Source organism: Dendropsophus ebraccatus, chromosome 8, assembly GCF_027789765.1.
Source record: "Dendropsophus ebraccatus isolate aDenEbr1 chromosome 8, aDenEbr1.pat, whole genome shotgun sequence".
In the NCBI taxonomy this organism is placed as follows: Eukaryota; Metazoa; Chordata; class Amphibia; order Anura; family Hylidae; genus Dendropsophus; species Dendropsophus ebraccatus.
In genome coordinates this window covers 46,930,802-47,002,890 of record NC_091461.1, presented here as the reverse complement: position 1 = coordinate 47,002,890, position 72,089 = coordinate 46,930,802, and the positions used below count along the sequence as shown (strand labels likewise).

The 72,089-nt window shown below is 43.9% G+C and overlaps 1 protein-coding gene across 1 annotated transcript; it reads right to left on the bottom strand.

The window, feature by feature from the left end:
* Window positions 1–12,541: 12,541 nt before the first annotated feature.
* IPMK (inositol polyphosphate multikinase) lies at window positions 12,542–61,603 on the bottom strand. The gene is made up of 6 exons (XM_069980320.1): window positions 61,217–61,603; window positions 50,983–51,068; window positions 48,747–48,843; window positions 46,995–47,167; window positions 19,549–19,630; window positions 12,542–17,607 (listed from the first exon to the last, which is right to left on the bottom strand). The coding sequence occupies exons 1-6, from the start codon at window positions 61,395–61,397 to the stop codon at window positions 16,973–16,975; spliced, it is 1,254 nt and encodes a 417-aa protein (XP_069836421.1). The 5' UTR covers window positions 61,398–61,603; the 3' UTR covers window positions 12,542–16,972.
* Between the last annotated feature and the right edge of the window lie 10,486 nt (window positions 61,604–72,089).

The window sequence follows — 72,089 nt, the reverse complement described above, 5'->3', positions numbered from 1 at the left end:
ATTGGCTGGATCTGCCCCAGTGGCATAGCTACCATAGAGGTAGGGCAGGGCGGTTGCTATGGGGCCCATGGAGGGAGGGGGCCCAGGGAAGATAAGGGCCTCCTGTGTCCTTTTGCTTAACCCCTTATTTACTGCAGTGTGTAAGTGACCCAGTGTTCTCTTACATGCTGCAACACAAAAAAAGGGTTAATACAGAAGACAATTAGCTCTCTGCCTGACTACTCTGATAACCTTTGACCTCTGAGTTCCTGCAGAGGTCAGGGGTTATCAGTGCAGGAGTAGCAGATCTAATTGTCTTCTGTATTAACCCTTTTTTGTGTTGCAGCATGTAAGAGAACACTGGGTCATTTACACACTGCAGTAAATAAAGGGTTAAGCAAAAGGTAGTCTGCTCCTGCCTCTATGTATATAACCATAGGATTCTGCCTCTGGCCACAAGAGAACTTTTTTTTGGCCACATCACCAAGTATATATATATATATATATATATATATATATATATATATATATATATATATATTAGTGTGTAGGGGAGGGGGGGGCATACAGTTTTTTGCTATGGGGCCCCATGAATCCTAGCTACGCCCCTGGTCTGCACCTGGCATATTCCGACTATTAGGGTTCAACAGGCCCTGGTCTGGGATGTATTTTCCTGTTGCTCCTCATACCTTAGAGACCTGTTCTCTGACCATCTCCAGTAGGTTTACCCAACCACAGTGCCATCTCTCAGGACAATCCTCTGTGTCATTAAGCTTAGATCACTACAGAATGATTTGAGAAATTCAACAACAAATCCTCCACATTGCCTTTGCCCCCCTTGACAGACTCTATTGAACATGTTTGGGATATGATGGAAGGGGCTGTGGGATCTATCTGCTACCTATGCTGAATGATACAAAGGTGCACTCCATAGACTCATCTACACTAAATCAATACTAACTATCATCATCTACATTACAGAGCAATGAGCACTGGTTGGGAAATAGTTCCAGTTCAGTTTGTTATACATTACACAGATTCGGCCTCCCATGTAATCCGATCACAATGCCTCCAGCACCGTTCTCAGTCAGTGCAGAGGATTAAATCTACCATTAAGTGGTCAGTGATGTGATAGCTTAGAAGCTATTTTCTGCTTCTATTAATCATAAGGGTCCTTATAAATTACTGAAATATTTTACTCACTTAAAGTGGACCCGAAATACACATATCACAGCGCTCTAAACCATAAGTATAAATTGTTTTGCAAACATAAATGTACGTTTGATGGGAATAAAATTGTTCTGTATCTAAACATAGATATAATCAGTATTGATTATCCTATGCGGATATATTCATGCCTGCATGGATTATCTTTGTAGTCTATTATCAGATATATGTATATGATGTTTTTCTGGAGTCTTATCAGATGCCTGCCAGTGTTACAGGTAGTAGTTTCTATAATAAATCACTTGTACATTAGAACTACTGTGCCTGAGGGTAAACCCTGGGGGTCACTTGCTGCAATGACTTTGGGGTCATTGATCTTTTTTTTTCTTCCAAACCAACTGGTGTCAGAAAGTTATATAGGTTTGAAATTTACTGCTATTTTAAAATCTTATCTTTTCCAATACTTATCAGCTGTTGCATGTCCTGCATGAAATGCTGTTTTCTTTTCAGTCTAACACAGAGCTTTCTGCTTCCACATCTGTCCATGTCAGGAAGTGTCCAGAGCAGAAGAGGTTGTCTATGGGGATTTGATGTTGTTATGGACAGTTCCTGACATGGACAGAGGTGGCACCAGAAAGCATTGTGTCAGACTAAAGAATACACCACTTTCTCCAGGACATACAGCAGCTGATAAGTACTGGAAGACTGGATATTGTTAAATAGAAGTACATTCCAAATCTATAAAACTTTTTGACACCTGTTGATTTGAAAGAAAAACATTTTACCTGACTTTCCCTTTAAGTACACTTAACACATAGGGGGAGATTTATAAAAGGGTGTAAATATACACCTGGTGCAAACTGCCCACAGCAACCAAACACAGCTCCTCTTTCATGTTACCAGAGCTGAAAGCTGAGCTGTGCCACTCAGGAGAGGACAAGTCATAGAACACCCCAAACCACGCCGTGAACACTTCTAAAAGGGCAGGACAGTATCCTGAAACAAGAGGAATTGATCCACATAGAGCAAAGTTGCAACAAGCCTACATACTCTATCTTCCAGCGCAGGTGTAACCAGGTAAACTTGGCCACTTTGCTCAACTCCGGTAACAAGGTCTGGGGCTTGTGTCACCCTAATAGGACGGGTCACCTGACACTATAGGGCAACAGGTGGTATCACGACAGCAAAGGTCGAAACACAGGCGCAAGTATACTTCTACTTTCAAGTACTCTTTAGTACTCTATTTCTTCTTCTAAAGTTCCAGCAGAGCACATTTCTACCCTGGGTTGGGACTCGGGACAAACTCCTCTCCACTACTCTGAACTTGCAGTACAAACTCCTCTCTACTGTTCTCAGCTCACTCTACTTCTCAGCACGCAACCAAGTCAGCTAAGCTCTTCTACTCCGAAGGCTCTTAGCACAGATTCTGTTTTGTCACGTCTACAGTTTATGATCAGCTATTGTACAAAGTATTGTACAAGTATCACAGGAAAGAAGATTTTATTTATGATAACAGGACTCAGTGATTATTGTTCCGGTACCTACACAGTCACTACTCCATCCATGGGTCATCTCCCCTTTCTGTGGGTGGCAGTACTGATAGTCTGGGTGGGTAACAGCTCCACTCCGGACCACCGTGATAAGTACCCAAGGGATCCCCTCACAGCCCGGCAGGTCACTGACCATGGGGCAAAGGACATAGCTAGCCGCCTTAAACTAAAAGCAGGTGTGCCTCCATGGCGACTGGCGACTGGCGTCACAGCAATCTACCATCTGGCTTAGATGTATCCTGACCAACCACTAAACCACTACATTAGCGGCGTTATACATCACCATCTGGCAAGTGACCGGTCGTCCATAACCAGGCTATACCACCACACTTTAGTAGCAGTGTGTAGGTAACATTTGCAGGTGATATTTTGGTTCTGATATAGCAGTATTGTTTTTAAATATTTTAAATACATTTAAATATTTTCTGTGTCTAGGCAACATATGCTTTTGCTTTTGATCTTTTTGCTTTGATCCTTCTGAACTGACTGAATGTTGATAAAATATTTCAGCATTATGGGCCCCATTTCCTATTTTGCCCTGAGCCACACTTAGTCTAAATTATCCCTGCTGTGAGGTGAAATAAGCATGGTTCTCCTATTTGAAGTATAAGGCTGGGTTTACATATAGCATTCTTTTGTTAGCATAAAATCTGCAGCATGTATACATCATGTAAATTTCCATATGGAATTGGCAGCACATGCTCCACAAAACAATTATTCATCTTCTAGTTTTTCGCTTTAGGATGTTAATGGGTCTGCCATCTTTCATACTCAATATAGGGCCACACCCATACAAGGCCCCATCTAGGAGGTGAGGTGGGGAATGGATTTCAGAGACAGAATAGGGTCTCTACCAATCTGAATCCAGCCCTGTTCGTTATCAGGACAGCAAGCTACAAATCAGAAAATGTTCACCTAGCTGAAGTATGTTTATGTGCAAATAAATATTAAGGGGAGCTTCACACATACCGGATCCGCAGCTGATTTCACGCTGCGAGTTTGCCCGTATGTGACCCGGCCCCTTTAACCCCCCGCATCCCGCCGCCCTGGCCCGAAGAACACATTACCTGCTCTGCGCTGCTGTGTCATGCTCCCGGCTTCCCTCGCTCCCCATCAGCCAATCAGTGCATGGCAGCACTGATTGGCTAATGGGGAGCGAGGGGAGCCAGGAGCTTCACCGCAGCCGAGGCGCCGAGCAGGTAATGTATGCTTCGGGCCGGGGTCGGCGGGGGGGGTTAAAGGGGCCGGCTTAAATATCTGCAGTGGAATGAAAATTCCGGTGTGGATATGTAACCCCCACGCAAACTTGCAGCGTGAAATCCTTTGCTGATCTGGTACATGTGAAGGCACCCTAAAATTAAATATGCAGTTATGACTTGTCATACAAGCCTTTCGAAACACAGTCTAGTTACATTCTGGATTCATGAAATATTCTGTTAAAAAAAAAAAAAAAAAAAAAGTGGCAAATGGGTGAATATTATTTTATCATGGCAAAAGAACATTTTCCACCATAGAGGACTTACCTCTGCAGTCAGAAGACATTAGGCTGGGGGCATTTTGTCCTGACAATGGCACAGTTCTTGCTATACAACTGCCTTCTCCAACCCATTATTGCTTCCAGAAACTATAAAGGACTAGTCTTAACATGAGTAAAACTTGCTTCTAAGCTAAAGAATATATCACATAGTCCTGCATCAGCAGACATGGCCTTCATCTTTTCAGCAGAATCAAATAAACCTCCGCTGATTGACAAAGGGTTGCCTTCTCCAATGAGTCATCTTTTTTTTCTTGGATGTACATTGGATGTCCGGAGAACAAATACCCTGCAGCTATTGCTGGAAGAACGCAAGCTGCTGGTGGTCTGGGTATTGTTTTCCTGGGCTAACTTATCTATGGAATCTTCTAGCAGGACAATGTGACATGTCACACAGGTAGGAATGTCAGACACCAAGACTTCTAAGTCCTACCTTGGTCCCCTATTTCTCCAGACGTGAACTCAATACAGCATCTGTAGGACCACCTCTATCATCTTATTCACTCTATGGATACTCGCCTCCCCCCTCACCATCCATCAGGACCTTATTGATTTATTCCCATTTCATCTAGCTGCTGTCTATGCTGCACACGGCAGTTACTCTAAATATTAGATTGTGGTCATAGTAATGTGACTTAAAGCGACATTGTCACCACCTTTCTGTATAGGACTCATCTATCCAGCTGTAAAGCCTAAATTCTGCATTTTTCATACCTTACTTTATAATAGATTTCTTAGCGCTTGGTCCAGTGAAAAAAGTTTTTTTTATTATTAATGGATTGGGCCACCTGGGCAGGGCTTCACAAACCCTGTGCCACTTTGCCTTGCCTACTTCTGAGCCGTAGGCCCCGCCCCTCCGTGAACTAATGACCGTCAAGGCCCCATCCCCTTGGTGGCCATTGGGATGGGCCGACCTAGAGGTCTAGGCCACCAAGGGGGCAGGGCCTAGACTGTGATGTCACTGAGGGGCAGGGTCTATGGCTTCAGGACCAAGCACCAAGAAATTTATAATAAGGTATGAAAACTGCAGAATTTCGGCTTTACAGCTGCATAGAAAAAACCTCATATAGAAAGGGGGTGACAGTATCACTTTGTGCATACACACTATTATGGAAGAACATACACACATGCATTACTTTTTAAACTAGCAGGAAAAAAAACACTTTTTTTTTTTTTGTTGAAAAGTTTAGAAAGTTAGATCAGAGAGCAGGGTGGTCCTAGCAACATTCAGTATGTTGGCATTATATATATTATGACTGCAGGCAAAGGAAGAGAACTTAGATTTTCAGTCCTGGGGTTTATTCATTTGAACAAGGCTTGCAAAAAAAGATTAATAGTTTGCATGTGCTTCCTCTACATTTTCTTTCCAAACCTCCATTCTTAACTTAAAATGACTACTTCAACAAAGCCTATTATTTAATTTTTTCAATTTAAGTCATTTCAGGTCTGGGAGGCAAAAATACAATCCACACATATACTTACATATTTGATACAGCTCTCTACATTGTGAGAGGTCCATAACATACAGACTGCAGAATAGGTCTGAGACTTGAACAGGCTTTTTAGAAATTGCCATTGATGTCTTCAGTCACTTCCAGCTGTGAACCATGGCAGCCTCGCAATCTGCACTGCCGTTGCAGACTATTTGGTATAATCTCAAGCAGTACAGTAAGTTTGATCAGGACTCAGAAATACGTTGACTGTACAATGAAATCTTGTCGGTTTGCTGTTAACCTTCAAATTGAAAGTTAAGACTTGGGAACAATACCATTTTTTTTGCCATGGGCTCCTCTTGAAAAATACAGATATGGTGCATTAATAATATATGCTGAAGTGCTTGTGTGCAAACGGAGTAGAGAAGTTCTACTGCATAGCAGAGGGAGTTGAATGCTATTGAAACGTATAATTGAAAAGGTTTAAAATTAGAGATGAGCGAATTGTTTGGCAGTCAGTTTATCAGCCTAGAAAAGCTGCATCCAATCCTGGAAAACTTCTCCCCGTTTCCCAGGACTGGATCCAGCTTTTCCAGGCAGCTGGGGAGGAGAGAAACCGAGTTCAAAGGCAGCCGTCTGATAAACCGACTGCTGAGCTAAAGAATTGCTTCTCTTTGTTATTAACGTAAATTCGCTCATCTCTAGTTAAAATAAATGAAGGTTGATTGGTTCAGGTTAAACGGGTCCCAGTGTTCTCCAAAGCAATTGGACGCTTTCTGCTTCAAGGGTTCTAGGTATTTATTTTATTTAACACAGACCAAATTGAAAAATACAAGACTCTCAAGTAGTCACCATTTAAGAAGTTTATGTATTTATTTTAAAGACTACTTATAGATGTTGTCTATCTTCCAATAGGCTGGCAATTTCTAGGTCTTGAAAAAAGGACTAGATCCCCTACTAGAGCCCACTAAGCAGCGGAGCATCCTTGTATAATGTACATTGCGACAAGGCATCAGTGGATGATTTTTAGAGGCTCAGCTCTTACATGTATGGCTGGACAGAGAACCTTCTGCTCTTCTTATGGCCTCTATATCATATTATTAGTCTCCCCCACCTCCTTCCTCTCCTTCATTAGTCTATGCCTATATGTTATACATATAATAATATCTATTATCTTCAATTATGTGGTACTTGTGTGTGTGTTTTAAAGGGATACGGAGAAAGAAAAACTGTTTCCAAAGCAACTGGTGCCAGAAAGTTATGCAAATTTGTAAAAATCCCTTCTAATTGAAGATTTCAAGCCTTTCAGTACTTATAAGCTGCTGTATACCCTGGGGGCATTTGCTACTGCTCTGAAGAGTTCCTGTCACAGACAGAGGTGGCAGCAGAAAGCACTGTGTAAGACTGGAAAGGACACACCCCTTCCTGCAGGACATACCGCAGCTGATAAGTACAGGAAGAATTAGGTTTTCTTTAATAATTAAATCTATATACACCAGTTGTGTTAAGAACATTTTTCTTCTCTAGAGTACCTTAAAAAAAAAAAAAAAAAACACACCTCAAATTTACTCCAAATAAAAGGGGTAACTGACCCACTAAGAAAGAAGCCTGCATGCACATGCCACAGAAACACCTCATTCTAATACTGGATAGATTTTCAGCCACAATTGAAATGGTAACGTGCATCATGGTAAAAAGAAGAAATCACAGTTTCCTGCCTACGTTGCCTTCCACCCACTTGGCTCAATGATGACAATTCCAGTGAGATGTGCAACCAAGCAAACCGTTAAATTCAGTGAGTAATCAAAGCTGTCAGTGATGTGAAAAAGTAGTCCGCATGAGACTGCCCGGTCCACTGCTGAGCCTGCAAGTCCCCAAAGACTTTTCGACTTTTACTAATTGCAATTCTTAGGTCAAATCTGCTTTCCAACCTTTGATTTTAGTCTTTTTTTTAACTAACCACAGCCTGATCTATGCAATAAAATAAAACATCAACCGGGGAGCAAAACTAAGAGACATTGGATTGTCCTGCTAGACAAACAAAAAGAAAGTCAGACACAAACCATCGGAGAACAGATTTTAATAGCAATTCAGGTATGTCAAATATACAGGTATTAGATTTTTATATATATATATTATTTACCTAAATAGCACTTACATTACAAAACAAGTTTATTAGACTATTTGGAAAAATAAACATCCACCAAGATCACAGGAAAATTGTATATCTACATGTAGTGACTGAGATTACCAAAAGTCAAAACATCAAAGTTATTATTACATCAAAAGAACGCTTCTACCACTTGACATACATTCGTTTATCATGTACAATAAAGTTTTAGTACTGGAGTTTTACGAAGAGTTTAAAAAGACAAAATTTTTCTTTTTTTTTTTTATCTAGTTCCCAGATCTTTCATACAACTTGCAATACGTATCCCAGAGATTTAAAGTGTCTTTGTGCATACAATGTCGTTATTCCAATGCAAACATACACAGCCTTGCCGCAGCTATACAGATAAACCAGGGATGGGGAACCTGCAGCCCTCCAGCTGATGCAGAACTACAATCCCCATCAAGCTAAAGCTTTGGCTGTCCAGGCATGATGGAAGTTGTAGTTTTGCAACAGCTGGAGGGCTGAAGGTTCTCCATCCCTGGGATAAACAGTCTGTTTTACAGGAACAGAGCAAGCTCAAATTTTCAAACTTAAAGTCACACTGCAGTATTAGGCTGCAACTGGGCTAACATAGTATGGCTTGGTAAGGGAGATGTATATGTAGTATAGTCAGAGATACATATCCCACACTAAGGGGGAGATTTATCAAACTGGTGTAAAGTAGAATGGTCTTAGTTGCCCCTAGCAACCAATCAGATTCCACTTTTCATTCCTTACAGATTCTTTGAAAAATGAAAGGTGGAATCTGATTGGTTGCTAGGGGCAACTAAGATGATTCTACTTTACACCAGTTTGACAAACCTCCCCCATAATTTTTAGGAAATGTTTCTCAGCATTCTGCTGCTGGGATTTGGTTGAATCCCATTCTTCCTATTACATATTGTACAAAGATAGATCACAGTTATCTAAATATGGCCTTATGCAACCCTCATTACATTGGTTTCTTAAAAGGTATCAGCAAACTTCACCTACTGTCCTTTCTTTAGCTCAGAAATGGAGAGATGCATTTCATGCTGGGCAAAACAGTTCCGAGGCAACCGCATGATGCCCAGCAAGTTCCTTGCTGTGAGGTTTTCTAATTAAGGTACAGGACTTATTGGGTGTTATCTCTCCAAATCCATACTGAGATTCTGTTTGTATGTTTTTATAGTGGTTACAGCTCTTTTTGCTATCCAGATCTACAAATGCCCTGCATTTCCTAATGAAAGGATACAATTTTTACTACCTGCAAGCACCACTGGGAGAAACACAAGAGCTTACTGCATACTGTTGAGTTCAGTGAATGAACAGCATATTGTAAGCTCCCCCTAGTGGTTAGTAAAAGCAGACAGAATTTTATCATTTATAGGGATTTCTGAACAGTTATCACATATCTGGGGCATAGATAAAGTAGTGCTGGACCCCACGAATCACAAGAAAAAGAGTCCACTATTTAAGAGGCGAACATCATAGAATTGATTTGATTATAAAAGATCAGCCCAACTGGCACACCGTTCAAATAGGTAAACCAGAACACGGTTCTCACCTATCCTATACAGTGCTGCCTATAGGAAAAGCCTTTCAACCACATCTATACAGAGTATTTGGTGTGGTGTGTCCGAGAGATGTAACGGTTTAGTGGTTCAAGTTCTATTATAAAATTAGTCAATTCAGGATATTGCAACAAAATGGTGCTTAAGGGCAGACATTGAATTTAAGGACAAAATGTGGAATTCATGCAGATTCAGGGACGTGTTACACAGGCCGATTATCGTTCGAAAAAACATTAGATCATTTAGATTTAAATGATAATTGTTTTGTGTAAACAGCAGGCAACAAATAAACAACCAACGACAATCGTTTGATAGAATCTGGACCTATTTTCCGACTGTATCCATAAAATTAAAGGAGTTGGAGGGACTAAAGAAAAAAAACCTGCATGCAAATTTTTTTTTTCCCGTTATTCAAATGGATTCTGCAACTGAAGCCCCAGTGGAGCTTGTGAACAGTGTAAACCTTGCCTTAGACAAGCCGTTACCAACCAGACTGTATTGCCTTTAATACATAGCTGCAAATCTGTGAAAATTAAAGATGTATATGCCATAGTGAGATATCATCTAGCTATCCATATACCAAAGCAAACAAAAACATAAGCTTAGAAGCTATTCACCCTTATAGAAGCAGTTTTTAAGCTTTTCACTGGCTATTCTGAAATATATAACACGACTAGAAGGAAGAACACTGTGAATCAGATGAAGGCATAATGTAAACCATTCTGACAATTTTGGTATATTTGAAGGCACTAGAAATGGGGAATAAAGGCATAATAAGCATTACAAATAAAACAAAATAAAACAAAATAGAGGTGCTACCAAGTGAAACCAACTAGATCCCACGTTTTATCTATCTATGGCCTTATACCTATGGCATGGTGCATAGCCTATTAAACAGTACACAAGATTTCTCCACCATATGGTGCTCCAATACAGCAAGGTATGATGGAGGAGATCGACTAAAGAAGCAATCCTTTAAACTGGCAGACTATTTTTGTCAAACGCCATATAAATCTGACAGCAAAAAAAGGAATACTGATGTACAGTACAACCCTATGTACTTCTATAAGTGTCGTAATAACCACATACAGCTGCCCGTTTTTTCATCAGCTTCTACTAAGGATTGTGGCTAAATACATGTTTGTAAATGTTGCTGAATATGATATAAAGAAAAAAAAAATAGTTATCTACCCCAGATGCCTCAACTTCCATCCATCATCACCACCACCTCTCATCTCTTCTCACGGCTTCTAAAATGAAGAGTCAGTGCAGAACCACCTGATCAGCTAGTCACCGACTACAGCAGTGTTCATTCTCAGCTAATGATTGGACTTGTCTAGGGAGCTGGAGCTGCAGGGAATTTGGGTAGATAAGTACTGCTTGTTTGTTACATCATGCCAAGCAACATATAAAAAAAAAAAAATAATTCACCAGAATGACTAACTGGAAGGTGAAGGTTTTAGACTGCCTACAGGTCCTTCTAGCTTGTGAACTTTGTCTTACACCCTCTGTGACTTCACATCTAATAAAATACACTAAAACATAGATAAAGCTATCTGCTATTCTGATTCATTACACTGTTTTAACCATAAAATCTGTAATTTTGTTACAAATGTCAACAACATATATGAAAGCAAGCATATAAACACCCTATGTAGTCAGTGGCAAGAAAAACAACACAATCAGTGGATCAATCCATTTCCATTCATTTCATAGTAGTGAGAGTGAAAGATCTCTTCAGTTTGGGGGCTCCATCCACGTGCTCTCTTCTAGTTAGTATCCCTAGAATAAATTCTATGCCATAGGGCGAGGGTCAAACAGGTGTCCCTCCAGTTGTTGCAAAAATCCAAGCTTTAGCTGTCCAGGCATGATGGGCATTGTAGTTTTGCAACAGCTGGAGGGCCGCAGTTTGACGTGTATGCCATAGAGTGTCTCTGGGAACTGCAAACTACCCCTTTAATTTTTATATAAATAATTCCAGTTTTATATTAGAGTAACATCTAAAAAATAAAGCATCTATTCCCAGTGGGTTAAAATAGGTTTCCTAGCACTTTTAACTTAAAAAGTATATATGTTCTATAAAAGGTCAAGGTGGTAAAATAGGCTTAAAAGGGGTTTAAGGATAGGCCATCAATCACTGATCGGTGAGTTGCTGGTACCCAGCAGCTCCCCGATCAGCTGTATAGCACCAGTACTACACATTGAACAGCATCGGAAGGAGGTAGCTCCATTCATTGTATAGCAATGGCTACGAGTAACTGCAGCTCAGCCCCCGTTCAAGGATGCCCCTTCAGAAAAAAATAGACTATGGCCCTGATTTACTAAAACTGGGTGCATCATGGTGTTCGTTCTGACAATGTTTGGTGCACGGAGGTAATTTTCCCGCGTCTTGCTTTGTTTTTTTACTTAAGTTTTTCGTTGTTGTTGCGAGGAGGATCACTCCACTTTCTATCAGGTGAGTGAACAAATTGTCAGTTTATATTCCTTACCATAGTACCATAGCAGATGCTGCTTTATAAAAACATGAAGCCAGCGTAGGCTTGCAGATGTAAAACAAGATCTACTTAAAATAATATTTCCTATGCTATATGTAAAGTTAATCTGTGTACAAAATCTACTCCACAGATTTAGGTATTAAAACAAAAAAACATGAACCTTCAAAAAACTTGTCTGTCTTTTAATTTTCTTTTCATAAGTTTTCTTTTCTAACAAAATTTTATAAAACAGGATTTCACCCCATACAATTAGAAAGTAGCCGCCCCCGACCCCCATCGTCCTGCCGAAAAAAGGGTTGTGAGTGCTGCAGCCTCTTCATCCATTACCAAGCAAAGCCCTGTACATCAAGTAGCAGCTTTGGCTGGAATTGCTGCATATATGGAACTGTGCCTGGTATGAATTAAAAGGCTGCGGCACTCTGAGAGTGGTCATGCCTATGATGCAAGTACGGTATATACTAAAAAAAAAAAAAAAAGTGCAGAGTGGTAACCCATTCACAGGTTGTATTGCAAATAGTTGAAATGCAAAATGTGGTACGGTAATAAAACACGCACTATCAATCTGAATGAAGGACATATCTAGCTCAGACCATTTAAGAGGCGCTGAATGACGCTGGAAGAATATACTGACCCTTTGACAGCAGTTACTAGAATTAGGTATTTTTGGAAGTTATTTCATGACGCAAATTGTACCTTTTAGTTATTATTAAAAGGCCGACTTCAAAACTAGGAAATCACTTGCTATACTGCATATCTACATCCTTCCCTCCTGTGAACCCTCTCAGACATCATAAGAGTAATAATAATAATAATTTCATTTTTCCCATAGTTCAGCAATACAAGCAGTCATAATAAACTTTGCAATATATCTGGTATATATCAGACTTTCCATTCTCCCCTGTAGTGAGCACTCACTCTCAATTCAGAGACAGCAATGAAGATAAAATACTAGTTTTACTGAGGGACCTGGTTACAACAGACGCCCACAGAAATCTATGGAGAGGGGAGAGAGGATGAGGGAGAAGGAAGCTACAGAGAAACAATGCCAGACACAAAGACGCTGCTATTTTATCATACTCCTTCATTCACAGCTATAACCAGAGCTACATTTACAACTACACTGCTTATTACTGCTGTATAAAGTCTCCTATTCTACTGCTTCTGACAATATCCTATAGAGACAAAGAGAAGGACCTTATGTGTGTCTATGTGCAGTGTATGTATAAAACAGAAGCTAGCCGGCCATAGGAGGTATGCTTACAGGGAACAGACAATTAGATACAGAAAAATGCTCATAAAACAATTATTCCTTATGTAAACGCAACAATTTGAAAAGTCTAATGGTATTTAAAAATTTTCAGGAGGCAGGGAGCAACATAACAAAACAAGCTTAACTTGTCTCTCTGCCTCCGAAGCACTGCTTCACCACTCCGGGACCTCCGTTGGGTTCTGTAACCCCAGATCCAGCAACGTCACGACTCAGCTGATTGAATGTCCACTCAGCCAATCAGTGACTGGGGCAGGACACTGGTGGGAAATAAGCTCCAGCATATCCAGGGCAGTGAGAGTGTTAAGTAACACTTAATTATTATGTTTCCCCCAGCTCCTGGGAAATTTTTAAAATTGCTGAATTTCTCCTTTAATTAGAATTAATTGGTGCTATTTTACGGCTATTGTGCAAGTCACAGCAAATTATCACTAATTAAATGCTAAGTGTGAACATCGCCCAAGTGAGATTAATTGTTCCGCTGTTCTTGGAAATTTACAATACAGTATATCTAACAGTACAGAAAATACAGAATGTTACTGCAGCCCTGACTAGTGTTTGGGAAAAAAAAAAACACAGTATGAGCAAAAATCTGTAATGTCTACCGCAGGGCCTGAGGGGTAGTGCGTGGCACAGAGATTCAAAGAGTACCAAAGAGAGAATCACCGCATTGCACGCTCCCTCAGGCGCTGCACCAGGTATAACAAAGTGTACAAGTTTTACCTAGAGCATTCTGATAGGATAAAAGAGTCATTGTTTTATGAAGATGTCCTCATTTGAAAGATAGCTCGATAACTAGACAATACTGAGCAAGGGGCTGTAACAATCTCCCATACATTTCTATAAGGGGGCACTTTAAAGAGTCTTAATGGGTTGCAATTGGTTAAATTTCAAAAAGCTTAATCATACTATAAAAAAAAACAAAAAAAAAAAAAACTGCAAGACAAAAAATAAATAATGAGATGAAAGCACTGATAAATGGAAAACCAGAATTTATTCCCTGCATACACGCAGTCTGCACACTACTTTCTTCACCTTTGGCCCTTTTTGACAGACCTTTTCCGGCTGATAATCGGCAGCATTCATAGCCGTATTTTGGGGGCGGTAGTGACTTTTTTTTTTTTATTTAAATAGAAGTCATTTACTAATCTCTATACCTTTGACACCAGCTGAAGACCTGTGCAGCGACCCCCAATCCATAGACCCTACAAGGATGTAGGTATCAGCCTAAAGATCATGGAGACGACACAAGGCAGATGAAGGGACAAACTAGTGATGAGAGGAAGACTTGATGCGTGTTGGTTAGTGATGAATGTAACTGGAGCATGCTTAAGTACGTCCAAACCTGGAAGTATCAACATTTGATTACTGGTGGCTGAAGTAGGATACAGCACTAGGGCTGCCAGGAAAACATGGATAAAGCCATAGGCAATGTTCCCACTGCGTAGGTTTCGTAATAATCACGGCTGTTGTAACAACGGCCGTGACTGCTACGGAACTTACGTAGTGGTACCTTCTAAGGAATCCCAGCCGGAGTGTATACACATGATATACACTCTGGCCGGGATCCCTAGCGACGCCGCAAGAAACTGACTGACATGAAACTAACAAAACCCTATCAGTTCACACAATGGAGTGTGCAGCTCCATTGTGTGCAGCAGGAGATTCGGATGCGCCCACAGGGGATTAGGATGCGCTCGCATCAGAATTCAGCGGCAGTAAAGATCATCCGGCTGATACTGCAGTACTGGGCGGGATGATCTTTTCTGACACCAGCCATTCCAAGTCACAGAACGGCCGGTGTCTAACAGAGTGGGAGCATAGCCATAGGCTGTATTCAAGTTTTCCTGGACTCTCTAGGGCTGCACCTGCTTCAAATGCTGAGACTTCTGGGTTTGAACGGACTCAAGCATGCTCGAGTTGCAGTCATCACTAACAAATACGCATCAAGTCGTCTGATCTCAGCTGATAATGAGTGATTAAGGCAATATCAATTTGCACCAGAAGGATAATTGGGGGGGGGGGGGTACTAATTTTAGGCCTTCTTCCATGTACAGTTTTGTTAAAGGACCATAAAGTACTATTTAACCCCAATTAAATGGGCTTTACAATTTAGTTAACACACTAATGATGAGACCAGGAGAGATATAAAGGGTTACTGTACATTACACAACGTAACCATTAATCCCGCTGCATGCCACCTACAGCCCCCTGCCCACACATTGGTCATGTATGAAAATTTGGGAAATTTCAGCAGAACCAACTAGTCACAAATGCAGGGTAGGGCAATATAGCAGACATGGGGAAAAAAGGGACATAATTAATATGGTTTTACATTAAGACACCGCAGTTAAACCAAACTATTCAAAGTGATACATTTCGGAACCCTACATTTGCCTTCCAGTATTATGCCATTAAGGTGCACATTAAAATGAACAAAGAGTAAAAAAATTACAGCATGCAAAAATGTAATCTATGAATGGAAGGACAAACATTCAGGCAAAAAGTCGAGTTTCTTGGTGCAGCCACACAATGTTAGCGTTCACTTTCTTTAAGAGGTAGAAATCTTTTCCTTTAACCAAGCAGCATATAATAATAGGTCTAGTAATAGGAATGGCATTGTTCACAATGTCAAATTAAGGCTCTGACTGATATTCTATGGAGACAGTTGAGATCTTTTATCTTCATTACACATATTCAGAGAAAAAGTTTAAATTGGAATATGGAACAGAACGGCATAAAAGCTTCCTGGGCCTCACGCTGATAAAAGGTTAAAAAGCCGCATGTCCCGCTTCTGCAGTCCTCGATTGTTTCTGATGGAAAAGTGGACTTATTGGTGGAAAAGGCCAATTAATAGCGAGATACACGGCATGAGCCGACACAGCTATGCATATATCTGAAAGATCCAATTCTACTTTTATACACAAAGTCTGCTGCCAGGCTGCGGCTCTGTGACCTCCAATTTCCACTGTACTATGTACCCATTTATCTCTCTCCAAATCCTTCTACCCCTCTAATTATTCTTAGTACGGCCACTCATCACTAACACACACACATACACACAATAGATGCTTCCACTTTGTAGGGTGAATCGGTAAATCAAGACGATCAAGAATCGGTAATCAAGACTTGATCCAAGAAGAAATGTCATCACCAATGAAGAGAGCTGCCTCCCATTAAAACTGGTTCACGAGACAAGAGTCTGGAGGTTACTTCCCGGAGCTTCTAATAATTTAGTATATTTACATATATCTACCATAAGTATTTCCAGTTTTAATCTTTGTAAACAATTAACTAAGGGGTTAACGTTGAATGGTTCAATGGCTCAGTATCAAAACAGATGCATTTTAGTGTAAAATAATGTTCCACCTATGTAGAATTATTTCTCTCCAACGCAACCACCATTCTGATGACCATTGTATAAAAGGCACGGCTTCGTTCACATGGAGATTGCCAATATAAGATATATGATGGTGGAAGAATGGTCCCAATTTTAAAATGTGACCAGAATAAAAAATAAAAAAGGCAGCTGTCTTGCCATAGCACCATAACCTTCCCTTCCAATCATCCTCAATCAACCTTCCAGAGAAGAACCTTATCCCGTTTACCCACCCTCCAAAAAGTTTCCTTAGCTATGCCTATATCACTTCAATTTTCCTGAGTATTATTATAAAAAGGTAAACCCCTTCCACCAAGATGAAAAAGAATTAGAATGAAGAATCACAATTAAAAAAAAAAGAAAAAAAAGAAATGAAAAAAAGGTTACCACAATTACAAGTGCAAATATTCTTGAAGGTATGTTCTCGATTATCTGGTCATTGGCTCCCAATCAAAAAGACAAATTATTCGTCTAAAATACTCTGCAGAAGGGCGATCAAGTTCTTTAATCCATAGATATAGCCAAAGTCTTTTTCTTCACTTGGAAAGACGTGAGCAAAATCAATCATCCTCACATCGACTTGTGTGCTGTCCCTCAGGTCCGCGGAAACCTGGCAATGTACATTTTCCAGTTTAGTCACAAGGTTCCCATTCAGATGCTCCTGTGGAACATGATTCTGATTTTTCCTGGTTTTGTCTTCAGCTAAGATCCCTCCTTCCATAAAGGCTTCACTGTGCAGTCTTTTGGGACACGTCTTTTTGTTCACCGAATGGATTCTAGACCGTTTCTTCTCGACCTGTTCCTCGTTTTTCCCATTCTCCATGGAGCTCAACACGCTGCTGATGTTATTATTACACTCTGTCACCTCCTCTTCTGTAGGCAGCTCTGTGGTGGCAACCTTCTTCTCGTGGACTTTTCCATCCACTGTCTGGACTGGTTGCAAACAAGAACCGTCATAAACAAACAGCAAGGAGCTTGCATAAAAGTGAAGGGTGTCCTGGTTCTCAAACCACTGCAGGATGTTCTGCACTTTCTGGAGGCACGCAGACACCACATCCTTTCTCACATAACAGCCATTGTTAAAGAACTTTGATAGACCTACGAAGAAGAAGAAGTAAAAGATTTCACTATAGTTTCCTGTTAAAACAAAATAGAATAAAAATTTGCTGGTGCCTTTTTTTAAAAAAAATATTGGACTATCGCTGCTATGCATCCTCCTTCCCGCTCTGTGTCTGTGTGAGCAAGAAGGCTCCATAAACTTACATTATGCGGTGGTCATGAAACAGTTGGGAGAGAACGTGCTGAGCATGGACTACTTCCAGATTGTTCTCCTGATCAATCATATTCCAAACAATCAGACCCCGACTAATCAACACTTTTGACAAGTCCAATTTTTATTTTCTAATGACCAACTGCTTTAAAGCGACTCCGTACCCACAATCTGACCCCCCCCCCCCCCCAAATCGCTTGTACCTTCGGATAGCTGCTTTTAATCCAAGATCTGTCCTGTGGTCCGTTCGGCAGGTGATGCAGTTATTGTCCTAAACAACTTTTAAACTGGCAGCCCCGTGCTCAAAGGCCGGGGCTTACATTGTGTATGCATTAGGCTGGCACAAACTCTCTGTCCCTCCTCCCCGCACCCTCATCATTAGGAATGCTCCAGGCAGATTTCCTACTATTCCACAGCTGTGTGAATACTGAACATGGTCTGGATCGTTAAGGGACCTGGGCAATGTTCAGACAGGAGATAATGTTCCAGTAGCATTCCTAATGATGAAGGGGGTGGGGAGGAGGGACAAAGAGGTGGTGCAAGGTTAGGGCACAGATACTCCAGTTGGGCACGGAGCTGCAAGTTTAAAAGTTGTTTTTTAGGACAATAACTGCATCACCTGCCAAACGCACTGCAGGACAGATCTTGGATTCAAAGCAGCTATCTGAAGGTACAAGAGGTTTGGGGGGGGGGGGTTAGACTGTGGGTACAGAGTCGCTTTAAATATTTGATGCTGGGTGGAAAATCTATAGTACCTCCACCAATGTTGCTATCTCTCTGGCCTCCCATAGGTAGATTAAAAGGGGTTTTCCATAGACGAAACCCCTTTAACGGTCTAGTACATTAATATAAAAAAAACAGAAAAGGTGGTAATAGAACGGTACTTGATTCATGTTTTCCTTCAAACTATCTGATCTGCTGTCTTCATTGCCTCACTTTTCAGGTAGTGTACATCCTTTAACTTACTTCCTGTTCCTGCTGTACATCCTAGCTGGTAATTCAGCCAACTCTATCTCCCTTTCATTATGTAGGAGGCTCCCATAGGTGTAGTGGGTTTGGTTATGGTCAAGATAATACAGTGGGAGGGGGACAGTTAAAAAAAATTCCAGCTAGTGTTTACACACTTCTTTACAGGATGTACTCAATTATGCTGCCTGAATCCGGGAAAGAGTCGTCAGGGTGGTCCACCGTGGCCTCTCCTCTTTTCACTGGTCGTGATTAAGAGATCTCTCCTAACACGCACACAGGGAGAGCTCTATCAATCAAGGTCAGTGGGAAGCAGCTACTGGGGACCATCCTATTCCCTGCTGGTTTAATGACTAAAATTCATAGGGAATCATACACCACTGTAATGAGGGAGCCTTGACCTTATTTCCTGTCTGTGGGTCAGACTGCATTCAAGTGATAAAATGGTATGGGTAGAAAAAGTCATCTTACATCACATGCATTGCATTAAGGATCATTAGTAATAAAAAAAAGGAGCAATTGATATCTAAGGACACAAACTATTCACAAACTATTGTGGCTAGTCATTCTAAATGAAGCAGCATTCTGTTGCTGAGTTCTTCCACAGCAACCAACATTAAATGTTACCTCAGGCTTATAAAAAGGGACTAACTCCAAGATGTAACAAGTATCTAGAAGCCTTTTTCAGGCTGCTAATGGATGGAAATAAAGAGTCTGCACAATGTCTGGCTTCCAAGTGCATTCACTGCAGCCTTCATTCCTAACTCCCTCCACTCTTCACATACAATATACAAGTTACTCACCGTGTTTTATTGTATCTTTTGTCAGGCTCCGTCCATAATGCTGGTTTTGAATCTCAAAGTTGTCGGAATCCATGTGATAAACCTATTATAAAATATTACACCACAAGAAAAGTTAATTGCACAATTTTGTTCTTGCAACATATAAGAATTACTAAAACATCAGGAACGTCACATAAAAACCCTATCCAAAAAGAAACAAGAACAAGAGAAAAAAAAATGTAATTTAAAAAAAAAAAAAAAAAAGTCTGGATGTACAGGATGCAGCAGACACGTATCTGGTGCAACACTGCCACCTGCTGGACAGAGAGGAGAGAATCTGACAACCCTGTTCTGCCTAAAGATCATGGATTCTGGCAGGCATTTAGTAGCTTTTAATTTTTATCCCAAAACCTAATTTGTACTATAAATGTACATCGTGTAGTCAGTCCTACTTTACTTTTTAACAAAAGCCATTTTCTTTGCTCCACATTGTATCCAGTCCCAGTGGTTTTACTCTGTTTAATTATCACCTATCGGTGCTGTTCAATTCTCGTGCACCGGCCTGGGTCTAAGCACTGGAGGTGGACAAGACGCCCCCTCCCCCTCAGTGTGACAACATCCCCTCCCCTCTGGGATGCAGCCCTGTTATTTCTAATGTCTAATGTCGTGTCTTTGAGGGGGAGGGGAGGGTGCCAGGCCCGTCTCCTTAGATCGTCTGCAATGACCAGGGCCAGTGCACAAGTAGTGAACGGCGCAAAGCACAGGAAACGGGCAGCATTTTGAAAAATACCTGCCACCAGGATCACCACGCCAATGCCGACCGTGTAATACAAAAAAAAAAAAAAAAATTAAAAAAGGATGATGATGATGATGACGAACCTGGTGGTACATTAGCTATAAGTTACCCCTATCCACAGAAGATAACAAGCTGATCTGTGGAGATCTAACAGCTGGGACCCCCATGATCCCGAGAACAGAAGAAATTTTTTCCCCCGGAAAGAATGGTGCGCACCGTTCATGCATGGATAACGCTCTGATCATCCTCTACGGTTCAGCAGCCCCATTGAGAATTAATAGAGCTCTGGCCATGCACCATTCATTCTTAAGACAATTTTGTCCCCATACAAGGGTCCCAGGCAGTCAGGCCATGAAAACTTGCATTGTTATGCCCTATACTATGCGTAAAGGTCGCCGTTGTGATAGAGCCAGACTTCAGTCTAAAGCCCCTTTTACACCGGGCCACTGCAAGAATCAAATGAGCGATGTTAGCGCTCGTTTGCGCCTCATTACCCGCTCGCTGCCGCCGCTACTACATGCGACGGCACAGAGCGGATGAGAACGGGGGGGGGGGTCTGCACGCTAGATCGTCCCGGCAGCTCATAGCAGATAGCAGCGGTCTGCTACCACTGCTCCTATTGCACAAAGCCATGGCAGCAGATCGCTGCTATATTAGTCACAGTTACTGTGATGTCACAGGAGGCTTGGCTGAATCCCCCAATCCCCTGAGTGATTCCCCATCTCTAACCGGCCAGAAGCAGCTGCAGCAACTTCGCTGACTGTGCAAAACTCTGCAGTAAAAATTAGAGCTATGTTCACACGTTTGAGTCTTATTGCAGTACTGCAGCGTATTCACAGAAATGATGCAGAAACACAATTAAATTATGCTAAACAGCAGAGAGGATCAGAGTCGGCACTTCCAATCCCATCTGGAGAAAAAACAAGGTAAACCACCCCAGCCGTCCCTCATGCCGGCCCCCCTCTGCCACGTCATCAGCTGCTCAGCCGCAATTGGCTGAGCACAGTTATGCGGTGAGTATAATGCACCTCCCATACTTTATTTCAATATCAGCGTTACAGGTAGAGAATACAGCATCCTGTGTGGGTGGGACTACAATAAAAATGATAAAGTACTGCAAGTAATTCAGTAACAGAATGAAGCTGCAGTGTGTGAACACAGCCTAGATCATGCGTGTCAAACTCAGGCCCTTCAGCTGTTTCAAAACTACAGTTCCCCATCATGCCTAGACAGCCAAAGCTAAAGCTTTCGCTGTGCAGAAATGATGGTAATTGTAGTTTTGCAACAGCTGGAGGGCCGAAGGTTCCCCATCCCTGCCCTAGATGTTCTACAACAGATTTGGGCAGGGAATGGGCAGGGTGGAGGACTGTGATGAATAGCTGAGGGAAAGCAATGCATTCTGGAACCTGTAGTACTGTGTACAACCAGGAAGTACAAAAACACAAAACAGAAGAAAAAAAAACAACAAAACAAATGGATTTTTGGTAGTTTCAAAACTGGGATAGATAGTTAAGTAATGCTATATGCTTCTGCAGAAGTTTAATTTTTCCCCTCTACCTGGAGTTCCCCTTTAAGGTGTAGGGGGACCATGCCGAATAACAACATACAGATGACTTATGGTGATAGGGGGTCGGCTGTGATGGAAAAATCCTGGTTGACCCCTTTGTTCAGTGAGAGATAAGCCGCAGCAAAAGCGCTCTTGCTACGGCTTACCCCTCCCATCCCCACTGAAAACACATGAACACTCTGCTGTGCCGAAAGTGTACGGGAAAGACGAGGGGTGGGGGGAGATATAACTGACAGATGAATGATCATTCAGCCATCAGTTATTGAAAGTGTATGGCCACTTTTATAGAAACTATCATGAATTTCAAGTACTTGCTCTCTAAAAAGGTATGCAGCAGGTATGTCGTTGGCACCCCCACCATACCTCTTTATTTTATCAGTGAACCAATTCGTAGAGACCATCATAGCTGTGCTAGGGAAAGCTGGGTGAGAAACTATGCAATCGCCCTGATCTATTATTCTAGTTGTGAAGCTGCTGTTGCACAGGAAACCTATCCTTATCCGTTTATATTTTTTTCTTCCAATTGAATAGCGAAGCATTTTTCATGTTTTCATTCAACACCCGAGCGTCTTCTCACGTCCCAGCTCTTAATAGGATTTATATAACGCCTGTTTCATTAAAAGGCTGTGATGGCTCTTAATGCCGTCATGTTTATCTAAGCTTATGCGTCCCCTGCTATCGCAGGATCTCCCGCCTTCCCTCCCGATCATTAAACACTTGAGATTCAGATATAATCTGTTTAGTTTAAAGCCCGGCCTAGCCCTCCATGTGAAGCCCCCACTCCAATAAGCCGCCAAAAGGCTACAGCTGCATTGCGTGCACTCGCCTGCGTCCTCACCGAGTGTCAGCACCAGCCGTGGGAATCGTGTAAATCACAGGAGAAGGGCGCTAAGGCCTCCTAATAATCTTCTTATTCCAAGCATCAGTGTTTACCTTCGGGGAAAGGCTATGTAATCCGTACCCTGACACACCTAGGCACACATCAGAGGTCCTGCTCACAATTCTCAGGAAGCCTTACAGTGTATTAAAAGGGAAGAATGGTATAATAGAAGGATTAATATTTCTCAAATAACCGGCAATATCTGAAAGGCTGCCAAGGATTTGCAGATTCTAAGGCAAAGAGACAGACAAAAGGCATATGGAAATTTTTTGCATCCATCTTGCGGTGCCAAGCTTTACAGTGACAGAGGAGGAAAAGCATAGTACAGCTGCTTGGTGACAGCTACTCAGCCTGGACAGTTCTTACTTACCGAACAGGAATGCTTTCTGCTTAAGTAGGGGGGTTAAAAGTTTATGATCTCCTTCAATCCTGAGAACACTGAAGCTGCAACACTGGTTCAACACCATGGTCGCTTCACGGTTGTATGTTGCACAGAGATCCTCCCACTGTGCAGGGATCTGTAATATGGCTCAACTCCCTGCCCTGCCAGGTTTGATTGATATCTCTCTCCCTGTTGGGTGTACAGAGAAAGATCTATCAATCAAGACTAATGGAGCAGGAAGCCGGGAGGGACTGACCCAAGGATCTGTGGTTCAGGCAGCACGACAGTGGTGAGAGGTTCCCTTTAAGAGCTCGGCATTTTCATTTGCAAAGACAGAAAATAGACAAACACTTGCTAATATTTCTTTGGGGATTACTTTCTTCCTTCTATTCCTGAGTACTTTAGCACGATATGAGCTACAGAGCAACTAAATGTTGTGTGCAGTGACAAAGCAACTTCAATTATTGTCTATAATGATCTATCTGGGGGTAGTCACCGGCAATCTTTGATGTGAATCTGTCAGCTGCAATTCACATTCCAAACTGCGGATACTGTGGGAACAAAGAGATACAAGATATTTTTTATAAAGCCAGCTGTTCTTATATAGCATAGAAAAATGCTTTTATTTTCATATGGAAAGAGTCAAAGGGAATGCCCCAAGCAGGGAGAGGGATGGGAGGGGTAGTTAGTAGGGCTTCCGCTTTGGGAAACCCTCTGACTCTTTGCACAGCAAAATGACAGTATTTTTCTATGGTCTGGAAGCACAGCTGGATTTATGAATAGATACCATGTGTCTCCTTGCTCTATAGGAAAACCACGTGTCTCCAGCTATATAACAGCTGCTTATATAGTGCTTAAAGAGACTCTGTGCCCACAATCTGACCCCCACAAACCACTTGTACCTTTAGATAGCTGCTTTTTATTCAAGATCTGTCCCGGGGTCCGTTCAGCAGGTGATGCAGTTATTGTCCTAAAAAACAACTTTTAAACTTGCAGCCCCGTGCCCAACGGGCATGGCTTAGAATTTCTGTGCCCTAACTTTGCACCACCCCTTCGTCCATCCTCCCCACCCTCTTCATCATTAGGAATGCCACTGAAACGTTTTCTCCATGTTGAACATTGCACAGGTGCCTTAACAATCCAGCCCATGTGCCGGGCTGACACAGGTGATGAATAGTACAAAATCTGCCTGGACCATTCCTAAAGGTGAAGAGGACGGGGAGGAGGGACGGAGAGGGTGTGCCAGCCTAATGCGTACACAATCTAGGCCACGGCCGCTGGGCACGGAGCTGTAAGTTTAAAAGTTGTTTTTTAGGACAACAACTGCATCACCTGCCAAACGGACCCCAGGACAGATCTTAGATTAAAAGCAGCTATCCGAAGGTACAAGTGGTTTGGGGGGGTCAGATTGTGGGTACAGAGTCACTTTAACCTCTTAAGGACGGAGCCAATTTCCATTTTTTCCTCCTTGTGTTTAAAGGCCATAGCACTTGCATTTTTCCACCTAGAGACCCACATGAGCCCTTATTTTTTGCGTCACTAATTGTACTTTGCAATGACAGGCTGAATTTTTGCATAAAGTACACTGCGAAACCAGAAAAAAATAAATGTGTGGTGAAATTGAACAGAAAAAAAAAAAACTAATTTTTTTAAATTTAGGGGGTTTTTGTTTTTACGCCATTTGCCCTCTGGTAAAACTGACTTGTTACGCATTGTTCCTCAAGTCGTTACGATTACAACAATATATAACTTTTCTTTTATCTGATGGCTTGTAAAAAATTCAAACCATTCTTAACAAATATATGTTCCTTAAAATTGCTAAATTCCCAGGCTTATAACGCTTTTATGCTTTGGTCTATGGGGCTTTATGAGATGTCATTTTTTGCGCCATGATGTGTTCTTTGTATACTTATACAGCAAAGATCAATGAGATCGGCACTCTGATGCTTTCGGCTGCTGCAGCCGAAAGCATCCGAGTGCCGAGCCGGGATCAGCGCCATTTTGGCGGAGACCCCGGCCGGAGCAGGATGTGTGGAACGCTCCTCCGGGACAACGTCAGAGCGTTCAGAGCGGGGTCGCCGCCCGGCCCCGCTCTGAACACCTCTTAAGGACGCTTGACGTTATGTGTCCTTAAGAGGTTAAAGGGGATGCGTGGTAAATAAAAAAAAAAAAAATTCTTAAAATCAAGTTTTTATGTTAAAGGGGTTATCCAGTGCTATAACAACATGCCCACTTTCTTTCAGAGACAACACGACTCCTTTCTCCAGTGGTTTGCAATTAAGCTCCATTCACTTCAATAGAACTGAGCAGCAAAACCCTGCCCAAGCTAGAGACAAGAGTGGAGCTGTCTCTGGAAGAAAGTGGCAATGTTTTTGTAGTGCTGGATAACCCCTTCACGTCAGTAACATGTATATATACACGTTCCTATTGCACATACCCCGTGCAGTAGGAATGTATATATACGTTCCTGTTACTGACGGGGTTAATGATGAGAGAGCGGGATCCCTGCAGGGATAGCTATCCCGCTCTCATCTGACTGCAGCACCGGAGATAATGAGAATCAGCTGCGATCCCGCAGCTGACCCCCATTAACCCCTTAGTGACCGCCGATACGGCGGTCACTAATGGGCCGGTGCCGCCACTGTATTTCATCTCCCCCCACCGTGAATCCACGGTGGGGGGAGATGAAATAAGTAAAATCAGACCCCAGATCAGCCCCCCTAGTGCCCCAGTAACTAACCCCCCCTCCCCGCGGCTGCCATCAGATCCAAGATGGCCGCCACCATCACTGTGAACAGACTAAAGTCTGTTCACAGTGATCAAAAGAGAAAAATGAATGAAACCTGTAACCACCGCAGGTTGCCTGTAACCACAGCAGGTTGCCCCTGACCACCCCATGTTGATCGTATCCACCCCAGATTACCCGTAACCACCCCAGGTTGCCCGTAACCACCTCCAGATTACCCGGAACCACCCCAGACTGTCCGTTTCCACCCCACATTACCTGTAATCTCTTTTTTTTTTTTTTTTATCTTAGTAACTGCGCTATTGTAACCATTACTAGCTGCGGTTTTGCTCCAGCAAATTGGCGCTCCTTCCCTTCTGAGCCCTGCTGTGTGCCCATACAGTGGTTTATGCTCACATATGAGGTACCGTTCTACTCAGGAGAACCTGCGTTACAGATTTTGGGGTACATTTTTTCTCCTGTTCCTTGTGAAATTTAGAAATTTCAAACTAAACCAACATATTATTGGAAAAATTCAAGTTTTTCATTTTTACTGGCCAATTTTGAATACTTTAATACCTGTGGGCCAAAATGCTCATCCTACCCAAAGATGAATTTTTTGAGGGGTGTACTTTCCAAAATGGGGTGACTTTTGGGGGTTTTCTATTCTGTAGACATTACAGGGGCACTGAAAACGCACCTGGCGCTCAGAAACTTCTTCAGAAAAATCTGCACGGAAAATGCTATTTGGCGCTCCTTCCCTTCTGAGCCCGGCTGTGTGCCCATACAGCGGTTTATGCCCACATATGGGGTACTGTTCTACTCAGGAGAACCTGTGTTACAGATTTTGGGGTGAATTTTCTCTCCTGTTCCTTTTGAAAATGAGAAACTTTAATCTAAACGTGTATATTATTGGAAAATTTTAATTTATCATTTTTTTACGGCCTAATGGTGAATACTTTCCTCCAGCCCCTGTAGGGTTAAAATGCTCATTATACCCCTAGAATAATTCTTTAAGGTGTGTAGTTTCCAAAATGGGGTCACTTATGGGGGTTTCCAGTATACAAACCTCCTAAATCAACTTAAAAAAAGAACTGGTCCCTAAAAAAATCAGTTTTGGAAACTTTCACGAAAATGTGGTAATTTGCTGATAAATTTCTAAGCCCCGTAACACCCTAAAAAAGTAAAATATGTTTATGAAATGGAGCCAGAATAAGGAGGACATATCGGTAATGTGACTTAGAAAGTCATATCACATAAATTAGTTACTTTTTTTTTTAGAAGCAGAGAATTTCAAAGTTCTTAACCCCTTAACGACAAAGGGCGTATAGGTACGCCCTATTGCCGGTAAGGGCGTCCAGAGCGGGGCCGCACGGCGACCCCGCTCTGAACCGCGGCGGTCCCGGGTGCCACTTGTAGCCCGGGACCGTAGGTATTAGCGGGCACGGTCCGATCGCCGTGCCCGCTAATACAGTAATCAGATGCAGCTGTCAAACATGACAGCTGCATCCGATTACCGGATCCAGCGTCTCCCTGGTGTCTAGTGGCGGAGATCGCTCCTCCGGGATGTTATCCCGGAGGAGCGATCTCCGTTTCTGAAGCCGGCCGGGGACCGCTCCAAGATGGCGCCGTCCCCGGCTCGGCACTCGTTTACTTCCGGCTGCAGCAGCCGAAAGCAAACGAGTGCCGATCTCATGGATCTCTGCAGCATAGATATGAGATCAATGAGAGATCAAAGTATATATACTAGAAGTCCCCCAGGGGGGCTTCTAGTATAAGTGTAAAAAAAAAATATATATAGTGTTGTTGTCAATAAAAAGCCCCCTCCCCTAATAAAAGTCTGAATCACCCCCCTTTTCCCAGGTTATAAATAAAAGTTAACAAATAAATAAATAAACATGTTTGGTATCGCCACGTGCGTAATCGGCCGAACTATTAATTAATCACATTCCTGATCTCGTACGGTGAACGGCGTAAGCGCAAAAAAATCCCAAAGTGCAAAATTGCACATTTTTGGTCGCATCAAATCCAGAAAAATTTTAATAAAAAGCGATCAAAAAGTCGTATATGCGCAATCAAGGTACCGATAGAAAGAACACATCATGGCGCAACGAATGACACCTGACACAGCCCCATAGACCAAAGGATAAAAGCGCTATAAGCCTGGGAATGGAGCGATTTTAAGTGACGTATATTTGTTGACAATGGTTTGAATTTTTTACAGGCCATCCGATACAATATAAGTTATAGATGTTATATATCGTTTTAATCGTAACGACTTGAGGAACATGCATAACTAGTCAGGTTTACCCCAGGGCGAATGGCGTAAAAACACATTTCCCCCAAATAAACAAAATGCGTTTGTTTTTTTTTCAATTTCACCACACTTTGAATTTTTTTCTGGTTTCGCAGTGTATTTTATGCAAAAATTCAGCCTGTCATTGCAAAGTACAATTAGTGATGCAAAAAATAAGGGCTCATGTGGGTTTCTAGGTGGAAAAATGCAAGTGCTATGGCCTTTGATGCACAAGGAGGAAAAAACGAAAACGCAAAAATCGAAATTGGCTCTGTCCTTAAGGGGATAAAATGCTAATTTTTTTAATTTTTCATGATATTTTGATGTTTTTCACAAAAAACACATAAAAGTAGTGACCAAATTTTGCCACTAATATAAAGTGCCATATGTGACGAAAAAACAATCTCAGAATCGCTAGCATACATTAAAGCATCACTGAGCTATAAGAGCATAAAGTGAGACAGGTCAGATTTTGAAAAATGAGCCTGGTCTTTTAGGTGCAAATAGGCTTGGTCTTGAAGAGGTTAAACATATTTTTAGAGAATTATTTTAGAGAAGTCATGAACTCTATCAATATTTACTCTCATTAAAGGGAACCTGTCACCCCCCGTGCCGGGGTGACAGGCTCCCGACCCCCCGTTAGAGACCCCTATACTTACCTCATCGCGCCGGGTCCCGCTTCTGAAGATGGTCGGGTCCCGGAGATCTCAGCCGCTGCAGCCTGGCGCGCGCGCTGAGAGATGAGTCCAACGCTCATAGAGAATGACGGAGCACTGGACTCTCCTGTCATTCTCTATGGGTGTTGGACTCATCTCTCAGCGCGCGCACCGGGCTGCGGCGGCTGAGATCTCCGGGACCCGACCATCTTCAGAAGCGGGACCCGGCGGGATTAGGTAAGTATAGGGGTCTCTAATGGGGGGTCGGGAGCCTGTCACCCCGGCACGGGGGGTGACAGGTTCCCTTTAAGCCTAATACTAAGCGAAGTGTTCTGTTTGTGTTAATGAGGAGAATACTACTGAAAAGTGACCTGTGCAGTTTAAAAGATAGAGAAGACAAAAGATGAAGCTCACAGCTCAGCCTCGCCCTCCCTGTGGAATGACCTCTTCGAGGGTTACAAATCATATCCAGACACCTTTCCCATCTATGTCAAAAGGACTGCTCCTGTCCTATTATTGCCCACGTTCATGTGGCATGCTGTAAATAAAAAAATAAAAAAAGTCTCTAAATGCTGTTAAAGGGGAACCAAATCAGCCCAATTGGTTCCCTGCTTAAAGTTTAATCCCCCTCGGCACACGGCAGGTAGTCATCTGGACAGCTCCCCGCACGTGTCTAGTCACCACTCTCTCCCTGTCAGCACGCTCGAGGGGGATGATTGACAGGGAGAGGAGCCAGTAACAGGCCTCTCTGCCTGTCACTCATCCCCACTGAGCGCACTGACATTTTCTTAGGTATAAAGCTGCTGCAGCTGCACAGGAGCTTTACACAGTGCTGCAGGTGAGATGGCTGGCCCCATAAAAATAAAAATTATATTACAGAAAAAAAAAAAAAAATTCAGTAGCTGTCTCTAAATTACTTAAAAAAAAAAAAACAAAAAAAAACACACAACACAGTCTAGGAGATACAAATTACCATTGCAGATTTTGCTGCAGTACCATTTCAGATGTAAAGCAAAACCTGCAAATGCGGACATTTAATTATTTATTTATTCAAAAATATTTGCATAATTCACTCTAAAACCCCAAAGCATCAATCTATCGCTTGTATTTTACTAAACAAGTATTATCCAGTTATAACACAATGATGTGTACATGCAAGGCAAGAAAAATGATCAGGTACACACATGTATTTTATGATATGATGATTTATGTATTTGCGGATGGGATGTGAATTAACTACCTAGTAACCCAAAAAGATCCCAGATGTGAACTGCAATGATGTCTGTCTTTCTAGTCCTCTAAGTGACTTCCTGACAGAAGAAAAAAAAAACACAATGCAGGGTCATACATACAGTTCCGATAGAGGTCAGCTGAAATACCATAACTTGTCTATGACACAAAAATGATCATTCGGAATCTTTGAAAAAGAAATTGCTGGGGTACTCTGGCAAAAAATATATATTATATATATATATATATATATATATATATATATATATATATATATATATATATATATATATATATATTTTTTTTTTTTTTTTTTTTTATCTTAACTGATTTCAGAAAGTTAAACAGATTTGTAAATCTTCCAGTACTTATCAGCTGCTGGAAGTCCTGCAGGAAGTGTATCCTTTCCAGTCTGACACAATGCTCTCTGCTGCCACCTCTGTCCATGCCAGGAATTGTCCAGAGAAGTAGAAAATCCCCATCAAGAACTTCTGTTGCTCTGGACAGTGCCTGTCACAGACAGAGGTGGCAGCAGAGAGCACTGTCTCAGGCTGGAAAGAATACACCACTTCCTACAGGACATACAGCAGCTGATAAGTACTGGAACGCTTGAGATACTGAAATAATTAACACATCTGTATAACATTCTGACAAGACTTATCTGGAGTACCCCTTTAATTCTTTCCTTATACAGCCTTTTTCCTGCATGTAAGGGAATGGGTTTTCCTTTTCAGTAGACTCAATAAAATTGTCCGAATGAAACTGGCCAAGTAGTCAGGTTAAGCAAATGTTAAGTCGTTTGTTATATCTAATACGTTTGTTGTTATTATAGCTGGAAAATTATAGCGCACAGTTCTCCACTGTGATAATTTTTTAAATTGTGATTTAGCTTCTTAATTGCTGTATGGATCTGCCATGTTCTGTGCTCTTGGGTGCTCCTAACCAAGCAATAGGAGACCAAGCCTACTGCTATGTTCCCTAGGCACCAATATCTAGGCTGACCAGTGCATTCTGAATATGGGACCTAGGAAACAAAGCGACATGATCTGTCAAAGCACTTTTCATTGATAATTATGGGTGCACTTTAAAATAACTTGTAAGCACCAAGTGTATGATGCTGCACAGTACACACTGTATCATCAAGCATTTGTTTCACTGTTAAAGAAAAATTAAAGGGAACCAATCATGAGAAAATAGTGGCCGCAGCTATAAATACAATGCAATATAGCCCCCAGCCATGTTTCCAACCACATAAGTAATCGCTATAAGCATTACTCCTATGGTCCAAAAATGTACATTGTAAATGTCCTGCGCTGTATGTAAATTATACCTATGTAGGCATCGGGCGGGCCTCAACGGCTATGTATTCTCAGCTGGCGGGAAACATCTATGGTAATCACGCCTCTATGGGAGCGCCAGCACTCAGGGATAGCCACTTTGTGACACTACTGGCCCCAATGCTAAGGAAAGGCATGGTTACCGAAGTAGTTTCCCACCAGATGTCACTACGGGAACGCCCCATGCCTACATAGGTCTGATTTACGTCCGATTTCTCGCGACTGGTTCCCTTTAAGTTGTCAGTTCAACACATACGTTCTGTGGTTATTCCTAAAGCACTAAGTACTTCTAAAAGGGGTACTCCATCGAAAAGCTTTTTCCCAGTAATTTAACCCCTTAAGGTCAAAGCCTATTTTCGTTTTTGCGCTTTTGCTTATTCCATTTTAAGTTTAAAAGTCCATAGCGCTTGCATTTTTTCACCTAGAGACGTATATGAGCGCTTATTTTTTGCGAAACCAATTGTACTTTGCAATAACAGGCATTATTTTTCCATAACATATGCTGCGAAACCGGAAAAAAATCATTTGCGCTGTCAAATTGAAAAAAAAACGAATTTGTTTTGATTTCGGGGAGTTTTGCATTTACGCCGTTCGTCCTATGGTAAAACTGACTTGTTTTGCATGTTTCTCAAGTCGTTACGATTACTATGATATATAACATGTATAACTTATATTGTATCTGATGGCCTGTAAAAAATTCAAACCATTGTTAACAAATATACGTTCCTTAAAATCGCTCCATTCCCAGGCTTATAGCGCTTTTATCCTTTGGTCTATGGGGCTGTGTGAGGTGTTAGTTTTTGCGCCATGATGTGTTCTTTCTATCGGTACCTTGATTGCGCATATACGACTTTTTGATCGTTTTTTATTACATTTTTTCTGGATTTGATGCGACCAAAAATGCGCAATTTTGCACTTTAGAATTTTTTGGCGCTGACGCCGTTTACCGTGCGAGATCAGGAATGTGATTAATTAATAGTTCGGGCAATTACGCGCGCAGCGATACTAAATATGTTTATTTATTTATTTATTAATTTATATTTATAAAATGGGAAAAGGGGGGTGATTTGGACTTTTATTAGGGGAGGGGATTTTTTATTAATAAAAACACTTTTTTACTTTTTTTTTTACTGTAACTAGAAGCCCCCCTGGGGGACTTGTATATACACAGCACTGATCTCTCATAGAGATCAATGCTGTGTATATACACAGCAAAGATCGATTAGATCGGTCATAGATTACTATGGCCTGCTGCAGGCCATAGCAATCTATTGCCGAGCCGGGATCAGCGTCATTCCGACGCTGAGGCCCGGCACGGGCAGAAGAACGGATCGCGGGGGGGAGATCCGTCCCACTAGACACCAGGGACGTGAGGTCTGAAGCTTCTAAGTGCAGCTGTCAAACCTGAGAGGCTTAATTAGCCGGCGCGGCAACGGGACCCGCGCCGGCTAATAGAGGCACTGCCCGGCTGCACGTGTCAGCCGTGATCAGCGCCGTTCAGAGCGGGGTCCCGGCAGGACCCCGCTCTGAACACCCCGAGCGGCACCATGACGTATCAGATACGTCATGGGTCGCTAAGGGGTTAAACACATTACAAAAGTTATATAACATTGTAATATGCTTTAATCACCTATCTGCCCCTCTTCATTATCTTTTTCCCCCTCAACCCCCCACCAGGAAGTGAAGTAAACTCATTCTTACCTAACGACTGTTGACCCCTGGCTGTTCTGTGGAAGCCATATTGTGGCAATGACATCATCAAGAGGGAGGCGGGTCCAAGCCATATTAGGCCAGCCTCACTTTGTCAAATGACTCAGGTTGCTTAGCTCTGATTGGCTGAAGAAGATGTAAGCCATCTAATAGTTTTACAGAGTCAGTTAGACATCACAGTAGACAAAGTGCATCATGTTTATGATTGATTGATTGAGGTTACAAACCCACTTGGCGGGTCTGCAGCGAGTCTCCATGCTGCGTTTTTGCAGCGAGACTCGCTGCAGATCCCGGCCCTATGCTTTTAATGGCAGACAAACACGCAGCAGGGATGTACATCCCTTCTGCGAGTTTGTCTGCAGCCCTCCCCATTAACCCCCCCGCCGCCGGAGCTGATACTTCACCTGATCCCGGCTCCGGCGGTTCCCGATTTCTTCAGCAAGCCGGAGCGGGGACCAGTGAAGTATATGCTCCAGCCAGCCGCCCGCAGCCCCGGTACATCCCTGCTGCGTGTTTGTCTGCCATTAAAAGTATAGGGCCGGGATCTGCAGCGAGTCTCGCTGCAAAAACGCAGCATGGAGACTCGCTGCAGACCCGCCAAGTGGGTTTGTAACCTGAAAGTAACCCTTTAAGAAGCCCTCCACTGCTTTCCTGGAGAAAAACATCACACATGTTGGCATGGGCCTATCCTTAAAGGGAAACTGTCACCTGGAACATCCCAATGTAACTGCTGGTACCTTCAGTTTGTAGGTCTGTAGCTCTGTCTGGCAGAGTAAAGTGTGACAGAGACATATCCTGGTCTGCATCGACTCTCCCTGCTCCTCCAGCTATGAATGACAGACGGTTTTCGGAGCCTGGTGAAATCCTGGACGGGTGCCGTTCCTTCGGTGGCATCTTAAGCGACTCACCACTGCAACAGCACCTGCACAGGATTTCAGCAGAGCTTAGAGAACCCCACATGTCAATCATCACTGGAAGAGAATACAGCGGAAGGGCAATGCAATGGAGCAGGGAGAGGTGATGCAAACCCCAGCCAGTTTCTGCGGCCGTAAAAAAAATATTTTTTTTTTCCGTGCATTGCAGCCACTGACCTGAAGGTCCCATTACTGTTTGTGTTATCATCTCTATGAAACGGTGTCAGCAGTTTCATTGTGATGTTTCAGGTGACCCTTTAACTACTTTGTAACATACATTAGTACAGGACCCACACTACATTTTAAAGCAGTTCAGATCCTTCACATAGCGTTGTGACAAAGTAAAAGGGTTGTACGACCCTCCTCTAAGTGTGAGGAGTCCACCATTTCTGGCAGGGTTGTACGCTACACAATAACAGGCCAGGTACAAGCTGCATTTACCTTTTAGATGGTATTCAGCAACCTCCTGCCAAAACCTGAAGCTTAATCTGCACCCAGACAAATTCCCCCTTGGCTGACAGACTTCACTTTGCACATCACGGAATTAAAGTAAACTCCAGTAGATAAACACCGCCCGGACAACATGTGACTCATCCAGTGGATCTTGTGAAATTTTCTCCAAAGAAAATTAGTTCCCCGCAGGCTTATTATGTTTGACTGTGTTCCAATGCTCAAATCGGGATTTAGAACAGTAGGTGTAAAAGCTTTGTGTGAGGGATAATGGACGATAAGCTCCATTAGAGGCGTTTAACCCAACTCGCTGCCAGACAAGCCAGAAATGTGACATGTGTTATGCATTTTACGCTCTGCACTGTTTAAGGAAACATTAAAAGCGCCAATGTCATAAGATACGGACATCGGAAAAAAACTGGAAGGGATGGAGATGTGCGCTATAGTAACAGTCAGACCATAAGTCTTCCCCTTCACTTTACAGGTCTGATACCAGGTTTACATGGCAAGTAAAGTAAATGCAAAAAGATTAAAGGGAAACCAACAGCAGGTTAAGACTATAACTCACTGCTAATATGGCACAGGGCCAGGAGCACTGAGAATAAAAGGAAGTTTTCTTAGCGTCATAATCAGAGCTGGTTTTGTTAAATCCTGCATAGCCCCCCCCTCCCCCACGCACAGAACTTATTATTGGATGTAATCATTATACACATTAGATCCCCCCCTATTGCATTACATACATACTCACTATTCTGTTCATAGGGATAAGAAACAGATGTCACTGCCAGATGTCTGATTATCGGCCAAGATTGCGACATCACATCTAATGTTATGTGATCAGGTTGTGACCTCAGTCATGATGAAACAACATGACAGGAGCAAAAAATCCAAACCTGCTGGACTTTCAGCTGCTGGTTACAAGTTCCACACAACATTGCCCCTAACTTCAGTGTAGATTGTTGCAACCCCCTTATGGGTGCGTGCACACTACAGAAATCCCGCGTACGAGCCGCGGCGGATTCAGTCGCTCATACTCGCACGCAGGGCCGGCGTCAGCACGAGGCATACTCGGGCAAGTGCCGGGGCCCACAGTGCCTCAAGGGGCCCCCCTGCACTTGCCCACCCATTTCTTCCCCTCTCCCTCCCCTCTCACTGCGCTCACACACTGACACACATCGCACTGTGTGCAGGTGGTGAGCGCACACATCATTACCTGAGGCTGTGGGGGGAGGGGGGATGATCCGGGCGCAGGGATGAGGGGGGCGCTGGTGAGCCACTTAAGTCATTTTGTGGCTCCTCCAGGCCTCAGTCTCTCAGCGTCGGACCAGAGGAGAGGGGGGCGGGGCTCACTGCACGGCAGCCTGTAGAGGCCAAACAGCAGGTCAGGGCCCAGAAGCCTCCCCACAGTGCTGCCTGTGCGGTGCTTCCCTGCCCCCTCCTGTATTCCTGGGTCTCCTGACCCCTCCACAGCGGCCCAGGCAGAGGGAGAAGATGTAACAGGACTGACAGATACAGAGGTGAGTGTATGTGTGACTGAGTATACATGCATATGTATGCAAGTCTGTATGCAGGTGTTGTGTGTGTGTAAGTCAGTATGCTAGTGTTGTGTGTGTAAGTCTATGCAGGTGTTGTGTATGAGTATCTGTCTATGTGTGCTGGGAGTAGGAAGGTAGGGTCACCTGTGGCATATCTGCTGCAGTGGATTTATTGCAGATTTTCCCCTTTACTTTCCATGGGGGAGTCACAATATGCAATAAATCCACTGTTGTATTGCTATTTTTTCCTCTCCATTTAGTGTAGGTGATCAGCAGTGTATTATAAGTATATATATATATATATATATATATATATATATATATATATATATATATATACACACACACACACACTCATACAGGAGGGGGATAATAAGTATATGTCTCTCCATTCTGTGTAGGTATACAGCAGTGTATTATATACTTATTATCCTTCTGTATGAGTGTGTGTGTGTATATATATATATATATATATATATATATATATATATATATATATATATATATATATATATATATATATATATATATATTGTATATCTCCATTCTGTGTAGGTATACAGCTGTGTATTATATACTTATTATCCCCCTGTATGAGTGTGTATATATATCTCCATTCTGTGTAGGTATACAGCAGTGTATTATATACACACTCATACAGGAGGAGGATAATAAGTATATAATACACTGCTGTATACCTACACAGAATGGAGATATATACTGTACACACTCATACAGGGGGATAATAAGTATATAAACACAGCTGTATACCTACACAGAATTGAGAGATATATACACTCATACAGGAGGATAATAAGTATATAATACACTGCTGTATACCTACACAGAATGGAGATATACAATATATATATATATATATATATATATATATATATATATATATATATATATATATATATATATATATATATATATATATATATATATATATATATATATATATATTGTAGGGATCTTCCCGGGGGATGGTGTGTTTGGACACAGTTCAGGCAGCAAACTTGGACTTAAAAACAGCTTTGGTGTTTATTTGTAGCATAAACGGTCCAGCAACATAAATACAGCAACACCGTGCATTGATAATAAAACAAAACAAAAGGTCTTGCCCGTCTGGGCACTTACTAACACAGGTCACCTAACTGTCACTTCCATAGGCGGTATCGTGGAGTGTGAATAGGCCCCAGCAGTGATATAACTCCTTGCTCCCAGGAAACACAGCATGCAAGCTGTTCACCCTGGCTGAGAGCAATCTCCTCTAGCTCTGTGGAGCTTTTACCCTGCTGCAGGCTTAACAAGGCACACCTGCCTGCAACACCCGAACTGGACCGGGGGAGGGGAATGGCAGGTCCCACTACCAACCTACCCACCATTCCAGTAAATCCAGGCCCGGAACATGGAAAAAACCCTCAGCAGCATAACACTGCTGAGTGACAGATCTCACCTGGATTCACCATCTCACCATATGCCTTAGCCTGGGTGAGATGTACCTCCCCTCAAATACTTCTCCAGTGACATGTCTACATATCCCCCCCCTCTTTTTCAGACCGGAGGGCTGAGCATTCTGTCCCCACAGACAGTGTACCCTTGATAGGGCGTCAGCATTTGCCTGTAACTTTCCTGGCCTGTGTTCCACCGTGAAATTAAAGTTTTGGAGGGAGAGAAACCATCTAGTTACCCTCGCATTTTTCTCCTTATTAACCTTCATCCATGTTAGGGGGCATGGTCTGTCACTAACTTAAATTTTCTGCCTAGCAGGTAGTACCTCAGGGACTCTAGGGCCCATTTCACTGCCAGACACTCTCGCTCAACAATGGCGTAGTTTTTCTCGGCCGGGGATAGCTTCCTGCTTAAGTACATCACTGGGTGCTCCTCGCCATTCACGACCTGTGAGAGGACGGCACCTAACCCTGTGTTGGAGGCATCTGTCTGGACCAGAAATTCTTGCCTAAAGTCAGGGGTAACTAGTACAGGTTGTTGACACAAGGCAGATTTAAGGCTTTGAAAAGCCTTCTCGGCCTCTGGAGTCCATGTCACCATTGCGGACTTCGCACCCTTTGTCAGGTCAGTTAGCGGGGCTGCAACTGTGGCAAAGTTTGGCACGAACCTACGGTAATAGCCTGTAATACCCAGGAAAGCTCTGACCTGTTTCTTTGTGAGGGGTTTGGGCCAATTCTGTATTGCCTCAATTTTATTCAGTTGTGGTTTCACTAACCCCCTCCCAATAATGTATCCCAGGTATTTGGCCTCCTCTAAGGCTAGTGCACACTTCTCTGCATTGATGGTTAACCCCGCATCACTTATGGCATCTAACACCGCCTGGACCTTACAGAGGTGACTTTCCCAATCAGGGCTAAAAATGACCACATCATCGAGGTAGGCAGCAGAGTAGTCCCGATGTGGTCGCAGGATCAAGTCCATCAACCTCTGAAAAGTGGCAGGGGCTCCATGTAACCCGAATGGCATCACTACATATTGGAAGAGCCCATCAGGGGTGGAGAATGCAGTCTTCTCTCTAGCCTTAGGAGTGAGGGGGATCTGCCAGTAGCCCTTAGTGAGATCAAGGGTAGTTATGTACCTAGCATTACCCATCCTTTCGATCAACTCATCTACCCTGGGCATGGGGTAGGCATCGAACTTGGAGATCTCATTTAACTTTCTAAAATCATTACAGAACCTCCAAGTTCCATTGGGCTTTGGGATTAACACAATCGGGCTGGACCACTCGCTCTGGGACACCTCAATGACTCCTAGGTCAAGCATACGTTTTACCTCGGATGATACCGCCTCCCTCCGTGCTTCTGGTATCCTATAGGGCTTAAGGTTTACTCTGCTTCTAGGCTCAGTTTCAATATGATGACTAATGAGATGCGTACGCCCTGGGAGGTCAGAAAACTTGTCTTTATTTTTCTGCAGGAACTCCTTAGCTTCCTGCTTCTGTGACACTGATAGGGTGTCACCAATCCTGACCGGAGGGATTGGTGGGGACAGATGACCAACAGGCTTTGTCGCCACCAAGGATTCCCTGTCTTTCCAGGGCTTGATCAAGTTTATGTGATAAACTTGGAAAGGCTTCCTTCTACCTGGTTGGTGTACCTTGTAGTTGACCTCACTGATCTTCTCTACAATTTCATAGGGACCCTGCCACTTTGCTAAGAATTTGCTTTCTACTGTGGGAACAAGTATGAGGACCCGGTCACCTGGGCTAAAGGTCCTGATTCTTGCAGAACGATTGTAAATTCTGCTTTGGCCCTCTTGCGCCCTCTGGAGGTGTTCCCTTACTAGGGGCATTACAGTGGCTATACGGTCCTGCATTTGTGCTACATGCTCTATAACACTCTTGTATGGGGTGGACTCACTTTCCCATGTCTCTTTCGCTATATCCAACAAACCCCTAGGGTGACGACCATAGACTAATTCGAAGGGAGAGAACCCTGTGGATGATTGGGGCACTTCCCTAATAGCAAACATCAGGTAAGGTAGTAAGTGATCCCAATCCCGACCATCTTTTTCCACTACTTTCTTTAACATATGTTTCAGGGTTTTATTAAACCTCTCCACTAACCCGTCCGTCTGTGGGTGATATACAGAGGTCCGAAGGTGTGAGATTTTAAACAGTTTGCACAGGTCCTTCATTACCTTTGACATAAACGGAGTACCTTGGTCGGTCAAGATTTCTTTGGGGATCCCCACTCTGGAAAACATATAAAACAACTCACGGGCAATTGTTTTAGACGCAGTGTTTCTTAGGGGTACAGCCTCAGGATAACGGGTTGCGTAGTCTAAGACCACCAAAATGTACTGGTGTCCCCTTGCTGACTTTACAATGGGACCCACCAAGTCCATTGCAATGCGGTCAAAAGGTACCTCTATGATGGGGAGCGATACCAACGGGCTGCGGAAATGCGACACTGGGGCGTTAAGCTGACAAGTGGGGCACGACTCACAGTATTTTTTTATGTCAGCATAAATCGCAGGCCAATAAAACCTCTGGAGGACTCTCTCCTGCGTTTTATCTGTCCCCAAGTGGCCCCCAAGGACATGACTATGGGCCATGTCGAGTACCTGACGCCGGTACGACTTAGGGACCAGAAGCTGTTCCACCACCTCATCATTAATCTTAGTGACTCTATAGTAGAGATCATTAGTCACAGAAAAATGTGGAAACTTTTCCTCAGCTTCTGGTTCCTGAGGTACCCCATTCATAACAGTGACCTGCTCTCTAGCATTTCTGAGAGTGGGGTCCTGTAATTGTGCAGTACCAAAATTATCCCTGGACACCTCTAAGTCGGGAACATTCGGGTCAGAGGGAGGAGCCTCTTCCTCACCAGCCAGGACCTGCAAAGGAAAAGCATTTTCATCCTGTACATTTTTATCTTTTACCATGGGTAATGCAATAGACTTAGGGGTCTCCTCACTCCTTTCAGGGGATTGTTGTTTTCCCCATAGAGCCCAGAACAATGGAAAATCACGCCCCAATATCACATTATGCATAAGGTTTTTAACCACACCCACTTCATACTGTACAGCGCCTAGTTCAGTCCCGACATTAGCCAGTACTATAGGGTAAACCTTTGTATCGCCATGTATGCACACCACACTCATATGTCTTTTTGGCACAAAGTCCCCAGTCACCAGGCTGGCATGCACCAAGGTGACAAGGCTTCCTGAGTCCAGCAACGCCTTAACAGGGAAGTTATTGACAGTAATGTGGCAGACTTGCGGTTCAGTCTCTAGTCCAGTGACCGCAACAAGAGACGGTTCCGCAAATAGCGACTGACGCCGGCTAGCGTCACACTCCATGGGCTCAGTGGTAAGAGGGCAATGGGCAGACACATGTCCCGTCTCATGGCATCTCCAGCACTGGATAGGGCCTGGTCTCCTTGGCAGGGAGTCCTTTTTAGGGCCACTTAGCCACCGGGGACCCTCACCAGTCTTTTGTCCCTGAGTTACCTCCTGAGCGCTCTTCCCTCTATCAGCACCCCTCCACACTCCCCCAATAGATGGAAGTCTCTTACCAGATGATGGCACAGATCTGGCACTCCGGGGAGGTGACGGTGCGGCAGGAACATCACGGAGGTAGTCCTCGGTCGCCTGGAACCTCTCCACAAGGCTGACGAGTTCGTTGGCACTCCTAGGGTCGCCTTGTCCCACCCAGCGTTGTAGATCAGCAGGAAGGGCACGGAGGTAGCGATCCATCACGACCCTCTCTAGGATCTGGGCAGGAGTAGAGGTGTCTGGCTCCAACCACTTTCTTGCCAAATGGATCAGGTCGTACATCTGGGACCTCGCTGACTTGTCCAGACTGTAGCTCCAGTTGCGGACCCTTCGGGCACGGACAGCAGCAGTAACTCCTAGTCGGGCGAGTATCTCTGCTTTTAGCCGAGGATAGTCTTTGACCTCTTGCTCACTGAGGTCATAATAGGCCTTTTGAGGTTCGCCTGTTAAATAAGGCGCAATCACTTCTGCCCACTCAGTGGAGGGTAACTTCTCTCTCTCAGCCACCCGCTCAAAGACAGTTAAGTAGGCCTCAATATCATCATCCGCAGTCATCTTTTGCAGCGCACGCTGCACGGCTCTTTTCACAGACAAAGTCTCTGGCGCGGCTGCTGCCACCAGCTGGGGATTAGCACCTGCAGACGCCTCCTGCTTTGCTATTAGGTGCTCAATAAGTCTCTGTTGTGCAGCCATTGTCTGTTCATGGCGCAGGTTAGCGTCTGTCAGAGCCTGTTGTTGCTGCAAACTCACTTGCATTAACTGCTTCATCATCTCCTCCATGTTGCTTGGCTGTTTTTGGAGTGAAGCAGCAGCCTTCACCCAGGACATGAGTAGCTGTAGCCAAGTTGATGCACACCGTTGCCCCTAGCAACCGTTTTGCCCGCTCCGCAGCACCAATTGTAGGGATCTTCCCGGGGGATGGTGTGTTTGGACACAGTTCAGGCAGCAAACTTGGACTTAAAAACAGCTTTGGTGTTTATTTGTAGCATAAACGGTCCAGCAACATAAATACAGCAACACCGTGCATTGATAATAAAACAAAACAAAAGGTCTTGCCCGTCTGGGCACTTACTAACACAGGTCACCTAACTGTCACTTCCATAGGCGGTATCGTGGAGTGTGAATAGGCCCCAGCAGTGATATAACTCCTTGCTCCCAGGAAACACAGCATGCAAGCTGTTCACCCTGGCTGAGAGCAATCTCCTCTAGCTCTGTGGAGCTTTTACCCTGCTGCAGGCTTAACAAGGCACACCTGCCTGCAACACCCGAACTGGACCGGGGGAGGGGAATGGCAGGTCCCACTACCAACCTACCCACCATTCCAGTAAATCCAGGCCCGGAACATGGAAAAAACCCTCAGCAGCATAACACTGCTGAGTGACAGATCTCACCTGGATTCACCATCTCACCATATGCCTTAGCCTGGGTGAGATGTACCTCCCCTCAAATACTTCTCCAGTGACATGTCTACAATATATATATATATATATATACACACACACTCATACAGAAGGATAATAAGTATATAATACACTGCTGTATACCTACACAGAATGGAGAGATATATACACACTCATACAGGAGGGGGATAATAAGTATATGTCTCTCCATTCTGTGTAGGTATACAGCAGTGTATTATATACCTATTATCCCCCCTGTATGAGTGTGTATATATCTCTCCATTCTGTGTAGGTATACAGCAGTGTATTATATACCTATTATCCCCCCCTGTATGAGTGTGTATATATCTCTCCATTCTGTGTAGGTATACAGCAGTGTATTATATACTTATTATCCTCCTGTATGAGTGTATATATCTCTCAATTCTGTGTAGGTATACAGCTGTGTTTATATACTTATTATCCCCCTGTATGAGTGTGTACAGTATATATCTCCATTCTGTGTAGGTATACAGCAGTGTATTATATACTTATTATCCTCCTCCTGTATGAGTGTGTATATAATACACTGCTGTATACCTACACAGAATGGAGATATATATACACACTCATACAGGGGGATAATAAGTATATAATACACAGCTGTATACCTACACAGAATGGAGAGATATATACACACACATACAGGAGGATAATAAGTATATAATACACTGCTGTATACCTACACAGAATGGAGATTTACAGTATATACACACTCATACAGGGGGATAATAAGTATATAATACACAGCTGTATACCTACACAGAATGGGGAGATATATACACACACACATACAGGAGGATAATAAGTATATAATACACAGTTGTATACCTACACAGAATGCAGAGATAGAGACCCTCTAAAAGTGATGCCACATGATTTACTATACAAAGGGGCCCGCTAAGCTCTGTCGCCCAAGGGCCCACCAAAACCTGGAGCCGGCCCTGCTCGCACGTGGCGGCGCGCATCTCTGCCAGTGCCATAGACCCTATTATACGCACAGGTGGATTCCGCATTCTGCCGAAAGCAATGACATGTCATTTCTTTCTGCGGAATGTGGAACATGCCCGTGCATAGAATAGTGTCTATGGCACGGGTGGAGATGCGCGCACATGGCACAAACAGTGGCCGTTCTGTGACACAGCCGTGTGACAGAACAGGTGCTGTCTGAGACGTTCAACCCGGCCAATAATGCAGTATCGTTCAGATGAACATCACTTCAACTTGATTAAAATGCGGGCGCATGCGGGGCTGTACTTTACATTGTAAGCACAGTCTATTTCGTGCCGCCACTGTTTACTGAATAGCAGCCGCACAAAACAGACATGACAGTTTTCTGTGCGGCCTCATGGAATCCTGGCCGTAGTGTATACAGTGTGTATACACTACGGCCCTGGTTCCGTAAGTGTTTATGCGATCGGCTGATGTGATTAAACAGCCGTTGTTGCAAACCTGCAACAACAGCCATTGTTTATTTAAAAAAAAAAAAAATACATTGTGTAAACTTGGCCTTAAAATGTACCTGTCAATTCTGGCCTAAAGATGCTTCAAAGACAAGTAAAGTGTTCAATTTCACTGCAGCGCCACCCCAGGGGAAATGAATCCCTACACAGTGACCATTTCCATCAAGGTTATATTCTCCTAGTGTCATACTTCAACCAAGAAATGAGAATCCTTAGCAGAGGATCTCCCCTCAGGGCTCCAGATGGCGACCAAAATGGTCGCCAATGCGACTGACATCTTGCAAATGGCACCCAGATTTATTAATCTGGGCGCCATTTGCAACTGGCCCGGCGGCGCGCTGTCTCTTTAAGGACTTCCGCACGCTGCGCCGAATCACGTGGCGCCTCTGCGGCCATCCGTCCAATGAATGACGGACGTGCTGGATGACGTGTGTGGGGACACGCTTCTCCAGTGACGTCATCCAGCACGTCCGTCATTCATTGGACGGACGGCCGCAGAGGCGCCACACTCCTCCAGCGCCTCTCTCCCGCCTCTCCTCACCCGGCGGTTCTTCAAGTTCACCCCAGCGGCACCAAGCTTAGATAGTGGGTGAGTACAACCGGAGGGACAGCAGGGGTGGCAGCCGGCCAGTAATGTGTGGGGGGGACCGCGGCCTGGGCGGGGGATTGGTAGTGTGTCTGTTGTGATGGTTGCCAGGTGCAGTAGTCAGTGCGTGTGGGGTGCGAGGATGTATAGACTGCACAGTACCACTTCCCTCAGTGTCTGTATGTATATACACTGCACAGTACCACTTCCCCCAGTGTCTGTATGTATATACACTGCACAGTACCACTTCCCCCAGTGTCTGTATGTATACACTGCACAGTACCACTTCCCATATACATTGCCACAGGGGCTATATGTCATCGGCTGCCGGGGGCTATATATATATATATATATATATATATATATATATATATATATATTTATTATATAGTAGATCATTGCCGGTAAGATGGCAGCTGGCTGAGGGAACACACTGGCAGCAGGGGGGTATATGGTTGTCAAGTTGCAAGTTTCCATGTTGAACGTTTTCAAACTAAGAAAAGAATGAATCTAAAGGAGGAGGATGCTGCCGTGGCCTCTGCACACAGTAAGTCCCATTTAACATAACATTAATTTTACATGTTTTAAAATGTTGGCGACCAAATATTCTATTTGGTGCCTAAATTTTTCAGGTTAGGAGCCAATGGCTCCTAGGTAAATTTTTTAGTCTGGAGCCCTGCCCCTTGAACTAATTCAGGAATATATTAAAGTTTAAGCTGAACAACAGCTTTAAAATAATGTTCATCAAAAGCTGATTTTTTTTTTTAGTTTTCAGCAACAAGACACTGGAAGCTGTACAACAGATAACATGTTTCATCGGGGCCACGTGCTTCTAGGCCATTGCAGTTCTTCATTCCATAGCAATTCACATTTTGGACCAACAAAACATCACTAAGCAGAAGATAACAGGATAGGCAGCATCTATAATATACTACAACGATTATATGCTTAGTGCCAAGTGTTTTCCATAGAGTTCAATGAACGTCAGTGAACATAGCTGAATTCTGTATACAAGGGAAAAGAGTCAAGCTGCAGTGGGAAATAGGACAGGAGCCAATATGCTCTTCTAACAGCCCCTTAACTCTTTTATAACTAGAGGGTAGTGATGCAGGATGCACCGAAATATCGATACCACTATCGATATTTCGGGCAGAAAAACTGTTCGGTACCAGGATTTCCTGGTATCGATACTTCATGTTAAGCTGCATAATAGCGCAGCTTAACATGAAGTATAGTGCAGAGAACACGGCCGGCGGCTATCTGAGTGCCGGCCATGTTCTCGGTGCGCCCCCTGCCGTCCCCTCCTCCGCCCGCGCACTGTCGGCTCTCGACGGCACCAAATTTAAATAGCCGACACATAGCGATCGCTTGTGTTGGCTATTTGTACATGCCGCTGTCTTTTAACCCCTTCAAAGCCGCTCCATATGCAGCAGGAGTCTGCTGCATATGGAGTGGCCCCCACTGATAATGACTGCGGGCCACGATCCCGCGGGCGGCAGTCATTTAACCATTCCCAGTCTCCCCACCCTGGGGCCAGTCTGTGCAGCTTGGTCCCAAGCACCTGCCAGTTCCCCACCCTCCAGGACCCACAGATACAGCGGGGTTCCCTGCATCCTCCAGCTCTCCCACCACCACAGGACCTGCCGCTGCAGTGGGGTCCCTCCACAATCCTGTCGTCCCCCCCCCTCCCCCTTCCCCCAGGGCCTGCCAACACAGTGGAACAACTCCCAGCATACCTTCTTGTGGGGAGTTGTTGTGCACAAGAAGGCATGCTGGGAGTTGTGTCAGGAGGCTGCTGCACTACAACTCCCAGCAGCATACCTCGTGCACTACAACCCCCAGCATACCTCTTTGTGCACAAGGAGGTATGCTGGGAGTTGTAGTGCACAAGTTGGTATGCTGCTGGGAGTTAGTGTCAGGAGGTTGCTGCTGCACAACTGCAACTCCCAGCATACCTCCTTGTGCACTACAACTTCCCACAAGAGGGTATGCTGGGAGTTGTAGTGCATAAGAAGGTATGCTGGAAGTTGTAGTGCATAAGAAGGTATGCTGCAAGGTAGAGGAAATAAAAAAAAAAAGGTTCTAATAATCCCCCCTTTTCCCTTTTTTTTTTTTTTTTTTTTTTTAAAGGAAACATACATGTATTTGGCCTCCATTGCATGCATAATTGTCAGAACTATAAAATGTAACAAAGCAATCAAAAGGTCACATAAATAAAAGATGTTGTACATGGGGGCATCATATCCGCAGTCTGGGCGGGGGGGAATTATATTTGTATTTTTCCGTGTCTTTTTCAAACTTTATTTAGTATCGAATTAGTATAGAGTATCGAAATAAGAAAGCTGGTATCGGTATTGAACTTAAAATTCTGGTATTGTGACATCCCTACTAGAGGGTAAAACGTAAAAGTATACAGGAATGTACTTGGAACATGACATGGTGGAGGTAAACAAAGAATAATGCACAAAGCCTTAGGAACCATCCTTACCCTCATGCCTAAAACCAAGAAGCCAATCTCTTCCATCAGGGGGTACTTGCTGATCTGCTGCTGGATCTTCTCAGCTGACGCATGTGGATCATAACTCTTTTGGCCTATCTTTACATCCATGATACACGGCTTGTTAAACTTTCGAGTTACATCTTCCAGTTTTAAATAGAGATCTAGTAAAGATGAAAAAACACTTCAATACAAGCACACATACATTTGGTATAATTAAAAAAAAAAAAAAAAAAGTTTAAAACCTATCTGCCTGAAACCACAATTGTCTGGTTTTGCCCATAGTAATTGATCAGGGTTTAGCTTTTTTATCTTAAGCTTTGGTAAAAGAAAAGCGGAGCTGTAATTAGTTGCTATGGACAAAACCAGACATCTGTGGTTTCAGGCAGATTGATAACACTGGGCCTAAATGGGAGTACGGACACTTACAGACTGGAATACTGGGGCTTTCTGCACTCCCTCACAGATGCAATGCCTAGACCGCTGGCATCAGGAGAGGGGAATAAAATACATAAACCTCTGGACTAGTGTATTACCACACAGTAATCTAAAATGTTAAAGTTTTAGAATTAGGTATGTTTGACCGTGTAAAGGTCCTTTTATACAGGCAGACCCAAACCTGATACAAGGGTCGACCGTGCATATCAGTACAGGGTAGTGCGGCGCTCAGTAATTATTCACAGAACACCACACATTACAAAGTTATACAACTTTGTAATGTATGTTATGTCTGTGAATCGCCCCCTTCCCGTGTCCCCCCAACCCCGCACGTGTACCTGGAAGTGTGGTGCGCTATATATACCTGATCCGTGTCGACCGACCCCGTCCGCCATTTTCTTCAAAAGACGTCATCTTCGGGAGGCCGGCCGACCCGCTCCTGCTGCTCCCCCTCTGCTGCGTCATAACTGTGCTTAGCCGCGATTGGCTGTGCACAGTTATGCTCAGCCAATCACGGTTGAGCAGCTGATGACGCTGCAGGGGGGGCCAGCATGCGGGACGGCTGCAGCGAGTCGGCCGGCCTCCAGAAGATTGCATCGACAGAAGACGGGGGTCGACACGCGTCAGGTATGTATATCGCACCACACTTCAGGGTACACGTGCGGGGGTGGGGTGACACGGGAAGGGGGCGATTCACAGACATAACATACATTACAAAAGTTGTCTAACTTTGTAATGTGTGTTATTCTGTGAATAATTGCTGAGCGCCGCACTACCCCTTTAATGAAGCTTTTATATGGCTCAATGACTGGGAAGCCAGGGATGCATGAACAGGTGCTGGGTCGTTAACCAGGTTCTTAGCCAGAGCCCTCCAAACCAATCCCTAGTAAGGAGAGATATGAGAATAGAACATAGATATAATTATAAATAGATATAATTATAAATGAAATATCTAGAGGTATATGGGTCAGAACTCGGGGAGGTGCATCCCATGGTAAAGAATTAATGTATTGCTCAGGAACTATAGATAAGCAAGAGAAACAAAAGAATTGTGGAGCTTTGAGAGATATATATGATTATTTTAAATAAAGAGGATAAAATAAAAAATAAAAAAAAGTGCTCTCCACTGTGTGCGGGATGAGGATCCTGAAGAAGACCCCCCTCTATTACTGAGAATCTCCCAACAGGTTATATGAAAATAGGTTTATTAGACTAGGCAAACCCTTCAAGTAACTATAACGTGCAGCAATGGTTATCAAGCATAAGTCTTTGCAAAAATTATATATCCATAAAAAAGCAATATACCATTTGTAGATCCCGGGGGTGACCATGGGCCAAAGTATTTCGGTAAAAATATCTGTAGGTCACGCAGCTTAGGATCAGTGCAGTCACTTGAGAAAACCTGTATATAAAAAGTTAAAAAAAAAAAAAAAAAAAAAAAAAAAGATGGGGGGGGGGGGGGGGGGAGAAAGAAAGAAATGAGTTATTTGGCTGTTTTGCTATAGTTTCTGGCGGCAATCCCTACACAGGAATCATCTGTGAAACGTTAAAGTGACGGATCTTCATCTTTTACCCCTCCAGGGAATAGAAAACTTCAAACATGCAGTAGCTGTAAAGTCGGCTTTCTTCCTAATGACACTGTAATAGAGCGAACGTGAGGTTCTCTAGTTGAGATAGAAGACTCCGCTGCCAATAGCTGCACAAAATGAAAGATCACAGAAAGGGAGCGAGACCTCGCAAAATTCCTTAAATCAAAGGAAACTATTACTCCTAAAGTCAGGCCAATAGACTCCGATCACCCAAAACATTAAAACCCCCTCACTAATATTGTGTAGGCAAAACAGCTCAGGCTCATAAGACACCTGGATGCGGGGGACACCAGCAGAGTTAAGTATAACATATTTATGTTTTCTTATATGGCATCCACATGTTACAAACGTGCATGCGCCAGATAATCCCTTTAAGCAATATTACCACCAAGAAGCAATGTACATGGTCTACAACAATATTTCAAGAAATTGTACGTGTCAAATTAACATCCACATGATTCGCAGGACCCAAGGTTACCCAGCAGAGTATCAAACAGCATCAGCCTTCTTCTCACAGAACTCTCTCTACACCAGTAAGGGACACACATACACTAATCCATATATTATAAAAAAAAAAAATAATAATAATCATCAGACCAGGCCACCCTCTTCTATTGTTCCTGGCCCTAGCTCTGGCATCATATGCCCATTGTACAGGTGATTTCAAATGGACAGAGGTCAGCATTGGCACTATGATTATCTGCATCTAAACCGCAGACGGTGATGCCTTTTGTGTTCTGGCACATTTCTATTATAGGCGGCTATTTATGCTTCAGTAGTTCTGTGGGATCAGGGCAGGCAGGCTAGTCCCATCAATGATCCGTGAACGCCCGTGAAAAGTTCACCCGATGTGTTTCTTTGGACTATATCTGGCAGGTAGTAAACCCAGCATGCAGGGGACAATCTACAAAACCCGCCATTTTACAGATCTTTCTACCCAGCCATCTAGCCACCACATTTTGGTTCCTAAAAGTTGCCACAATCCTTATGCTCTCTAAGTTTTTCTACATTTGACCCATCAACTTAAAGAACTCTGTGAAACCCGCTGCAAATCCATGTACTGTGAAGGTCTATGGGGTTACATATCCACAGCAGCACTGATTGGCTGATGGGGAGCAAAGGGAGCTGGGAGCCTCACACAAAGCCGCGGCGCCAAGCAAGTAATGTATGCTCCGGGCCATGGGCTGCAGGCGGCAGGGGGTTAAAGGGGCCGAGTCACATACTAGCAGTGGAATACGCTGCGGTTATGTGACCCATTCACTTCACATTACCAGGATCCGCAGAAGATTTCGTTGCAAACTAGCAGTGTGAGATCCGCTGCAGATCCGGTACGTGTAAAGGCACCCTAAGGCTGAGTCTCTACATTCAAAAGCCCACCAACATTTCTTAACCAATAGCCACACAATGTAGCCGATAATCCAGGCAACATCACATGGCTATTGGTGAAGAAATGGGGGTCCGCTTTTGAAGCGCACTCTGAACATGAGCGAGGATACACAACCCTATGGTAGGGGTCTCTGTAACAAGATAGCCAAGGTTACTCCCTTCATCTGTCAGCCGTTTTAGGGTTGCGGGTCTCAAATGTACAGTAGTTACACTGCATTTGGCTGTCCAGGTACGATGGGAATTGTAGTTTTCTAACAGATAAAAGGCCGCATGTTTGACACCTGTGCTTTACAGTATTTAGCGCTACCATATATGCATATGGTGGGTAGACTTTATTCACGTTATAGCACCAGTAACATCACCTTAACAGAGGCTTTCTTCCAAAAACAGTCACACCTGCCCTCAGGCTGTTAGTGAAATTACAACTGAGTTACGATTCCACACACAAACTGATGACAAGAGTGGCACTGTTTCTGGAAGAAAGAAGCTATGTTTTTCCCCCCCCTAATCCTGCATAATCCCTTTAATTTCCTAACAGGAACAAAAGAAAAAAAACCTTAGCGTACCATATTATAGAAGTCCAGTTCTCTTGGTCCACGTGGTGGTGGCTGTAGTTGCTTTAGTACAGTCCCATCAGGATGTTGTAGTATGCCTAGAAGAAAGCATTAAGTGTTATTTCTGACCAGGCACAAACCACGTGTGCTTACATATTACCAGAGCAGTTTCCGAAATGAAAGCTAAACAGTGATTGGCTGATGTGGGAAGATCAGACAGACAGACAGACAATCAATCTGTGGGGGAGATTTATCAATCCTTTTGTAAAGGAAAAGTGGAGCAGTTCCCAATAGTAACCAAATTACAGCTTTAATTTTTCAGAGGCCTTTTTAAAAGAGACATTTGATTGGTTGCTATGGGCAACTGCTCAATTAACTGAATGAAAAACTGCATGTTTAAAAATAAACCACACTATGAAACAATTGCAATCGGTTCCAAAGCCTCAAAAGGACAATAAAAAGGTTAAAGCCATACAGATCAAACTGATCCCTACATATTATTGATAGGAGTTTGGTTGCCACGTATCCCCAAAAGGGTACTAACGAATACTAAAATATATTCAGCAAACAATCCTTAAATCAATGGGAAAATAAAGTGGTAGGTCATAGAATATGCAAATCGTTTTATCATACAAAAGTAGTGACTTTGATATCACCAGGATCTTGCACTATAATAATTTTTAAAAATGGAGTGAAAAAAAAAAAAAAAAACACACACACGAGTTATACACACACACACCCCAACTCTTGGAATGAGTTGTTGAAAAAAAAAAAATGTTTGGTTGGCAAGGCACAAAACAGGCCGGTCACTAAGAGGATAAATCAGTTCCTGCCCTGGACTTTGCACCATCCTCCTCCCTATAATCAGCTGTGTCTCAATACAATCTACAATGAACTTTGTAACTCCGCTCATACCATTACACCTGTTCCTGTGCAGCACTTCCCTGGTGCCTAGCTTTTTCTCACTGATGGTTCAGTGATCTGTACTTTATAAATCATCCCACCCTCACTATAATACAGATACACTGACCTCCTGGTGGGACTGCAATAAAAAGCAGCCACTCTGTGGAGGCGGGGCTACAGTGGGGGGGGGGCACCCTGAACCAATGAAATGACAGGAGGCGTGTCCTGGACTACCTCAGATTTCTTGTAGGCACTGTAAGGGTCCATTTACAATATGGATCCTGCCTGCTGTGTTTTTCAATGAGAGGCCTCGCGTGCCTCCACTTCGCAGGGGTTCCGCGCTAAATTTCAGCGCCAATTCTGTAGTGTGAACGAACCCTAACAGGAGGCTCTGTAACAGAGTGAGGGTGCTCTCTGTTATATGTAATATTTAGAATAATAATTAAAAAAAAATTATATACATTTAATCCCCCTTTGCCAATTATAAAAAGGATTATTTACTCCTCAATGTAGATGTTACCTAGAGCCTGGATGAAGAATAAGTCACAGTACACACAAACCAATAAAGCTTGTACATTTTTATTGTCTCCTCACAATCTTCACGCTACACTTACAGAGATAACTCACTACAGAAGAGCGTGCTATGAATCCCTGATCAGTAGAACAGATTCATCTGCATATTTATTTAAAAATACAATTATGCAAGCAAAAGTTTGTTGGCACATTCGTGTGGTGTTTGCGTTACTATAACTCATGCATATGTGATGGTAGACATGTAGTAAGTATGAAGGCCCCATATCTAACAGCATTGGATTTGTATACGAGTCTCAGTTAAAAGGGGTGCCCTAACAACAAGTAAAAAAAATAAATAAATAAACATGTTTTGGGAGTCTTAGTTCTGTACTTCCTGGTTTAGCAGATGCTTTGTACTACAATTCCCAGAAAGCATTGCTTTTCCTCAGTTCTCTATTACAGTCCTCCCACCCTTCCTACTCCCCTCCCACAGCACTCCTGCCACTTCCCTGCCCAAAGCTGTTGCAGAACATCTCATTTTACTGCACACTATTGCAAGGTGAGGTTGCAGCACCTGCTGCAATCACTCTCTGCCTGCTCTTTCTGTAGCATCACTCATCACAAGGTAGCATGTCATAAACACATCCCCCTCTCTCTAAATGTCTCAATAAAGATATATTTTATATATGTATGTATCTGTGTATATGACAGGGAGATCGTGATTTAGTCTGGAGGAGGTGGTCTGAGATAGTGAGATCACTCAGGGGGTGAGGCTAGAGCCCAGACACAAGATCCAGCCAAGCCTCCAGTGACATTAGAGGATGATATATAGTCTATAAAGAGAGGGAGGAGCCAGGGAGCTGTAGACAATACACATTTTGTAGTTCTTCTGTTTTCAAGTTCCTGTCAGTGATGAAGCACGGAAAACCATGCTGAAGCCAGTACTATCAGTGGTAACACTATATTAGTAAGTTATACATCTTGGTGATTGTATTTACATAAAAAGTAAAAAAAAATATATATATATATATATCACACATGGCATCAGGAGTTCAATGAAAAATAGGAGTGGCCCCAGTGTAAGGGGGCATGGCTAAACGGGTCACTGCCATGATGCATCTCCATGTGCCCCAAGCTGTTTTGTATGGTCTTTGACATCTATATGTATTTAAATCTGTTTGTATGATCACTCTGCTGATGTAATAAAAAGGGGGTTTTATTTAGACTATTTGAGGTGTGCAGCTTTTATGACACATAGCTTTTCTCTTCTTTATTGTGCATTGTTTGTGTGTTCAGTTACCATTAGTACAGATATTTGGGTGGTGCCCACCTACCCCTATCGACACCCCTTTACACATCACGCTGCTGCATTTTAAAGGAAGGCTCAGATTTCTGTTCTTGATGCAGTGCAGTGAGCACCGTCAGTGGGACATCCCACAATTACTAGAGATTATTGAACCTCAGGAACACTTTGGTGCATCCAAACCTCAGAGGCGGTCCTGGCATTTCTGGGGCCCCAAGCGAAGTTATGTCTGGCCCCCCCCCCTTCCAAAACAATAGACCGCTGTGTGTTGCCCTCAGTAGTATATACCCCTTGTGCGCTACCGCCAGTAATATATACTCCTTGTGTGCTGCCCCACTAGTATATACCCCTTGTGTCCTGCCCCCAGTAGTATATACCCCTTGTTTGCTTCCCCCAGTAGCATATAGACCCCTGTGTGTTCCCCCAGTTATATAGCCCCCCTGTGTGCTCCCCTCATTTATATAGATCCCCGATGTGCGCTCCCCCAGTTAAACAGACCCCTGTGTGCTCCCCCTCCCATATAGTATATAACACAATAAAACAAACACTTATGCTCACCTGGGTCCGGGCGTCTCCTCTTCTCTTCACTCTTGTGGCCGCAGGAAGGGTTTTCCCTGCGATCACAAGAGGCCGCACTCCCCTTGTCCTGGCACCGATGCTCCAGTGATGTCACTGGAGCGCCGGCACCAAAAGGCCACTTGTGACCGCAGGGAAAACACTTCCTGCGGCCACAAGAGTGACTGACAGGAAGGGAGCCAATGTCTCCCGCCCTGTCAGTGCTGCTGCATGTAACTATGAGCGCTCATTACGAGTGCTCATAAATACAGTTCAGATGGCAGCAGCGAGCGGGGCAGCGGCCCTGTCCAGCGGTCTTGAGCACAAGAGCGGAGCGTGAGGGCCCCCCTGGATGTTGGGGGCCCCAAGCGATCGCTTGGGGTGCTTGGTGCCAAAGACCGCCACTGCCAAACCTCAACACTCTGCATTTGATTACCGGTGGCTGAAGAAGTGTGATGCAGACCTAAGGAGTCCAGGAAAACATGGATACAGCCTATTGCAGGAAAAATTCTAAAGGATCTTCATGCCCAATACAGGTCTATGGGTCCGGAATTGTATCCAGATTTCCTGATAAGAAATCCGGATAAATTTAGCAGATGTGTGAACAAGGCCTTAAAGTGCTCAAAACCTTTTACACTTATTTTTCTTTGTTGTAAGGAATTCCTGTTTGTCACAAAGTCATGTCACAGCGTGAAGACTGTCCTGCTTACTAGAGGTGGATAGTCTTGGAAAAGTATACATAACTTACATGAGCGCTTCTAGAAGACAGCACTAAAATGCTGATAGACGCTCTACTGCCTATCAGAGCAGTACTGTCATTACTCACCAGACAAGGAATCTCACCCAACGTCTCTGTTCTCACATGTCTCCTATGCTGCACCTTCATGTTACAACACAGAAGAAATGGAATACCCCATCTAATATCATTAATCCGGAAAGCTTCAACATTTTATTTATTTATTTTTTCCCATTTTGCAAAGTGAAGCTACTAGCTGCAAGAGCTTCAAGAGCTGTCGGGTGAAGTGTCCAGCAGGCAGCTATTTCTGCAGTTCAGCCCATCCACTAGCTGAGAGTTTCTGTGCTCTGCATAGGGAGAGGAGGGGTATGCGGCTGCAAGGCAGCTCTAGTGATGGCTTCTCTCTCCGAAAACAAAAGGATCAGCCAGTTGAAATCAGACATGTCTGAAATTTCTCTTGCCGCAAGGATTCCATCCGCTGATAAGGGGCCAATCCTCAAATGGATGTTTGGTTTTTTTGCAGCATTTTGGGGGTCTTCATTGTGGCTTTCCATATGTGACTATTTAACAGGTCTTGGTGGAGGTCTCCATAACATGTCAAAAGCCTATTTATTTTTAAGATATGTTTTTTAGGGCATAGGTCTCCAAACTGCGGCCCTCCAGCTGTTGCAAAACTACAACTCCCATCATGCCTGGACAGCTAAAGCTTTGGATTTGGCTGTCCAGGCATGATGGGAAATGTAGTTTTGCAACAGCTGGAGGGCCGCAGTTTGGAGACCCATGTTTTAGGGTGTTATCATGCCTTACTGGTCCCTTGGCCAACAACAAACTTTTTGGTTTTGTGGACATAGTAGATCCCCCCACCATGGCCTTATTTGCCCTTTTCCAAATGGTCATTGGACTATCATTTGCCCGAATCACTACCTCCAAATTAGCCATTATATGACCTCCCTTTTCCATCTTGACCCTCACCACCTTTAAGAGGCTCTGTCGTGCTGGAGTCTCTACTAAGGGTCTTATATCCGATATATATGGGCTATTGATGCATCCTAATAGTGATGCTGAAGTATGTCACCCCTATACAGACAAACGGGAAGCAGTGTTTGGGCAGTGACTGATGCAAGAGTTATGGTGTAGGGCAGCCAAGACGTCCATTTGTACCACTTATAGGGAAAATCAGTATAAGATTATGATGTCATTGTACTACGCTCCAGAGGACCTCCACGCCATTAACCCTTCAAACACTAATGTATGCTGGAGATGCAAATATTTATATATCAATCTGCTCAGCTCATCCCAATCTGTAATGTGATGTCGGTAGATTAAACACCATTTTCAGTGTTTGTTCCCTTTCAAATTTAATGTACACGTGTCTGGAAGGAAGGGAGCCCTGTTCTGTTGTCACGTAACACAAATACGGTTAATAGGAAAGTTGTAGGTGATTGTAACCCTGCAGTACAAACAAGAGCTCCAACACCCCCGCCTATGTGGCATTGACTTTCCAGTGATCGCTGTGTAAGCAAAAGCCCTAATAGTGATTTCTTCTCCTCTATGAGGACTGCATTGTCTGCACTCACATGGCGGACAGAACAAGCGGCACTCATTACTCAGCTAAGTCCAAACTTCTCGTACAGAACATTGAGCAGAGTACAATAAATCCCTGATGAGGCGAGGTTATTATTCTCACATTGTTAGAAGCTGCTTACAGTCTGATCCTATGTATAAAGCTGATCATTCACACTTCTTATGGTGGTGGCCAATAGAAATCCACCCCATCATAAGGAGCGGGCACAAAGATGTCAGAACGTCTGGTCCCGGTTCTGGACTAGGCAGCAGCTCTCTACATAATACCAAGCTATAAACTGCAGGATGCTGTAATAAAGAAGGATTATTTTGGGGAGTATTCCCTCCAAAATCTTTTTTGCATTAATACATAGCCCACCCATAGCTTTCCATCTTTCTAATATCAATTTATTATGGATTCTGCAGTGTTTTGCTGTTATCTAGGTGCATTCACCAGCGTCCCATTTCACCTATAGGCTGCATGTGGTATTGCAGGCAAGTCCCATTTCCTAGACCAGTGATGGGGAACCTTCGGCACTCCAGCTGTTGCAAAACTACAATTTCTATCATACCTGGGCTGCCAAAGCCATATCTTTGGTTGTCCAGGCATATTGGGAACTGTGGTTATGCAAGAGCTGGTGTGCTGAAGGTTTCCCATTCCTGTACTGGACCAAGCGATCCAGCTCCTGGCACCCCCAGAAAAATGCTGATTTACCAGAGAAGCAACCACCAGCAGCAGAACAGGAGAAGCTCATACAAAGCAAGCTTCCATTCAGGCTCGTACAGAGGTAGAGCAGGGGACCCCTTTAGGAGTCTCATTTGTCCTTACATATGGAGAGGGATTGGCTCATGCAGGAACTTCTACAGAATGGAATTAAAAAATGTATATATAGTTCCCAAATAGATGATGAAGGTGCCAACCAAAAACCGGAGGATAAAGCATAAGCCAGTCAGCTGAAGCATATTGTGTACTTGGATACATGGAAGGAAGTTAATGCAACATCATATATGTCAGCACTTTCTCAACTCGGCTCAGCCTTACGCACATAACAGGACACACACTGAACGCTCTGCACTTTAGGACACCTCTTAGCTAAACCACCCAGCTACTTTACACAGCGGCTATACCAGGATGAAGCTGCAGAGAGAGGTGCAAAGCGTCAGCAGCCCCGCTCCTGGAATGAGTCACAGTGCCCTGATATAACATGACACTACAGGTGCAGCAGCAAGTGGCTGTATGATATCCTGCTGCCTACAATCCAAGCAAAAGGTAGATCCAGCACAGCTGCAGTACCACCAAGTGCATAAGGGGATTTGCACAATAGTGGAAAATGCAACAGAAATTCGGAGGGTAATCTCAGATTTCCATCACATTTTTTAATACAGTCTCTATTGCAATCATAGATGCAGATTTATATAGTCCATGGGGCCAATCGGCATCCTGTAATTTAGGGAGACACCCCGAATAAGTTAGGGATTCTGGCATACTAAAAACATAACACCACCATGTGAACCCACACCACTCATCATGGATAGTGCCTTGTTCACACTAACATTACAGGCTCTGTTGGCAGTTCATACAGATCTGATGGGGAAAGATTAGTGCAGCATGCAATGGTATTCTACAATGGGGTAAAAGGCATGGCCAGCTACTCCCTGACACAGCTCCCCTCTCTGGTGAGGGGTAACACAGCACTACATTGGGGGTCTGTCCACTCCATTACATAACATGCTCCCCCAGTTTGCCATGCTGGGGTGCCTTTTATATCACATCACCATATGTCTGTAGGCCGTGACGCTTGTGCACTTGCAGTACATGCTAATACAGCCTCACAGATGCAGATTCGGATACGGATAGCAATGAGGGTTGCAGATACAAGGGTTGAGGTTTAGTTACAGTATTATAGGTGGGGGTCCCGGAACAAGTCACAGCACTTAGTAAAAGGTCAGACGCCTACAGCTAAGGTCCCTAATTACACCAACAGATATCTAACAGATTTTTGGAGCCAAAGTCAGGAACAAACTATAAACAGAGATCAGGTTATAAGGGAAAGACAGATTTCTCCTCTTCTCAAATTCACTCCTGGCTTTGGCTGTAAAAATCTGTGAGATAATATGTTGGTGTAATTGGGCCCTTGGATAACGCTCTACCAAGTGCTCATCCATAGATCCGGGCGGCCAAGGGTGACAATCCTTTGACTGGGTTCGGCTATCTATAGAGCAGGTTTTCTTTATGCATAGGGAAATCTTATGACAGATATGGTAAATATATCCATAGACCCCATAACTAGAGGAGTATTATTCTGGCCTCCATTCCTGTGGTTTCCATCACTAGAAGCCAAACCCTGCACCATCAAACATGCAGACCAGGGAAGACTGGGCACAGGAGGCAAGCAAGCTTAGAAGGAAAACATGATTTTATAACTGTGAAAATAGTCATCAGCTAAGAGGCAGGCAGGTATCCTTAGTTTTCTCTGCAGTTCTGGGAGTTAAGGAGCAGAGGTTTACATGCCGAAGTCACAATGGGTTGGAGAGCTCCACCTGGTACTTATCTAATGGCATCAACCACAAGCATCTGGGTCCATCTGCTAATGATGGCATACCGCCAGGCCATACATCCATAACTATACATAGTAGTGTATACCATGTTCCACAAGGCATGTAAACCGAAGGATCTGGCACCGCTAGAATTACACCAGGCTGCACAATAAAAGCAGCAGATTTATACAATAGTTGCACTTTTTTCTGCCCAATATGACATTTCTGTAAGAATCAGAAGACTATGTGTCCCAGGGCTGGAATAATGACATAAGGAATAGAGATGAGTGAACCTGGAGCATGCTCAAGTCCATCCGCACCCGAACTTTCGGCATCTGATTAGCGGGGGCTGCTGAACTTGGATAAAGCCCTAAGGCGATGTGGAAAACATGGATATAGTCATTGGCTGTATCCATGTTTTCCAGACAACCTTAGAGCTTTATCCAAGTTCAGCAGCCCCAGCTAATCAAATACCGAACAATCTGGTTTCGATGGACTCGAACCCAGTTCGCTCATCTCTAATAAAGAACCTCAAATGACTCCAATCCCATGGACAGCGTTATCCTTCAGGCTAAAGCCATAAGGTGTCAAACAATCCTTCACACTTATCACTTAGGATTATAAACGTCACATGGTGTCGGCTCTGCACTGATGAGGAAGCACAGCCCCGATCACAGAGCCGCCTCTATGGACAACCCTGAGCCCACCAGTAGCAGAGGGAAGCCCCCAGCGGGTGCCCATAAAGCAGCATAACAATAGTGCTACAATCACATCTCCCTATAAAACTTCTCCGACCAATGGGGCGGATCTCCATCATTTAACAGTAACCATAATGTCACAGTGCATAAGTGCCAGCACTTGTTGCACAACCAACAAAACACAGTTATCACTGAACTCAAGGAGAACAGTGAAAAACAAATTCCAATAAAGAACTCAATCAAGAGTCTCCACTGATGCCCCCAAAAATTTAAATATGCAAAACAGGAGTCCGTGGAGCCTCGGTTGCGAGTCTCAAAACACGGGATAACCAGATATCTCTAGCCTGTTGCCACGGGGTGCCTCCATGATAAGGAGAGCAGCACACCACCCTGATAAATAGCCCCTTAAGTCCCACTCGATTGTGGGTATTGGAACATAAATAGGGAAACACCATTTTGTCAATGTCTAACTCAAGGTGCGAGTATTGCGATCATGACAAGGGCTTGCCAAGGCAGGCTTCCATCCACAGACAGCCGTTTCGGGGGTTTTGCCCCTCGTCAGTGTGGAGTAGGATTCTGGCTAGTTGGGGCAATAGCAAATCGACCAACAAAACACACTTGTTGCACAACCCCAGACAATTGAATTCAGCTTGTTACACATGTAAACAGCCCACACTCATTGTAATCCAAAGACATCATCAGAATTTTGACAGCTAATTAAAAGGGGTTGTTCACCAAAAAAAAAAAAAAAATGTTTTCCTTCAGATCAACTGGTATCAGAAAGCGCCAGAGATTTGTAATTTGCTTTCATTAAAAAAAAATCTTAAGTCTTCCAGTACTTTTCAGCTGCTGTATGTCCTGCAGGAAGCGGTGACACAGCGCACTCTTCTGCCACCTCTGTCCATTTTACGAACTGTCCAGAGCAGTAGCAAATTCCCATAGAAAACCTCTCCTGCTCTCCAAACTAGAAAGAATACACCAGTTCCTGCAGGACATACAGCAGCTGATAAGTATCGGAAGACTTGAGATTTTTTTAAATAGACGAAAATACAAATCTCTGGCACCAATTGATTTAAATTAATTTTTTTTTTTTTGTGAACTACCCCTTTAAGCTGTCCCTGATTGGTGTAATAGATGGGAACTCCTCCAAAATAACCATTCAAGGACTTCCACCCAAAAATAATCCCAATAAGCGCCTATAAACCTCCATGGGTAGAGATGGCACCATATACACACGTACATGGCGGCCACACATCCATAATAACACCCAGCTCATAGCACCAACCATGGATCAGGGAAACTTAGAGGGATGTTCCAGCAATATCTGGGACACCTGTAACCCCAGCATCCCAATGATTAGCTGTGCACACTAGCGCCCCCTACAGTCAGATGCTCCCCGGCTATGAATGGAGAGATGCCAGGCACAGCAATACACACCAACTTTATCCTTGCCGTACATATGGCCGGCCACCTGATGCGAGAGGGGGACGCAGCCATTGAGTAACTTGTGGTCTCTCCGTAGCAGCAGCTCCTTCTCCGCGGGGGAATGACGGGAATGATGGTGGAGGTCCGTGCTGCCCGGTGCCAGGGGCTCAGTGGCACTGTGCTGGGCTGCCATCCTGCAGGCAGGGGATGAGATGATGAGTCCCGGTGACAGGATGACCGATCACCGGCCGATCTCCATGCCGCCCAGCTCTGACATGCCGAGCCCTCGGCTCACGTCCATACACAGCGGTTCTGGTGCGACAAGCGCCGCCGCTGGGCTCTGTGCCTCCTGCGTCACCGCGTTACTTTTCTGGCAGCTTCGGAACCGCCCACTTCTCCTCCGCTGACGTCACGGACGCTCACACGTCGCGCTTTGCCTGTGCAGAATACTCGGCCAGGGGGCGTGGCCGTACTGAAACGTCACTGGGGGTGTGTCCCTCATGCAAATCACGGCTGTGGGCTTGGTGCCGTGTGTTCGGGAGTTAACCCCTGTGTTTCCTGGTCTCATGAGTCAGTAAGGGCGGGGCTGAGTCTTATCAGCAGCTCACTGATATGGAGCGGGAGTGCAAGGGTCAGGACTAGGGAGACAGACAGCAGCAAGCACAGAGATGGCTGCCAGTGCATGACAGGCTGTTATACATAGGGACCCATTCACACTACACATTTCTCTTACCCTTTGGTGTTATGTAGGTTGTATTTGTGCAATCTGCTGCCTAGACTACGTTTAAGGGGAGATTTATCAAACATGGTGTAAAGTGAAACTGGCTCAGTTACCCCTAGCAACCAATCAGATTCCACCTTTCATTTTACAAAGAGTCTGGGTGCCGCATGTAGCCCGGGACCACGGCTATTAGCGGGCACGGTCTGATCGCCGTGCCCGCTAATAAGGTAATCTGAGGCAGCTGTCAAAGTTGATAGCTGCCTCCGATTACCGGATGCAGCCGTTCCCTGGTGTCTAGTGGGGGAGATCGCTCCTCCAGGACGTTGTCCCGGAGGAGCGTTCTCCGTGTGTGGTGCCGGCCGGGGTCCGCTCCAAGATGGCGCTGACCCCGGCTCGGCACTCGTTTGTTTTCGGCTGCAGCAGCTGAAAGCAAACGAGTGCCGATCTTATTGATCTTTGCTGTATATCTATACAGCAAAGATCTCAATGACAGATCAAAGTGTATATACTAGAAGTCCCCCAGGGGGAATAACCCTAGCCCAGGGGGAATAACCCTAACCCCAGGGGGGAACAACCCTAACCCCAGGGGGGAACAACCCTAACCCCAGGGGGGAACAACCCTAACCCCAGGGGGGCTTCTAGTATATGTGTAAAAAAAAAAAAAAGTGTTGTTTATAGTAAAAAGCCCCCTCCCCTAATAAAAGTTTGAATCACCCCCCTTTTCCCAGGTTTTAAATAAAAGTAAATAAATAAATAAACATGTTTGCTATCGCCGCACACGTAATCGCCCGAACTATTAATTAATCACATTCCTGATCTCGTACGGTAAACGGCGTCAGCGCAAAAAAATCCCAAAGTGCAAAATTGCGCATTTTTGGTCGCATCAAATCCAGAAAAAATGTAATAAAAAGCGATCAAAAAGTCGTATATGCGCAATCAAGGTACCGATAGAATGAACACATCATGGCGCAAAAACTGACACCTCACACAGACCCATAGACCAAAGGATAAAAGCGCTATAAGCCTGGGAATGGAGCGATTTTAAGGAACATATATTTGTTAACAATGGTTTGAATTTTTTACAAGCCATCAGATACAAGAAAAGTTATACATGTTATATATCGTTTTAATCGTAACGACTTGAGGAACACATATAACAAGTCAGTTTTACCCCAGGGCGAATGGCGTAAAAACAAATACCCTCCAAATAAAAGAAATGCGTTTTTTTTTTTTCAATTTCACCACACTTTGAATTTTTTTCTGGTTTCGCAGTGTATTTTATGAAAAAATTCAGCCTGTCATTGCAAAGTACAATTAGTGATGCAAAAAATAAGGGCTCATGTGGGTTTCTAGGTGGAAAAATGCAAGTGCTATGGCCTTTTAAACACAAGGAGAAAAAAACGAAACCGCAAAAACGAAAATTGGCCCCGTCCTTAAAGGGTTAAACCATTCGTTCGGTCCATTGAAGTCAGCGTCTGTCTTCTACTGCCGGCCATTTTACACATAACGGCGCACAGCAGACCGAAAGACCACAATCAGCCGACATGATCGCTGTCCTAGTCCTAGTACATAAAAAGGATTATCGGATGGTAATTGGCTAAGTATGGCTGATAATCGCTTCATGTAATAGGGCCATAGGTGCAGCAAGTGATTTATCAGTAACATAGAACCTCTGCCCCCTAAGGCTATGTTCACACATAGCGTTTAATTGACAATAATTAGCGCTATTTTGCAGTGAATTGCGCAATTCGCAGTAAAACAGAATTTTTTTTTGCCGCGGGTCACGGAACGGCCGGTCTCTGGCCGGATCATCTCGGCCGGTACTGGGTGATCTTTCCGGCCGCGGAGCTCTGATGCGGGCGCATCAGCGCGCGCCCGCATCAGAGCTTCCCATAGCCCACAGTGAAGCGAGCGGCCGGATAAATTCTAGCGGATTTCGTTGCTCACGGCAGCGCGCATATTCACTGGCTCCATAGACACCATTCTATGGGCGGGCCGATTCCACTGCCCGCCGAAAGAATTGACATGGCGGAATCTGCTTGGTCATAGAATGGTGTTTATAGCACAGTCGGAGATGCGGCCGTAAGCTGGAATCCACCAGAAATTATCCGCGCGGATTCTGTAGTCTGAACCCACCCATAATAGGGCCTCAACAGTTTGAGTACATTTGATAATCACATATTGCCTGTTAATATGCAGAAAAAAATTGATGCCAGCCTCCCATCAAATCAATCAATAGAAACCATTGAGAAGTTTTAGGCCCTTTATATATTTCTTACTATTGGAGCCAAATTCTTTCTGGAGATACAGGAGATACAGTCATCGTTAGTTGTTAATAAGCTGTATGAAGGTTACATACAATGGATATGTGTGACACATGACTGGCTCCATTGTTTTCTCCCCATCTCTGGAAACATCTCCGTATTTCGAAATAACCTGGAGTGTTTGCTCAGGTAACGTGCACTACCTCATTTATGGAACGTTAGCTGCATTGTGTTTGCAGACTCCATTGTTCCTCTGACCTCTTATCACCAGAACTCCCTGTCAACCAATATTTGGTTTAATCAACATTTCCCGGATCTGTTTTATTTACTTTTATTACTATTGAATCTTCAAGAACTGTGTGAGACTAATACAAACATAAATTGTACCTATACCTTCTAGCTATGACTGGGGGCTTCCTAACAAGTTAGCAGATATTCATATGAAGAGAATTGTGATTTTTGCATCACCTTGTGTTTCTAAAGGTCACATACATATTAGAGAAAAGTCGTCCAAACCGTCCGATTTTAGCACTATGGAGGCCTCCTGACTCTGGGGTAGTTCCAGCAAAAAACATGCTAAAGCCAGGACAATTTTAACAACACTATACAGTGAAACTTTGGCTTATGAGCGTAATTCATTCAAGAAACGTGCTTGTAATCCAAATCACTCATATATCAAAGCAAATTTTCCCATAAGAAATAACAGAAACACAGCTGATTGGTTCCACAATCCAAAAATAAGGAAGGTAAGGTTTTCTGTGAAAATAAAGAAGACTATCAGTAAAGAAGGGGTTAATCGGTTAACTCTCCCTCCACACAGAATTTCTGAGGTGGCTGTAAACCTGCTGGTGCTGGTACCGGTACCTGCTGGTTTTAGTTGCGACAGCCTGTATTAGCTGTTGGTGAAGGGGTTAATTCGGGGGTCAGAGGGACGCAGCAGTCATACACCATCCAGCACCATATGAAGGCAAGAGGGTGGGGACAGCAGCGGCGTGAAATGTCCGGACAAGGCCCTGGAGAATTGAAGCACACACCACTTGGATTACGTCTATGCACACAGGATCCAGGCTGCCTGAACACTGGAGTAGTAGAGCCCTGCAGCCTCACTCACACTCAGTTCTCCGGCAGCAGGGAGAGGAGATAAGGCTGAGCTGCTCGCTTCCACAGGAGGATCACTGCAGTTCTACAGGGTCCCTGACATTGACGGCCTCTGGAGGAGAGCTGGAAAGGCGTCCAATCACTGGCAGAGTTGATCCCATAGCAGTGGGTTGAAATTAGAGGGATTTCTACCCAGCACATTATCAGGGGGCTCCTGTTATGAAATGTTTACTGGATTCGAGTTTTTTTTTTTTTTAATTGTTGACTTGTGTTGAGAAACACTCTCAGACCAAGTTACTTGTTATTCGAGGTTTCCCTGGATTAGGAAATTATATATCTTTTGGGGGGGGGGGGATAGTTTTATATAAAAACGATTTTCTGATTCTGGAATACTCCTTTACAGCCTCATTTAGTCGGCCGCAGCACGGCTGCATTTTAGGAACTTGCGGTCATAAAAAGTGTGCCTTATGGCAATCTGAATAAGGCCAAATGGCATAATTGTAACTTGTAAGTAAATTATGGGAATTACTTCTAATGCTAAGGCCTAATGCTAAATTTACACGGAGCGATTATCGGGCTAATTTTCGCGATAACGATCGAATTCGAGCGATAATCGTAAGTGTAAACGCGGTGAACGATCGAGAAATCGTTCATTTTGATCTTTTAACATGTTCATAAACCGTCGTTCGCAAAAAATTTGCCGATCGTTCTGTGTAAACAGTCGTCGCGCAATAGTCCCGCTGCCCGGCCCCCCGCTCAACCGCAGCCACCGCCCCTCCGATCGGAGCGGCGGGGGTGGCGATCGGAGTGGCAGGGGTGGCGATCGGAGCGGCGGGGGTGGCGATCGGGGTGGCGCAGGGGACTGCGGTTGAGCGGGGGGGGGGCGTACTGGCCGGGCTGCGGGCGCGCGATCGCAAAACGATCGCAAAACTTTATCCGTACGATATATCGTACCGTCTAAACGCTGATAGTTCTAAAAAAAAAAAATCGTTACTTCGAAATCATTAATCGTACGATCGGGCCAATAATCGCCTCGTGTAAATTTAGCATAAGGGTCCATTTACACAGAAAGATGATCTGACAGATTATCTGCCAAAGATTTGAAGCCAAAGCCAGAAACAGACTATACAGAGATCAGGTCATAAAGGAAAGCCTGAGTTTTCTCCTCTTTTTAAATCCATTCCTGGCTTTGGCTTCAAATCTTTGGCAGATAATCTGTCAGATAATCTTCCTGTGTAAATGGACCCTAACATAGTACTTAGCATGGTACCAGACCACAGCATTGCTTATAAACTGCTCCTAGCTGTAGAATAAACACGGACATATATTCCGTATATTGTAGATACATTCGTTCAGCTTCAGCAGCCAAATATAGCCTTTCAGGTTCGAGCACATCCAGAGTCTGTCATGGTATCTGTCTATCCCTCCTGCTATAGCAATGAACCAGAAACCTGATAATATCAGCACTTTTCCATTATAAACATTTCTTGGAACTCCCATAGAACAGAGCAGCAGCTGAAATGGAGAGGAACTTTCCAGGTGCTTTCCTCTAATACATGAGATGATAAAGCCATGGCGTCTGAAAGGGTTTGGTAATTTTGTGTTCTCATCCGCCCGGTTGCTATTTTTTCGCATTCCTATTTCAGAATTCACAAGAGCTTAACACCCACACACTGCCACAGGCTCAGGAGCTTTCAGAGAGCCTCACATTTCCATCTGTCATCCACTGCACAGCAATTCAATGGATCTCTTCTCCTGTCTGCTCACCGCTAGTAGAAACCTCGCTGTTCCTGCCAGGATTAGAAAGGCCACCAGATAGAAATTATAGGCTTCTTTATGTTAATCGGCTGTAACAAATACATATGAGCGCACAAGTCATAATGTAAAGGCAGCCATACATAATGGGATATTTTGTCCTAATACAATGACGGGGCTGATGGTATTATGTAACCTTTTTTTTCAGTGCTGAGATTAAATACACGATTCCTCTAAACTCAACTAGCCCACATCATAGAAACACACTGAAGAAGGGAAACATTGGTGGCATAAGTCACACTTTACTTAACTTAAAGGGGTTACCCAGGATTAGAAAACTGTAGCAGCTTTGTTCCAGAAACAGCGCCACTCTTGTCCTCAGTTTATGATGGGCATTGCAGCTCGGGTCCATTGAAATAAATAGAGCTGAGTTGTAATACCATACACAACCTGAGGGCAGGGTGGTGCTGTTTTTGAATAAGAAAACTATAAATAACCCCCTCAACAAGTGCGCAGTTCAGTGGACTAATCAGGTTTTTAGAGTATCCCTGCCCCACCATGCTCTCTCTTAATGGTTAGTGCCCATTATTATGACATCCTATGAACAATAATTCTCCTAGATAGCACATTTCCACCAGTCATATGACTGATCCCATTTCCCCCATCCCGTTGCACTTCCCAACCCATGCTCCTCGACCCATAAAACCATTCCTGGAGGCCACATGACCTGTCTTAAAGGGGCACTCCGGACAATAAACTGTTGTTATAAAGTCATACATATTTGTAAATTAATTCTAAAAATAAATAAATAAATACATTTGTTTATTTAAAAAAAAAAAAACTCTTTTACTATGGGGATAAGATTTTGTTTATAGAAGTGATTTACAAATCTGTATAACTTTCTGTCACCAGTTGAGTTGAGTGCCCCTTTAAGTCTCCTTGATAGAATACTTGTCTACGTCTCAGTATATTCAATGAGTTAGAAAGCTTTCTTGTCATAACTACACGATCAGTCTTTTCTTTCCTAATAAAAAGTCAGTGTACTAGCAGTGACAGCAAAACAGCAGACACCTGAGAACCGTGAGATATCTCACCCAGCATGAGTGGCATCTTATCATGTACAGCTAACTATGGTTATGCAGAGCTGTGGCTACACATAGAGATTTAGCTTTGGTTAACACTGCACTAAGATATTGTTACAGCATGTCAAAGTTATCTACTGTATATCTAAAAAATAAAAAAGCAACATGGGGGGGGAGGGCTGTTCCTTTTATCAGATCAAAAAGTTTAATCTAGCTTTGGGCAACAGTCACATCAGAGAGAGGAAATGTATGTATGGTGATGTATGATGATGTATGGGACATTCTCAAGAGAAAAAAGTGAGACTGAGTTGCAGTTGGAGGAACAGCTTAGGGCAACAAAATGCTACTTGGTCAGGACAAAAATGCAAAAAAAAAAGGTTAAAAGTGGATTCAAGAGGATTAATCTCTTTTAAAGTGTCACTGTCACCATAATAATTGGTCCTGTTCTGAGTGCTCAGACCAAGCGTGGTCCTCTCCCGGCTCTTCTGGTTTCACATGATCAGTCAAGTTTATAATGTACAGTAGGTCTATGGAGCATGGCTAATTATGCTGATACAGAGCGGGGAGCAGACCATGCTGCAGCCCGGTCCTCCCCTCTATCTCCCGATCGATATCGGTCTGAACACTCAGACCAGGACCAATCAAAACTTTTGACGTAAACCCGCGCCTTTATATTGATGTGAAAATCTTAAAGAGGATGTACCACTCTTTAACCTGAACCCACGGATCGATCAGCGCCGGCACGGGGAAGCCGGTGCCGCGGCCCTTTTTTTGGACCGCCGACCGGTTCCCGTGCACGGCGTTGTTCGATCCAGCGGTACCGGCCGGTGCTGAAGCACTGGAGGTCGGCCGGGGCGTCCCCCAGTGGGAGGGAATTACCTCCCCTCTATGACGCGGCTCCATTCATTCTAAGGGAGTCGCGTCATACAGGGGAGGGAATTCCCTCCCACTGAGGGCGGCCCGGCCGACCTCCAGTGCTTCAGCACCGGCCGATACTGCTGGATCGAGCAGCGCCGTGCACGGGAACCGGGCAGCGGTCCGAAAAACGGACCGCAACACCGGCTTCCCTGTGTCGGCGCCGATCAATCCGTGGGTTCAGGTTAAAGAGGATGTACCTGCCGGTACATTGGCTTTAACCATTTAGATACTTTAATCTTTTATCTGTGTTGCTTATTTATTTTACAAGCAGAGCCCTAACTTTATTTGGGGGCGAAGTACTACTATTATTATTATTTTAAATTTTTTTACCATTTACAGTAAACTAAAATAGTAGTCAATGGATCCCTCCTAGAACAAGTCTAGCTGGTTTCACTATTGGAAACAACTGGTAAATGCTGGCTAATAAGTTGTAATAATAAAAACCCTAAACCGAATACCCTGCATGTGGATCATATCTGCATCACTATTATAAAGCTTCACCTTTGTTACACTTGTGAGAATCCATTAGGAAATTGCATAAATAGTAATTTCCTAATATGATGGCATCATTAGAAGCACTTCATCTACAAGGTTAAAGCATTTGAATAATACAACAGGGCTGCTTGGGGAATACTGATCGGCTTATTAGCACGCTTCTACAGTATTCTTTGCTACATTGGATAGAATAATGCTTCTAATGCATTATGTGTAGAGACATTGGTTACATTGGAATAAAGCAAGCCCAAAAGCAGCAGGGTAGATAGATGCTGCACTAGGAATGGATTGTATAATTATACTTTAGCACAATGACGCTATCTCCCAGTTGCTGTTTATTAGCTATTGGTGACTATTACTGGATATAAATAGATCAATATGGGTTTCAGGAACCGGACGGCAGGGACAAGACAAGACAGTAAGCCCTAACGCTGAACCCACCAACTCTCCCTACCTACTTGCCTCAAACGGCCCTAGGCAGCCGTGGACAACCACGAAGGCGGTCCCTGCACTAGTATAGGTGCACACAGAACAAGACAGACAAACAAACACAATAAAGAATAGTAAACAACAGCAATCGGGCAGCAAAAGAACAAAATCTGAATCCAGTAAACGTAGTCAAAGTACAGGCAATATGGTCAGGGGCAGGCGGCAAGCAAGGGAGGTCAAAGATACAAAGGAGGCCAGGGTTCTGGTCCAGGACATAATTGGACCATCCCCCTGATCTCCAAGCACAGACACCTGAGAACAAAACAGATCCACTGGCAGGATGACCTCTCAGTCACAGTAGAACTAAAACACAGATTAACCCTGACATGGCCAGACAGAAATCAGCAGGTGAAGTGTGTCCACCAAACAAAGTGAGCAAATAAACCAGTGTTCAGACACTGCAAAACCAAACACAGAGACAGAAAACAAGAAATCAGCACCTTCTCGGCCACGGGGCGCATCACACTCCGCAGAGATACCATTCTGACAATAGGGATCTATTTAATGATCAGTCTTATAACCACAACAGTTGGTGTGTATTACATCTTGGGGTGGATTAACAATCCATAAAGGCAATATTAAAAAGAGAAAAGGGGCTTCTTTACTGTGAGAGCAGTGATACTACTTGGAGTGCCGGGACCATCACTTATTTACGCATACTTACAAACATACTGTGCATCAGGCTGTTCTTCAGGAAAGAATATATAGTAGAGTGTATCTGTATTAGATTGTTCAGATGGTCATTTTTTCTGATTGACATTGGTATTAGGGAAGAATTTGTCACCCGTAACACAAGGACAATAGGTCCTTGCCTCTCATGGGGTTGTTTTTACATTCTTCCAAACCAGTATTGTAAGGTAATTGGTTATGTCTGTTTTTAAGCTTACTACGCTATTTCATACAGCATAGACTACAAATAAGAGTAACATGCTATTGACAGAGATGGGGTTAGCGGTAGCTTTCTGCTTTATTCTGTGTCTTTTGATTTTAGGAAGTATACATAATTATGGTGCTCCAGCTATTTCTTTCAGATCAACTGGTGTCATAAAGTTATATAGCTATTTAAAAACCTCAAGCCATCCACTTATCAGCTGCTGTATGTTCAGCAGGAAGTGGGGTATTCTTTCCAGTCTGACTCGGTGCTCCCTACTGCCACTGTTGTCCATGTCAGGAACTGTCCAGAGCAGGAGAGGTTTTCTATGGGGATTTGTTACTCATTTGGACAGTTCCTGTTATTGACAGAGGTCGCAGCAGAACTCACTGTGTCAGACTAGAAAGAATACACAAGGCCATTTCTAGGACCGGACGGTGCGCTGACAGCTAGGGGGTGGCCGACAGCACAACCCCCCCACACTCACGGTGTCATTGGCGCTCCCCCCCCCCCCCGGACCCCACTTAGCTCTGAGCTGAAAGTCAGCACCAGCTGGCACCCTTCAAACCCTCCCTCCAGACCCCACTGAGCTCCTCGGCACTGCCACAAGCACCAACCCACCAGGATCTCACTTCGCATATCACCTTCTCTGTTCTTTCCAGCAGACAGATCTGTCCTGCGGCTGACAGGCTGCAGAGGAGAGAAGAGAGTAAGGATTAGGTGAGTATAACGGGGTTTTTTGTGTGTGTGTGTGTTGGGGCAATACAGGGGGACATAATTACTATGGGGGCACAGAACGGGAACATTATTACTATGGGGACACAGCACAGGAGGACTTTATTACTATGGGGCACAGCACAGGGGCATTGTTAAAATGGGGACACAGCACAGGGGCATTATTACTACATGGGGGACAGTAGGAAACATTATTACTATATGGAAGGCATAGAAGGGGACATATTACTATATAAAGGCACAGCAAGGGACATTATTACGATATTGAATGCACAGCAGAGGCATTATTACTATATGGGTACACAACAGGGGGCATTATTACTATATGGAGGCACAAAACAGGACATTATTACTATATGGAGGGCACAACAGGAGACATTACTACTATATGGAGGGCACAGCAGAGGGCATTATTACTATACATAGGGCCCATTATTACTATTTTACTATTTGAAAC

Coding starts and splice junctions, on each gene's coding strand:
- IPMK (XM_069980320.1), bottom strand. CDS start 61,397: ATGGCAGCCCAGCACAGTGCCACTGAGCCCCTGGCACCGGGCAGCACG. Junction 51,069..61,216: donor GTACGGCAAGGATAAAGTTG/GTGTGTATTGCT, acceptor GCTTTCTTCTAG/GCATACTACAACATCCTGAT. Junction 47,168..48,746: donor ACCCCCGGGATCTACAAATG/GTATATTGCTTT, acceptor CATCTTTACTAG/ATCTCTATTTAAAACTGGAA.